This window comes from Aedes aegypti, chromosome 1 (assembly GCF_002204515.2).
Source record: "Aedes aegypti strain LVP_AGWG chromosome 1, AaegL5.0 Primary Assembly, whole genome shotgun sequence".
Classification (NCBI taxonomy): Eukaryota; Metazoa; Arthropoda; class Insecta; order Diptera; family Culicidae; genus Aedes; species Aedes aegypti.
This window is the reverse complement of record NC_035107.1, coordinates 199,235,295-199,307,383: the sequence shown is the minus strand read 5'-3', so window position 1 is coordinate 199,307,383 and position 72,089 is coordinate 199,235,295. Positions and strand designations below refer to the sequence as shown.

Sequence of the window (72,089 nt, the reverse complement as noted above, 5' to 3'; positions counted from 1 at the left end):
CATTATAACCAGAATACATCTTACATATTGCTGTCTGAATATTTTTAAAACTAGGACCATAAACTAGTACAAACGTATCGAAGGTTCCCAGATGATTTGTAATATAATCGCACTTTAAGAAAATCAAAACATACAAGGTTTTCAAAATGGGAAGTAAGTTGATAGGGTTGAAAAGTTTGATCTCGATGATCATATTTCCTGTGCCAAATATTTATCTTATTTCTGGCTTCAGCATATGTCAGACAAGTGTATATGTCAGAAACCGGACAATGTATTTATATGAACCGAAGAAGTATACATCGGGCGGTTGATACCAGTACATTTAGCCAGAATCTTTCTCCTGATGAATTTAACGTATTTAAGGATTGTCTATTTATAAATGACATTTTGTTTATTAAAGGTCCAAAAACCAATCAATGTACGAACTTTTTATCTTCCAATCAAATGCCGTCACAGAACCTCATTCAGAAATACCATCAAATCTTGCTATGGCACGTTTGTTATTTTTCTGAACGTACGTCTCCGTTTATCAACTGCTGCCCCTTCTGGCGATGATTATTTGTCAGCCACTGAAGTATAGTAATCCAATCATCATCCACTCTACTGTAATATATTCTTCCAGCATATGCCTTGATTTAATGGTAGACAATTAATTAGTTTTCTTTATATTTTTTTTATAAAAATCCATATCTTTCAAATAATACACATACTTCTGGGCTGTCCATAAACCACGTGGTCATTTTTTTCAATTTCCAGATACCTTCACCGTCTTATGGTCTATTTTCCTTACAAAAACTTTGAAACATTTATGGACTGTGATCTTTTGGTAGAAACCCCCCTCCTCCTCCTTCCAAAATTTTACGACGTGATTTATGGATAGCCCCTTAGGAATTTTCCATATTTTGAAAAGTGTAGTTTTGAAAAACACTCGTAGATCATCATTGTTTCCTCTTCTTTTGCCAGAACAAACCGTATTTCCTGATCTTCTACATTACTAACATTGCCCTTATTTTTGCCAAATGTCGTATAAAATTATTAATAATTTAAACAAAAATCGCAATCTCCTATTTCCCCGATAAGTGCGTTATACATGTAGGTTAAGTAAGGTTATGTTAATATAGAGCGTTTTTTCTCTTATAAGCAGGTTAAATCAACTCACAAGTAAAAATTCTGAACCGCTATGACAAATGAAATGTACTATGTTGTTAACAAAATGTTAATAAATGCTTAATTCAGTTTTACCAAATAAGGATGGTAGTGTTGCCTACCACAGATTATCTGGATATAAGAAATGATTTTTTTAGGTAGTATCAAAACCTCCATCAGCATGATGAATTTCTATACTCATTGTACGAACGTACGATGCGCACTAATGATGATATATTGTATACTCCAACTTTATCTAAATTACAACATTTCTCCTGTCGATAAAAGTCAATAAATCACTGTGCTCACAAATGGTATTGCCTCATAATTCGCATCACTGAAAGTATCACTCAAAGTAAAAAGGCGAAACGCGGATGACGTGACGGACCTACATTATGGAAGCTTGCGAAGGTGGGAACGGCGAAATGTATTTGTAAATATTGGACCCACGACAATAACTCACGATTTCGGATGCATCTTCTTCTTTCTGCACACGAATTTTGTATCTCCGACCGAAACTGGTTATTTGGGTTTTTCTGTGCTGTCCTGTCTATACTTGAGCCTATTTCGCTCGTTTCGAATTATGTATTACCCATCAGCTGATCCACTGAACTGGACGCTCCAAAGTGATTATTTTGTTTTGAGTGTTATTACAATGCTTGTAATGTTAAGTATGTCAATATAACGCTATCGTAGGGTCGTTCAAGGTACACGTCACACAAAATTTGGTCGTTTTCATGTCACACGTTTTGTTCGAAAATTATAAAACTTTTATAAGGGTCGTCCCGTTTTCTTGAACTCCCTCTCCTCCCTAAAAGCGTGACGTTACTTATGGACAACCACCTTTGCCGATTACCGCAGAATAAATTCGATCATGGTTCCCAATCTCAAAGGAAGCTGCGAACTATGCTATAATAGATCGGTAAAAGTCCGAGTCGATTGTGTGACGTGGGCGAATGAAATTGAAAGTTAGCAGAAGGATTGTCTGCCTCCGGATCTCTGTTCGGACCGAGTGTAATTCTGCACACGGTAATAGTAGGGCTAACGATGGCGATAGACACTGATGGACCAACCCACTGGATCGCTGCGGCGGCGACTGCTACCAACTTAATCAGTTACCTACTGCGAGCACGAGGGCATGCATATACAGTTTATTAGCTAGAGCGAGTGTAAGTAGTAGGGTAAGATGGTTCGAAATGCCAACTTAAGCTCGATCGCGTATTACAAAGAATAACGAACGTTTAACAAAAAAAAATATAGAGTAAGTGGGGCTAAAGTTTGACTTAGGTTGAATATGTGATGCACATTCCCAAGAAAAGTATAACAGTCGATTAAAAATATATACCACAAAGTGTATCTCTAATCAATTGGCTTGAATTTTAGTGAATAATATTATGTATTTTGAGTTATAAAAATTGTCATGAACAAAATTTCATTTTAAACCTGGTGTGAGACAAAAGTTTGACTTAACCACATTTTTTTACACTCGAATACTTTATACCTAGGGGGTGCGGACTCGAAGATTTAGTTGTTCAAATTGAACACAATCTTTTTCACGAGTGCTAACCGTTGTGTGTTTGCTTGTCTCGTATGAAACCATATTCCAAATGCACACTTAAAATACTCCACACAAAGCTCCATCAGTTCAATACAGAAAATGAACTCAATGAATATACTTAATCAGAAAGTTCATGGCCGTATGTTAGATAGAAACATATTTTTAGCAGTTATACAAGACTTGTGCATAATTTGGAACAAACACAACAATTCTTCAACAGTTGGCGGTCTTTGTGTTACATAAATTGTACAACAATGTTTAGCTTATCGAAATCACGGCCGTACATTTCTAGGCGTACTCTGGTCATTTTTATGAAAATTGTAGTTTGACAACAGTTTGACTGCTTGTTGCTTTTCTCCTCCCATCCCCCAGCTTTATACCAGCAATGAACTGATGTTCGCATTTGCATACACACTAAATTTTGATCGGAAATTTACTCAAAATAGGATTAAGTGTACCCAAAAATATCAGTTTTTTGACGTAGAAGTACGTCTTTCTTCTCTATACAGGAGTGAAATTGGAATTTCAAAACCAAGAGCGTTACGCTGGCATGAAATATTTTAAACGTTTATAACTTCTCGCTGGCTTAACGAAATTTCTTGATTAGCACCTCAATCGAAAGATAAGACATCAAAGCTTCATGTCGTTTACTTACTGAATCCCACATACCTGTCCAAATAGTTTAATAACTATTTTAAAATAGAACGTTGATTTCAAGCAAATCTATAAATAGGGGTGGCTAGAGAAAATTTGACGTCATTTGCTTTTCACTCTCCGATTGGCTCGCATCACAGCAGGCGACAGATCGGCTTGCTCTGACCGGGCGTGCTTCTCAGGCACATACAACGATAGCGAAAGACGCCCCCGTTTGTCTTGCTTCGCTCAAATCAAACTGTCGAGCGAGCGAGCGAAGATGCCGTCCGAAGCTAAAGCCATCACCGCTGCCGCCGCCTAGAAGAAGAAGAGGAAGCAGTCCACAGGTGAATTTGCGGTCGAACTGTGAACACGGTCGGGCGAGTCATTCTCGCTTTGTGGTTCACCGCTTGTTTGCGTTCACCCACAACATCGAAGCTAACAAAGCCATCGGTTCTTTTCAGAGCCATCAAATTTGTGGAAAAAGGTAAAAGAGAAATATTTTCGAGAGTTTTGGTTATGAAATCTAGTTTGGGGATATATCTTTAGTATCCTCACAAACTTTCAGGATTACACCATGTCCAAATCCTTGTCTAGAACTAGAAGTTTATTGATGTTTGACAACACTGCACCGTACAAGATTTTGAAATTTTACATTATTTTCATATAAATAAACATTTTTGAACGCAAAAAACTTCACAACACACAATTTGGACATACTTACGACATTAGGAAGAAATAAAATCGAGTGACACAGTGATCAATTTCACCCTACTGATCAATTTCACCCGAATTTACGGTACCGTGAATCCCCACTTATTTCAACAATATCCCTTACAAACCATCGGTGTTTATTTTTATTTTGAATTTCCAGGTTCCCTACAATCGTACAGTGTACATCGGTTATCGAGTTGGAAGTTATAGTTGTTCCGGATTTATCACGGGGAGTACTGAGGTATCCCAACTTAAAGAATCAGTAACCACTTTAATTTCACAACAAATTTCATGATTTAGCAAATGAAGCCTAAAAAATAGTTCAAGCGTTTGTGGATGACCCGGCCACATGCTGGGTTGTTCCAAATACCTGGTTCCATGGTGGAAATGGCCATTGTATTTACGATTCTGAAAACTAGCTTGCGACTTAAATTTGCAAATCTAGTCTGAAGATGGTTCAAACGTGTTTGGACAACTTGACCGCATGCCGGATTGTTCCGGATTGCCGGTTCTCTGAGTGACATGTCTTCATATCAGTGGTTCTGAGACTTATATTGCATCATATCCAACTTCATGAATTTGCAAATCAAGTATAAAGAAGTATAGTCCAAAGGGTAAGGATGAGATGGCCACATGCTGGGATAACTTATTTACGACCAAATCCAAAGTAAGGATTATGATTATGTGATTACGTGGAGATATGTGTCGTAAATTCGGCGTTAAATATTTACTCCACAGAACCACCTTGAAATAGCAGATGAGTTTCTGTCAAGCCTGCAGCTGGAAGTGTCGATTTAACAATTAATCATCTTCACCAAATCTCGTTAACTTTCTAACTTACTCATCTACTCTTTCTTTTACTAATTCATAAAATTTCTCATTATCTCATAAACAACAAAATTTTCTTCCCATGCCAAAATATAAAATTATATTTCCTCACTTCTCTCTCCGTTTGGCTTATGTCACTTGAGCCTCCATTAAGGCGAAGTAGGCCGTCATTGAAATTTGTACACGTCGTCGATGATTGTTGTTAATTCATCTCACAATTTCGAATCAAAGAAAATCATTTGGTTTTGCACTGACACGGCTGAAAAAGTCTCAGCATACTTTATGTATGTTAACGCGTACAGTGATACTTTTTCTAGTCAATGTAAACTATCAAGGTTGAGTTTTATTACTTTGAAATGCAAGCTGAAAAGTCATCATTGTTGTCAAAACGAATGACGGGCATGACGAGCATGACGAATTTTTTTTTAATTTAATTTTTGTATTTTTTGAATCGTTCAAAATCTGTAATTTTTTAAAAAAAATCATAACTTTTTTGTCCATAATTCTTCCAGAAACATTGTGCAATAAATCACATAAGTTGTCCCCTAAAACATATCCAAAAATAAAAAAAAAAATCAAAACTGCGTTTCTGGAAAAAATTGATTTTAAAATTTTGTTTTTGAAATAAAAAATAATGTAACTTTTTTTTACCGTGCATATTTTTCTCCATATAGTCCTAAGCAATACCTACAACTTTGTAGAAGATCTCAAATCGATCGGACAAACAGTTTTCGAATTACAGTTTTTTAAAGATTTGCTATGCATTTTCCGATACGCCCTTCTCAAAAATAAGGCGAGGTTCAAAATGGCGGTCTGAAAGTGCATAATGGCATTTTTGGTCACGAAGAATCTGTATGGCAAATTTTCAGGCGATTCAAAAAATATAAAAATAATCGGGTTTGCGAAACGGCGTGGAACCGCTTCTATATTCGTTATCATATATACGTTAGAATGATCATCAGTACGCTTAGCACATAATAGATCATTACTATTAGTGGGACTGTTATGCGTAGAAATTCTTCCAAAACCCCGTTTTTCTTGGCATAACAGTCCCACTTTGAATTTGGTTACAAAATTTACTATTTTATATAATTCAAACTAATGGTGCTAGCAAACACGCTATACTTCTTAGTATTGCAACAATTTCATTTAGTTTTATCACAAACCTGGCCGATACGACACATGAATGTGCTAAACTTTATAAACGCGTTTTCTCGGTTGCATATCTTGGAACATGGGGCAATTATGCGTATAACGGCAGTACGGGGGCCTTCCTTAGCCGAGTGGTTAGAGTTCGCGGCTACAAAGCAAAGCCATGCTGAAGGTGTTTGGGTTCGATTTCCGGTCGGTCCAGGATCTGTTCGTAAAGGAAATTTCCTTGACTTCCCTGGGCATAGAGTATCATCGTACCTGCCACACGATATACGAATGCGAAAATGGCAAAGAAAGCTCTCAGTTAAAAAACTATGGAAGTGCTCATAAGAACACTAAGCTGAGAAGCAGGCTCTGTCCCAGTGAGGACGTAATGCCAGAAAGAAGAAGAAGAAGAACGGTAGTACATTTTTTGAGCCATATGAAGCTTTATTGATAGAAATCAGAATGTTTCACATGGGTGAGTATAGAATGTAGTAGATCTTCCAATATCCTATATCTTGTTAAAATTTGTGGACAAGTCTGTTAAAGCTTAATGAGTACTGTAAACCACCAAACCGCAGACAGACGTTCAAGTTAGATTCAGCAACATGACCGCCACAAATCGCCAAGCGGCAATCAGCTAACGGATGGCGTTAGTGGCGTATGTGTCCCGCCACACTTCGTTGACAGCATGACACACAACCACTTCCACAGCCGAAGTGCTCAACGCTAAAAATGGTGCACCTTTTTTGCGCTGGGTGAGTGATGTTTCTTTTTGGATCTATATATTAAAAGGTTATAAAATCCATTGTAATTTTTACAACATGTTGGCATTTAATTTACTCACAGATTCATGCTAGTATAAATTCCCTTGAGTGATCGTTACTCATGTAACTAAATTGGCGTGAAAGTATTACAATTGTGTGAATCATTTTTAAAGTGATAGTTTTGATAATTTTGTTCGGCGGGCGGCGGATTGGGTGGTGAGCGAGAAGTCACGTGGTCTTACGAACTGTCACTATACTGTAGCAATTTGCTCCCTAGGTGGTAGAATTTACACAGGAATTTTATATTTTTAAAACACGTACTGGCATCTTAGTTATTGACTGTAGGCGAAAGATTATACAGTACTGACCCGATTTTGTCAGCCCCCGATTTTGTCTGCTCCCGATTTTGTCTACCCCCGATTTTGTCAGCTTTTTTACCCGATTTTATCAGCCTATTTTAAATTTGTCCATGTTTTACCACGTTTACATTAAAGTTGATGATGATGTTTGATGTCATGCACGCATGGGCGTAGCCAGAGGGGACAATGGCAATGCCTTTTATTAAGTGTTAAAAATCGATATTACCAATATGAGGGAAGGGCAGCCCCTGATAAAAAAAACTGGCTACGCCCATGCCCATCGCCCTCTTAAAAGTCCATGTAACCATGTAACACGTCAAAATTTGAAAAACAGGAACAAAATAAAATGACCCGATTTTATCAGGTTCCCCATTTTGTCAGCCTAAAATTTATCGAGGGGCTGAAAAAATCGGGTACTTACTGTATAATGATTTAGAGTGAAGTGGGGCAAAAGTTCGAGTGGGGTAAGAGTTTCTTTTTAAGATTTCTAGCTCAATTCAAAACAAATCTTATAAATATCATGGTGGTTCGAATGCTATTCAAGTAAGAGACTTTCACTCCAAATATCATAAAAATCGATTGAGATTTGGAAAAATTATGGCTATTTGTTGTTTTTCGACGTGAATATTGTAATTTTTGGTCAAACTTTCGTTGCATGGAACCAATTGAAGATAAAATCTTTTTCAATGTTTTATGTAAGGCGTTTCAAGGCCTATTATAAGGTTGCTTTAAGGTGTATTAGTTTTTGCAAAAATGCTTGAAAACAATTTTTGGCCCATAATGGGGCAAAAGTTTTAATCAGCGGGGCAAAAGTTCGGCCCATGTATAAAATCACGGAAAAAATGCAAATTGCTTAAAATCCACATATTATCTTCTAATTTAGTTAAATTTGTCTGATCGTGTGAAAATTGTCACCAAAATTTTACATTTCCACATAGTTTTGCGAAAAACTGCTATTTTTGACTATATTACAATCAACTCGGTTTTGGGCAATTTTTTGATGAAAAATTAGTGTGTATTTTTCGTTAAACTTAAGTTTACGGCTGGTGTAAGGTATGTCTGTCATAAAAGGATCAGTATTTTGTGTTTTAGCCAGCGAACTTTTGCCCCACACTAGATTCGAACTCTTGCCCCAACGGTGGGGCAAAAGTTCGAATAAGACAATCAATTTTGAAACTGTTATAACTAAAAATGAGTAAATATTTTGACACAAGTTTGTTCAGCAGAATTATAGCCAATATGTTGAAGGTTCACTGTATGGTATTTGTTTTGTTTTAACTGCTATTGTTTTCCTGGAAACTTTGATTATACCACTAAGGTCGAACTTTTGCCCCACCTTACTCTACATAAAATGCACCTTCAATTTTTCATATAATAGAAAAACGAAAACTTCAAAATCTCATCAAATTGTGATTGTAGAATGGTTTGTTTGAAAGCGTTTCAAAAATACTAAACTATTATCAATTTTTATCATTCAAATATAAGGCCTCAAATGCCCTCAATTCAAATGAAAATAGCTCTGGAATGAAGTGGCATACTAATACTCTTCACTATTGCAGCAGCTTATTATCAGCAATTATGTCCTTTCATAATTTAGTACATGGTGGGTCTCGCACTATCAGAGTTACCCGCATTACCAAAAACAGGGTTTACGGTAGTAATTCAGTTCAAATTGAACAAAGATTTTTCTTAGCATTACGTTCTCATTGCGACAGAGCATGCTCCTAAGCTAAGTGTTCATGAGTGATTCCAAGCAACAGCACCAAAATTTGGTAAATTTTTTAATTCATTTTTTTCTATTGAGCTGAAACTTTGCACAGTTTTCCAGTTCCATCTAAATCGTCATTTTCCGATATCAAATCTTCAAGTTGAGTCACGACTAACTTTTCAAAAGTGTGTATGTGAAAATGGTTCAAAAATATTCAAAAAGCTGCACAGCAAAAACGGTTCGTTCGATTGTTAGACAACTAAAGAAACAAAGTTAGACAACTAAATAAAGATTCCAAAAAAAAATACACACAGTAAAAAATTTTTTTTTTTGCATTTAAAAACATAATTTTTGACACAAAAACTCAAATATCTCAAAACCCTATCGGAATACCAACGTAATTTTTTGAGGGAAAATGGTCCATTATATTAGCTATCTACCATAAAAATGGTGATGGTAAACCAATAAACAAAAAAGTTATGACATTTCAAACATGTCACAATTTTCACATTTAGTAGAAAACAAAATTTTTTTTCGGTGTAAATTATTACGGGAACCGCAGTTTGTTGCTGATTTTATTGTTAAGGGCCTTGCGTGAATTAAACAAGTCGTTTTCATGTATTCATTAGTATTATGTATATTATATGTATAAATATTATGTATATGTATAAATATTATATGTATATGTGTATATGTATAAATTAAAATGAATCAACAGATTACACGAAAATATTTTTTTTTTACCAGGATATTTTTTTTAGAGTATGATCGATGAGTTTCTAAATGTTATATATAAACTTTAAAAGTTTTGGATTTGGGTATGCGTTATGAGATCATGAAAACATTTTATTAATACTTATTTATTTATTTATTGTTATGCAATTTTTTTACAAAATCGAACACTTTTGCATCATTATCAGTACAGTTCGAGTATAGTTTTGCTTTAATTTTATTTTCTGACAATGGAATGAAACAGTGAAATTTTTGGGTTCCTTGGATCGTTTTCGCGTTATTATATTGCTCGCTGAGCTCTGATGCCGTTAATTCGTACTCTTCAGTAGTAGTAAAACAAAATGATAATTCTGTTAAATCTTCTTCTTTTCTGCGATTCGCCCAATCAAATAGTTCTTTTGCAGTTTTAATTGGATGCTCACGTTCTTTGGCTAAACTTGCTCTTGTGGCCATGCGCTTTATGGTTTCTCCAATAGCATCACAAGGACCTTTGCCATGTGACGTAGCAAAGAAATGCCATTCTGCATCAATTCCGTACTTTGATTTAAATTGACATAGGCTCGAAAAATTCTTACGGTTTTTGTACTGCGATGCTGCTCCATCAGACATGAAATATATCTTTCTGATTTATTTATCCTTATCAACGCGTAAAAAGTTAATCATTTTGGCAATGAACAAATTTACAGATACTGAGTCGTGTCTTAAATCTTCGGAAATTACAATAAAACTAAAATGTTGAATTTGCGTACTTCCATTGAAATAAATAACGAATGGATGAATTGTAGCTTGTTGTACGTTCCAGTGATGGGACTGCACTTCATCTTGCAATACAAAGCTAAAGTTTTCAGAAAAATCACAAATGACTAAAAATTCACCATCTTGTAATGTATTTTTCGTATTTTTTAAAAAGCGGGATTGCTCTGTTTTAATAAAGTCGTGAGGAATTAAACTTTCTAATTTCAAGCAAAAAAATGACACAAACTCATCTACAGGTCACACCTATCCGTGGTCACCCATTGCTCAAATGATAACTGATCAATATAATTTTCTTCAAACTCAGCGAATAAAGTATTTTCCAATCATGAAGAATCTGGACAATCTGAACAAGATCGTAGATAGCAATTTGATGTTGTATTTTCACACAAAAGACTACCAGTTAACATTTTAATATCCTTTGATAAATTGATTCTTTTCAAACTATGTAAGATTAGGTTAATATTTTCGTGTGTTGTGCACACACAAACATTATGTGTTCCTGAATTTGATAGAAGCTTGCATTGCCTTGGACGAAGGCTTGCAAATATTTTCGTTAATTTCCTTGAAGCGTATATACGCTTCTTTCAAAGCAGTCATCATTAATCGTTTTTGGATTGCTTGACGCTTTCCATCTTTCTTTACAGATACATAATCTTTTTGGCCAGGCATAGCTCTACTTACTTCATCGTCTTCAAAATATTGAATTATTTTTTCTTTTGTCTCATCTGTTAATGAAGTACTCGACCTAGCATTTTTGGTTGCAAGACAGTTATTTTTGAATTGTTTTGCCTCTTTTGCTGTATTTCTATTGGTTTTGAACTCATCAATGGCGTCTTGAATAGACCACGAGCTTGGCAGCATCGACAAAATCAATAATTTTTCTTTCCTTGTCGTGGCTAGATTCGAGAACCTTTCCTTCATATTCATAATTACCTCATCGTAGTCTGTATTTTCCACATCCTCAGGTCCTAATTTGAAGAGGTTTCTTCGTACAGCTTCGTTGATTTCACGGTATTTTTTCTCGGGATAATTGACGTAACCCATCTTCGTCCATTTAATCGGAGTCACTTTTATTCCAGCTATCCCTTCGTTGAAGCGCTCGATGTTGACCTTCTGGATGCACTCATCTTCTGATTGATTTGTTGAAACAGATGTCGCGGATGGTACCGTGGCAAGACTATCTGCACTTGGTACTTCTGGTAACTCCTCAGTTGTTGTTGTTTTCGAACTTCGTGCAACCTGATCCACCGATAATGTACAGATTGCCCGTTTGTCAACGTTTAAACGGCAGGACCTACAAATGCGTAAATTTGTATTCAATGTAGACATTGGAGCATAACCAGCCGCTTTCAGTTTATCTATGGTGCTTTCGGTGAGATTTCGTAGCTCTTTCGAACACTTTTTTTCTGCAAACGGCCTGCAACAGTTGAGAAAGCGACTACTCATGTTGCTCGTTAGATTTTAATAAACAAAATCACTTTTAAGTTTTTACTGACTAGTTTGGTGTCGTTTGCTCGACTGAAGAAAAATTTTACAATTAAATCTTTTATAACCATCTTCTTCTTTTCTGGCGTTACGTCCCCACTGGGACAGAGCCTGCTTCTCAGCTTAGTGTTCTTATGAGCACTTCCACGGTTATTAACTGTGTGCTTACCATTCCAATGACCATTTTTGCATGCGTATATCGTGTGGCAGGCATGAAGATACTCTATGCCCTGGGAAGTCGAGCAAATTTCCAACCCGAAAAGATCCTCGACCGGTGGGATTCGAACCCACGACCCTCAGGTTGGTCTTGCTGTATAGCTGCGCGTTTACCGCTACGGCTATCTGGGCCCCCCTTTTATAACCATAGTGGTAGTATATTTTTAGCTTTTTCGTGAGTATGTTCATGGTATGTACCTATCATGTTTTTGATGTTGTTGAAGTTACTCGCTTTCTCCCAAATATGATTAACAAAGTCTATTCTCTACCAAGATGGGTCTATACCCAGGTGTAATCAGATTTTAACTTTGTGGAGAAAACCAGCGCCGAGAAAACCGACCTGCTTTACGTATACTAGATCACCTGGGTATAGACCCGCCTTGTTCTCTACGAGGTAAACTTTTTGCAGGTAAACTAGTCGCATACCCGTATAGAAAACTTTTTTTGTAGCTTTTGTCTTCAATATTAGATTTCTTATAGGTTTCTTTTATCAAAAGGTTTCAACACTATTGAGAGAATTTTTCTTCAGTTACGTACAATAAAAAATATGACACTATCAAGACTTTAGATCACAACACTGGATCGCGTCTAACTTTCTAATAGATGCTATAATAGTTATGAATAATTAAATAAAATATCATGAAAACAACTTGTTAACCTCATGTGGTACCCTTAACAAAAAATTCAGCAACAAACTGCGGTCCTAAAAAAAATTAACAATGAAAAAAAAAAAAATCACTAGGTGTCAAATTTGTGAAATATTTGAAATGTCATAACTTTTTTGTTTATTGGCTTACCATCACCAAATTTTTATGGTAGATAGCTAATATAATGGACCGTTTTCCCTCAAAAAATTACGTTGGTATTCCGATAGGGTTTTGAGATATTTGAGTTTTTGTGACAAAAATGATGTTTTTTAATGCAAAAAAAAAAAAAAATTTACTGTGTGTATTTTATTGGAATCTTTATTTAGTTGTCTAACTTTGTTTCTTTAGTTGTCTAACAATCGAACGAACCGTTTTTGCTGTGCAGCTTTTTGAATATTTTTGAACCATTTTCACATACACCCTTTTGAAAAGTTAGTCGTGACTCAACTTGAAGATTTGATATCGGAAAATGACGATTTAGATGGAACTGAAAAACTGTGCAAAGTTTCAGATATTTTTGAAATGGTCGATCAGAATCGACTTGCATGCCTCCGTGGAATCTCTCTCATATAAACACTTCCACAGCTATTGACTGAGAGCTTTCTTTGCCAAAATTGCCATTTTCGCATTTGTATATCGTGTGACAAGTAGAGGAACTTACGTATTGTCGGCAGCCTAAGCAGCTGAACTTTTAAGAAGGCAATTTTACGCAACAATGGAGCACAACAATTAGCAGGAGACAACTGAACTACACTTGAGCACTCTTCGTTTATTGATATTTATACATAAAACACTATTTTGTTCTCTTAATCTTCTATTTTTCCTCACCAAAGTCACGAGGCACTTGTTCTTTTATCGGCAATGCAATTACTATTGTCGGCAACAAAAATGTTCACTTCGGCAATCCAAAACTGCGCAAAAACTAGTTTATGTATTGGTAACATTTCGTATTTGTTGACAATTCCTGAAATTAAACGTCACTATGTTTACTCGTTCTACTCGTTGAAAGGGCCAATGCAGAAAAATACAGACTACACTGAGAAAAGAATTGCAGTTAGAAATAAAATAGCGGAGATTCAAATTGAATACACAACGCCACTAAATTTATGCAGACTAAGGCGCCGTCCACATATTACGTAACGCTCTAGGGGGAGGGGGAGTAGGCTCAAACACATTTTTTTTCATGCAAAGACCGTTGCGGAGGGGGAATGGTCGAAAATTGTACATTTTAATGTTATGTCATAAAGGAACACTGCCTAATTTCATTTTCATTTATTTTATCGAATAAATTTTGTATTCAATCTCACTATGGCAGCATTTCGGCTTTAAAAATTGCCATGTCATGGTAATAAACTTGCAGCAGGTGCGAATCCAACCTAGAAGTTGCAGCGTAACGTCATGGTTAATTGATTCATAATATTGTGCTCTGCAAAAAAAATCCACGGAACGCGATTATTGGATTACTTGAATTTCAGAGTTGCGTTTGAATGAGTTACATGCATGCTCCTATTTGCTACTCGCACATGCGCTACAGTCTATTTAGGGTGCGGCTTTTTAATGGCTGCTTGGGCACGTCAGGAGTTAATCATCAATATTAACCTCCTTTTCCCGAGCAGCCTAGATAGCCGCGTAGTGTCGGTAGCGGTTGTTTCAACTGGCTAAGAATTAACACTACGGACTGCCTGTTCCGGTGGTAAAAGTCCACCTCACAGGTGACCCCTAATTTATGGTGTGATGCGTACCGTGCCTAAGAATGAATGGTTAGGGGGGTCTAAATAAAACCTAACCGCAAACGGAGCCTGTGGGGTACCAGGGCACCCTCCACAGTATTGAGTCCTTCCTGTGCTACCCGGAGCAATGGTGCAGGTGACCTTGTGTTTCTCCGAGATAATCGGCTGCCCTTCTTCAGTCTCTATCTTGAGGCTTAATAAGGGTGGGATTATGAATATGTTGACATTTAATTTAAATTATCACCTATATGGATTCGCATTATGCGTTTTACACAGTGTATTCTGTGCTCTTTCGCCTTTGGCGACTTTAAATAGATACCGATCTGGTTTTTTCGTTGCTAGTCTTTTTCGTGCTGAGATTGCAAAAAGCTTAATCCTGCCTAGTTTGGGTAGTGGCTACGGTTAGGTTAGCTCAGATCAATCTTCAGCATAAAAGAACAGCAACGATCAATCTTTGCAGACTCATGCAAAATGGTGCAGCCCAAGTGGCGCTAGTTCAAGAACCCTACTTTCGTAGAGGGAACTTCTATCTAGGTAACCTTGTGGACCCAGTTTTTGCTACTTTTAGCAAGCTTGAAATGGCAAACTCGCGCTCCATGCCCCGCGCATGCGTGCTCGTTAATAAAGCAATCGTTGCTACACTCATTTCTGAGTTAACTACCAGAGATGTATGTGCTGTCACAATCGATGTTTCTGTTGGTGACCTCAACAGGAAATACGTCTATTGTTCGGTATATTTACCACATGATGAACCATCCCCAACGGATGACTTCAAACGAGTTGTCGTACACTGCGTAACAAAAGGCCTTCCGCTGATTGTGGGCAGTGATGCCAATGCTCATCACATCATCTGGGGCAGCTCGGATATCAATTTGAGAGGCTCCAGTCTGATGGAATACTTAAGTAGTACAGACCTTGGATTACTTAACATAGGCAATCGCCCAACCTTCATGGTTTCTAATAGAGAAGAAGTGTTAGACATAACGCTCTGCTCGAATAGAATCAGTCACGAGTTGACGAATTGGCATGTATCAGATGAGGAATCATTATCTGATCATCGCTACATCTTCTTTGAACATTCAAATGTAACTGCGCAGACTTTGCGTTTTAGGAATCCCCGGTCAACAAACTGGGAACTCTACATTGAATTGTTTGCGACCAAATTTCATGGATATTCTCCGTTCATTGAAAATCCAAGTGATCTGGATGATGCCGTTGATACTACAACATCCTACATTATGGAAGCTTTTGAAGAAGCATGTCCTCTGCGGTCTGTAAAGACTACAAGAGGGACCCCATGGTGGAATTCCGATCTGACTAGACTCAGGAAACAATGTAGAAGGAGTTGGAACAGACGCCATTCAGCTGGATCAGAGTCGTTCAAGTCAGCTCGCAAGGCTTACAAGAAGGCTCTTCGTTCTGCTGAACGATCCGGCTGGAAAAACCTTTGTACAAATGTTTCCAGTTTGAGTGAAGTCAGTCGGTTGAACAAAATTCTTGCAAAATCTAAGGATTTCCAAGTGAACGAAATTCGCTTACCTAATGGTGACTTTACTTCTTCCGATGAAGAAGTTTTAGAATGTTTATTCAATACACACTTCCCCGGATGTGTGGACATAGCATCTACGGATGAACCAAATGTCTTTTCATGTAGTTACGAGTATCTGGCCTCGGCTCGCAGTATCGTAACTACTGAATCGATTCAATGGGCACTTAATAGTTTTGCTCCTTTCAAATCTCCAGGAGCGGATGGGATTTATCCTGTTCTGCTCCAAAAGGGACTTGAGTCTATCAAACATGTTTTGAAAAAGCTACTTGTAAGCAGTTTTGCTACCGGGTACATTCCCAAATCCTGGCGTGATATTACTGTAAAGTTTATCCCAAAAGGAGGACGTGCGTCGTATGAGGAAGCGAAGAGTTTTAGACCAATCAGTCTGACCTCTTTTCTTCTGAAATGTCTGGAACGCATTATCGATCATCACATCCGTGATGTTTATTTGGCAAACATGCCTCTTCATTTGAATCAACATGCTTACCAATCTGGAAAGTCCACTGTGACTCTTTTACACAAAGTTGTATACGATATCGAGAAAGCATTCGCTCAGAAGCAATCGTGCTTGGGTGTTTTCTTGGATATTGAGGGTGCCTTTGATAACGTGTCTTTCGATGCCATATTGGAAGCCGCACGAAACCATGGGCTACCTACAATGATTACCAATTGGATTCATCAAATGCTCAAAAACCGACATCTCTTCTCGACATTGCGTCAAGCAGCGATTCGAAAATTGAGTGTTTGCGGATGCCCCCAAGGGGGAGTCTTGTCACCACTTTTGTGGAATCTCGTAGCAGATACGCTATTGAGGCAACTCAATAATTGCGGTTTTCCAACTTATGGATTTGCCGACGACTATCTAGCTCTGATAGTTGGTATGTGCATAAGCACCCTATTCGGCGTTATGCAAAGTGCTCTTCAGGTAGTCGAGAGTTGGTGTCGCCAATATGGCCTTTCGGTTAACCCGAATAAAACATCTATTGTTCTTTTTACGGAAAGACGAAACCGCGATGGAATTCGACCTTTACGTCTTTTTGGCACTGAGATTAATGTGACTGATCAAGTAAAGTATGTCGGAGTCATTCTAGATTCCAAACTTTCATGGACACCTCACATTGATTTCAGAGTCAAAAAAGCTTGCATGGCCTTCGGTCAATGCCGGCGAACCTTTGGTAAAACTTGGGGCCTCAAACCCAAATATATCAAATGGATTTACACAACGGTTGTTCGACCAATATTGGCATATGGATGTCTTGTGTGGTGGCAAAAGGGCGAAGTGAGAACAATCCAATCAAAATTGGGCCATCTCCAAAGGATGTGCTTGATGGCGATGTCTGGTGCGTTCTCTACAACTCCCACAGCGGCGCTCGAGGCCCTTTTCGACGTTGCGCCATTACACATATGGTCGGCGTTAAGTCAGAGTGGACCAAGTGACATTTTTGATATTTTGAGAAAAATGGGTTTAAAGTCTAACGCTCTGTAATTTTTGAACTCGTTTAAATTTTTGTTCAATATTTCTACACGTAACATATGTAACATATACACATTCAAACAATATAATGTGAAGTGATAATCATGAAAAATCATAATCCAAACCTCTAATAGAACGATGTTTTGATGGACTATGTGTACTTGGTCCACTCTGACTGAACTAAAGACTACCGTTCAGTGAGCTAGTTCACTCTGACTGGACAATTTCTTGGAAAATAACAATTATTTAATGTTTGCATGGTCAAATTGGTTGCATATCTCTAAGATAAACAGATTATCAAGACCCTGCGACACCAGTATCGTAAATTCTTAAATAATACATATAGTAAATACCAAAATCAAAGGCATTACGTTAGTTTAAAAATTAAGGTTTCTTAGGGTCAGGGCATTGAAGACCAGAAATATTCAAATATGCGTTCAGTCAGAGTGGACCAAGTGAAAATCGTGAGTACCGATCAAAATATGCTGGTCCAATAAGCGGGTTGTAGGACATGCCATACATACACCATAGAACTACCATAAACTTCTATCGGACTCTGAAATTGACTCAAAAATGCAGTTTTCAATCATGTTATTGCTTTTCAACACTTGGTCCGCTCTGTCTGCACAGAAACTGTTGCAATTTCTGATCACCATCCAAATATGGTAAATGGTCAAAAATTAAAATCAAATGCATCGAATTAAATAATATTTATACATTTCTATTGATGGATAAGTAGAAGATTCATTCGATGTCGAAAAATCTGACAAATCTCTTGAAATGTTTTTCATTTCCTCGCCTTCCTCAGCGCGCTGATCATTTTCGCTGTTATGGTAATATGCACTTGGTCCATTCTGACTGCACACTTTTATCGATTTTTGTTGATCAGCCAAAGTAAATTTATTATATATCTCTCGCAGTTTGCAGCATTCTTCAAATCTGATCAAAGTGTAACGGAGGTAAGGTAATTTCGCATCTAATGATAGAATAATCCAATTTTCTCAAGTTTTGTACTTGGTCCCCTCTGACTTAACGGCGACCATATATCTTAAACAAGAAGCACTTTCTTGCTCTTACCGTTTATGGGTACTGGATCTACTGGAGAAAAATCCAGTGAATCGTAGATCTACACACACTTCGTTGTTTCCACTTTTGGTGAATTGGGACAAAATTGTCCTTGCTCCAAGTGATCTCACAATTGCTTGTAACTTTCCTTACAGGACATTTACCACACAATTCCCTTCACGGGAAGAGTGGACGTCTGGTTATTTGGAAAGAAGTATATCAAACAATATAGTATGTTACACTGATGGCTCCCTTCTTGAAGGTAGAGCTGGTGCAGGAGTATATTCTCGTGAGCTAAGGCTGAATCAGTTTTACTCACTTGGTAGAAACTGCACCGTTTTTCAGGCGGAAATATTTGCTCTTATGTGTGGAGTGCAATCAGCACTTCAACAGCGCGTAATGGGTAAAGTCATATACTTCTGTTCAGATAGTCAGGCTGCTATAAAAGCTCTCGCTTCGGCCAACTCAAGGTCGAAGCTTGTTATCGCATGTCGAACTCAAATTGAGGAACTGAATTCAGTCAACTCTGTAAACCTTGTATGGGTACCTGGCCATTCTTCCATCGCTGGAAATGAATTGGCTGATGAGCTAGCTCGCGATGGAGCATCGCATGACTTCATTGGCCCTGAGCCGGCTATTCCAATTTCGAAGTGCTGGGTGAAGCTTCAGATAAATTCTTGGGCGGCAACTCAGCACAAACAATATTGGAATAGTTTGGAGTCATGTCGTCAAACAAAATTGTACATTACTGAGCCATCTTCAAGGGTGGCGAAGTATTTAACAAATCTGTCAAAGCAGAATTGCAGTCTCTTGGTCAGAGCGTTGACAGGCCACTGCCGACTCAACTATCATATGGCAAATATTCAGCGTGCTGACTCATTTGTGTGTGATAGTTGTGACTCCGATTATGGAACTTCGTATCACCTGATATGTAACTGTCCAGTTTTTGCGCAAATGCGATTCCAATTATTTGGTAAACACTTATTAAGTGAAACTGAATACAGAAGCCTGAATCTTCAGGACATCCTGTTATTCTTAACCCGCTGTGGTAATGAGCTATAGGCTCTCTTTACGCTCATGCGTTTTGCAGTGCCCTTTTTAGGGCGCTGTTCGAACCCATTGTGGTATGGAGCTACATGCTCTCATTTCGCTTATGCGATCTTCCCTCTTCAAGGGACCCCACTCCTATTTCCTCCCATCTTTCCCTTCCCTTTCCTCTCCCATCGGGTAGATGATGAAATAGGCTCAAATATGGCGATGGCACAAATCTCCAAAATGGCGGGGAACGTGCCTCTGGAGCCGGTCTTCTGATACCTGATACCATCACCAAATTTTTATGGTAGATAGCTAATATAATGGACCGTTTTCCCTCAAAAAATTACGTTGGTATTCCGATAGGGTTTTGAGATATTTGAGTTTTTGTGACAAAAATGATGTTTTTTAATGCAAAAAAAAAAAAAAAATTTACTGTGTGTATTTTATTGGAATCTTTATTTAGTTGTCTAACTTTGTTTCTTTAGTTGTCTAACAATCGAACGAACCGTTTTTGCTGTGCAGCTTTTTGAATATTTTTGAACCATTTTCACATACACCCTTTTGAAAAGTTAGTCGTGACTCAACTTGAAGATTTGATATCGGAAAATGACGATTTAGATGGAACTGAAAAACTGTGCAAAGTTTCAGATATTTTTGAAATGGTCGATCAGAATCGACTTGCATGCCTCCGTGGAATCTCTCTCATATAAACACTTCCACAGCTATTGACTGAGAGCTTTCTTTGCCAAAATTGCCATTTTCGCATTTGTATATCTTGTGACAAGTAGAGGAACTTACGTATTGTCGGCAGCCTAAGCAGCTGAACTTTTAAGAAGGCAATTTTACGCAACAATGGAGCACAACAATTAGCAGGAGACAACTGAACTACACTTGAGCACTCTTCGTTTATTGATATTTATACATAAAACACTATTTTGTTCTCTTAATCTTCTATTTTTCCTCACCAAAGTCACGAGGCACTTGTTCTTTTATCGGCAATGCAATTACTATTGTCGGCAACAAAAATGTTCACTTCGGCAATCCAAAACTGCGCAAAAACTAGTTTATGTATTGGTAACATTTCGTATTTGTTGACAATTCCTGAAATTAAACGTCACTCATTATGTTCTACTCGTTGAAAGGGCCAATGCAGAAAAATACAGACTACACTGAGAAAAGAATTGCAGTTAGAAATAAAATAGCGGAGATTCAAATTGAATACACAACGCCACTAAATTTATGCAGACTAAGGCGCCGTCCACATATTACGTAACGCTCTAGGGGGAGGGGGAGTAGGCTCAAACACATTTTTTTTTCATGCAAAGACCGTTGCGGAGGGGGAATGGTCGAAAATTGTACATTTTAATGTTATGTCATAAATGAACACTGCCTAATTTCATTTTCATTTATTTTATCGAATAAATTTTGTATTCAATCTCACTATGGCAGCATTTCGGCTTTAAAAATTGCCATGTCATGGTAATAAACTTGCAGCAGGTGCGAATCCAACCTAGAAGTTGCAGCGTAACGTCATGGTTAATTGATTCATAATATTGTGCTCTGCAAAAAAAATCCACGGAACGCGATTATTGGATTACTTGAATTTCAGAGTTGCGTTTGAATGAGTTACATGCATGCTCCTATTTGCTACTCGCACATGCGCTACAGTCTATTTAGGGTGCGGCTTATTTTTCAAAAGTTCTCAAAACCAAAAATTCGTGTACTCTTCTGAATTCGAATCATATTAGTAGAGAAACCTCGAAGTTTGAGCCAAAAATATTAAAATTTAGAGGTGCAAGCGTCTTGGAGGTGAATTTTCAAGTTATAAAAAATGGCCTTCAGTGAAGTCATCATAACTTCGGAAATTTCAGCACCATTACTTTAAAAAATTTTTTTTTTTGAAAACTTTGTAGAACATCAAATTTGTGTAAAATCAAAACTAGTTTCAATAAAAAGTAGTTTACTCCAATTTTTTTTTATTTTACTGAAAAAATATCTTTGTTTGACCATAACTTCATGAATACTCAACCGATTCCAAATCTTTTTGCATGGTTTTTAAGCTTATTTAAATGTGTTCAAGCTTTGCATACACCGCATTTTACTGTTTTGACCAAGTTATTCAACATTTTAATTTTTATCAGTTAAACAATATTTTTAAAGCTGAAACTGGTTTTCTTTATTTGTTAAACCTTAAACAAGTTTTGGCAACATTTTTTAAATAATTTTGAAACAATGATATGTTTGCATATGTTAAAAAAAAACACACTATTCAACTTGTAATTCAAACAAAATTCTTTAGAAACATAAGTTTTATATGAAACATGTAATATTCGGCAAAAAAACTTAAATAATCCAAAGAAATTCGATTTTTTCTTCAAAAAATCATGTTTTTGGGTAGTTTTTGTTACAAAACTAAGCAAGGTCCTTGGTTCGATTCCAGGGTACCACGAAAACTATTTTTGTTTTCGAATTTCGGTTCCATGACGTAAATTTATGAATTTCAATCCAATTTCTTGTGGCGAATTTTCATATGGGGTTCCTATGTTTATCGATAGTTCGTTTTCCTGAGTGTAGTTTGTTTGGCCCAATGTCACCTTCTCGAAGGGGTGAGTTTGGGCCAGTTTTCAAATGATTCCTATTTAAAGGAAAATAATCAGATTTCAATTATTTGTTCAGCATTTGCAACGAATTCTCATATTTAACCGAACATATCAAGTCAAATTGCGAAAGTTATTTAAAAATAAATGAGAACTTACGCATTTTTGGCCAAATCTCACCCCCAACGATGGTACTTGCATAGTTGTTTTCATTTTTTTCAATGTCAAGAATTTAACCGAGAATTGAACTATTTACTGACAAGCTGAATGGCTCGATATGGTTTTGGTCTGTAAAGGTTGCTGCTCTTGAACGCTCTATCACCAAGTTGTTACCGAGAGAATGAATGGTATTACAGTCCAACCTCTTTTTACGACCGTTTTTTTACCGACGGTTCGTTTTACGACCACTTTTTAACGACTGAAATTCAGATTAACGACCGTTTTTATAAATGATCAATATCTTACAGGATCCCGCAAAACAAAAGTTTCATGCTCACTAGCGCCGCAATCGCCATAGCTTTTATAAAGATAGCGCTTGAGCTTCTGAATAACTTTGCCGAAGGCGCCATCTTTCTAAGTGGCCAGGATCCTGAGACATCCGCAAAACAAAAAAATATCGTGCTTACTAGCGCTGCCTGGTGGGAAAAACCTTATATCTTTTGACAAAAATAATAATAGCCCTTGGCAAAATTTTGAATCGCACAGCTTTTATAATGATAGCGCATCAGCTTCTGAACAACTTCGCCGAAGGCGTTATTTTTCTAAGTGGTCAGGATCGTGAGATATCCGTAAAACAAAAATTCTACGCTCACTAGCGCTACCTGGTGGCCAAATCTCGAATCTCTTGGCCAGAATAATGATAGTCCTTGAGCTACTGAATAACTTTGCCGAAGACGCCATCTTTCTAAGTGGTCAGGATCCTGAGATATCCGCAAAACAAAAATTCTACGGTCACTAGCGCCGCCTGGTGGCCAAATCTCGAATCTCTTGGACAGAATAATGATAGTCCTTGAGCTACTGAATAACTTTGCCGAAGACGCCATCTTTCTAAGTGGTCAGCATCCTGAAATATCCGCAAAACAAAAATTCTACGCTCACTAGCGCCGCCTGGTGGCCAAATCTTGAATCTCTTGGCCAGAATAATGATAGTCCTTGAGCTCTTGAACAACTTTGCCGAAGACGCCATCTTTCTAAGTGGTCAGGATCCTGAGATATCCGCAAAACAAAAATTCTACGCTCACTAGCGCCGCCTGGTGGCCAAATCTCGAATCTCTTGGCCAGAATAATGATACTCCTTGAGCTACTGAATAACTTTGCCGAAGACGCCATCTTTCTAAGTGGTCAGGATCCTGAGATATCCGCAAAACAAAAATTCTACGCTTACTAGCGCCGCCTGGTGGCAAAATTTTGAATCTCATAGCTTTAATAGGGATAGCGCTTGAGCTATTGAACAACTTTGCCAAAGACGCCATCTTTCTAAGTGGTCAGGATCCTGAGATATCCGCAAAACAAAAGTTGCATGCACTCTTGTACTGCCGGTGACGCAATTTCACTTAAGCAGAGTTGCCAGCTACGACAAAATTTTGAACCCTTAATGAAAAACTGGATTACAGTTGAAGAGTATTGCTATGTTGCTAAGCATTCTATTTTTCTGTTCCGCTCAAGTTTTATGGTTTTGATCTTTTCTTTATTCTTCTTGAACAGTGCTGCCAGCCACATGAACATTTGTGATTCGGCCGACTGTATAGCACGCAACACTTCCTTCAACTTTGGTCAACATTCGGTACCGTCATCTTTGAAATTTCTTGGTATTTGCATATCACACCCCCATAAAATTGGCTCTTTTGATAACAATCGAGCAGTGTTGCCATCTATTACCAAAATATGAAAACTTGAACGGCCATTTTGGAAAGTTCTCAACCCATGCTTCAACTTTGCCGAATATCCCGAATCAGTATTTCCGCATATAGACGTTGCATTTTTCAAAAACATAATTATTACCCGGATTTTTTTACGACCCCCCGATAACGGTCGTAAAAAGAGGTTGGGGTGTATTAAAAAAATTCCGATTGCGATGTCCCATGATTTATTTTTTTTTTGTTTTTGAATATCACTCTCCGAATATGGATCAAAATCCAAACCTTGCCAGTAATTTTTAAGGTTCATATTCTTCTCAGTGTATGAGAAAATCAGAATAGACCCTTATCAAATCTACTCACTTTTGATTTGACACAATTACATCATCCACTGATTGCCTGTAAAACAACAGGAGTGTTGCCAAAATAGTCAACCTATTAAAAGACGTATATTTTATATGTTTCTCAGTATTTTGAAGTTTATGCGCTACAATTTTCAAATAAGGAAGGCATTGAAAGACTCAATTATTACCCATGCATGCTTTGTTGCATAATTCCAATAAATTAATTAGTTGTGTTCGATCTTTTCTGTGAATTTAAATCGTGAATAATAATTACACCGCAATTGAATATGGGTTTCTGGCAACCTGGTGCAGTAATAAAAAGTGATTGCCGAGGAAAACAAAGTTCATTAATTTTTACTTGTGATTTGAAGCATAAAAATTAAGTATTTTCCACGTATATGGCAACCCCAATCCCACCTAATGAATTTGAAAGCAGCCAAGATCATTTGAGTATCCGCATTGGAATGCATTTGAGTATCCAACGGTTGCTTAGAACATGTTGGATTCGAAAAGATGGCTGCGCCGCATACTGCTGGTATTTTCGAGTGCTTTATAGACCAATTAAAAGTTTAATTGTGCATAAGTGATCGGTGCGTAGATTTTGTGAAAAAATTGGCATTGGAGCGGAGAATCTGACCTTTCGAAGTGGTGAGTTTTTCCTAAGCTGTTCTTGTGTTGTTCTGTTCGGCAGCTCACAAATGACGATGATTTCGTAAGCATTTATTTCATTTAATAATAAAACCCATGTTATATAATATTTTCGTCAAGAATGTGATTTATATGGAAGATTATAGTTCAAGGAACATGTTGAGTACATTGAAGGTAACCCTTGTTCCGTAGATAAATTCTAACAAGGACGATAAGTTAGTGTTGCCGAAAATACCCTCAGGGTGCCGAAGCCATCATTTACCCTACGATGATACTCTATGACCAGAGAAGTTAAGGAAATTTCCATTACGAAAAGATCCTTCAGCATGGCATAGTTTTGTAGCCGGACTCTAACTATTCGGCCAAGGAAGGCCGCATACAAGAATGGAGTGATTTTAAGTATTTCCTAACCAGCAAGTACTGTAAATATTATAACTTTAATTGATGGAACCAATTCACCCCATGAGTGCATTTCAAACCGCTTTGCCCTAATAGTTGTCGGTGTACCGTCTGATCAGCCGTCGAATGGCTGTAGTGTGGGAGGATCGTCACTAGACACGACGCGCAATGTATGATGTAGCCGTTGGGTGTCGCGCGGGTTAGGGCATGAGGTGACGGGGAACCGTGCAATGACGAGGGTTCACTGTGAATCAGTTTGCTTTTTCTTTCAATTATTTTTTCATTTGTTGACTCAGTTACACAAAAAGATAAAGAGAAAAAATGTCCCCGGGGTAGAGTTGATCGTTGGTTCGCTTAAGTGGACGTCGTCTCGGTAGTCGCAGTGAGTGCGAGGAAGTCAACACGAGGAAGTCGACGAGTCGTTCCCGGAGGTGGATTTCCGAGATTTTTTCGAATCCAAAAGTGCATCGCGGGCGGAAGTGGAAACGGTTTCTGGTAGCTGTTGATCGCGTCTGGATCGGAAGTGTCGAGCTACGATCGACGACGATCCTGGAGTGGGACATAGAATGAGGATATTCGTTATAGTCGTGTGTGGACTGGTAATCGTTCTGACGTGCTTTGAATCGACATCAGTGAACAGTGAAAGTAGTTCTGTGCTAGGTCTAGAAGTGCCAAGTAGATGGGATAGCTTAAATCGACTGTTCAGTTCCAAGCAGAGTGATGCTAAAGAAGAACGAAACCAGGTCAACTATGAAGTTTACGTAACACCGGTTATGTCCCGACATGTGGAATTACGCGCCAAAAACCCGTTGCTGTCATGGCTGGCAAATGTGCTGAATTTCGGTGGAGCCCAATCGGAAGTAGAGCAGAATCCCGAGCCCAAACCAGGAGATTGTCCAAAGTGCAGTAAATATATGACATCATAGTTTGTACTTGTTGAATACAAAAATGAGGAACTTCTTACAGTGAGCAACGATGATGAAAGTTAAATGTACAAATAATCAAGATAAGATAGCGCTTTTCTAGATACAGTGCTTGTAGAACGTCCGTGTTTATTTGGTTTAAAATCTGATCTGATTTGAGTCATGCTAATTAGCTATTACTATCTGCACAGAAGGCTGGCTCATAAACATCAAACTACAAAACATTGCTAAACGAATTTTAAGTTTGTATGGAAAAAATCTATCGAATGTACCTATGGGTAAAACAATTCGAATTACATTTTCGACCATAAGTGGCGCTGTAGTCAATGAATTTAATTTTTTTTTTTTGCAATTTCTTTATTAGTATCATTCCAAACATTGCATTCATTTCTTATGTCTAGGTGTTCTGTGTTAGACAACACTATCATCCTAATTTGGTAAAACAAATTTAAGATTTTATTAACATTTTGTTAACCACATATTACAATTCATTTGCCGTAGCAGTTCAGATTTTTTACAGGTGAGTTGATTTCATCTGCTTCTAAGAGAAAAAAACACGTTTTCAATTTACTTAACCTAACTTAACCTAAATATATAACGCATTAAGAATTTAATTCATTATTGATTTGCAGATTCACCAGTTAATAGTGAAGAGACTACAGCAAACCTAAAGTCGTCCTGTTAAAAACAAAAGAGTTATACTTAGGGAAACTAAAATTCGGTTTTCCCTCGGGGTGGTGCCCATTCCATTGATTTATGAAAGGTATTTTTTCAAAAGTGTTCCGATTGCGTTCAAGTGATTGAATCATTATTCAAAAACATCTTAGGGTAAGTGTTCCCTTAGTTGTGGGTGTTCCTATAGTTGCGGTAGTGCCGTTTTCACTGATTTTATTATAGACGCCCCCGAACCGACACTGCCAATCGACGTATTGGCTTGTTGATACACGGAATAGTTGAAAAGAGCGTTCAAATTGCTTCAAAACTGATGAAATATCACTAAAATTGCTAAAACTTTTCTTACTTGTATCAATAGTTGCGGTAAAGTGTTCCTATAGTGGAGGATCCCATAAGAAAACAACGGATACCGCAACTATAGGAACACAAATTCAAAATTTACCGCAACTACAGGAACAGTGTACCAATAGTGGAGGTATTATTTTTCACTGACATGCCGTGGATTACTGCGATGAAATCATTTTTCTCATTAAGTCAATGGTTGTTACTTCCCGTTACAACATTAACATGTACATTAATTGCCCTTTTTGAATTTATGTGGTTAAATGAAGTTCAATCGTGCTTAGTACCTCCACTATTGGTACATCTACCCTACCCGTGTTTTTGAAACATTTTGGCATTAAAGTGTACAGTGAAAAAAATTCAATGGTTTTTTTTCCATATATTTGCTCGATTTTACCCATACAAACTTCAAGCCCGTTTAGCTCCCTTACGGTTAATGGGAACTTCAATGCTGCCTGTGGAAATTTTGTTTGATAAAATAACGTTTTACATTAAAAAGTTGGATTTAAAAAATCTATTCTTATGTAGCCAGCGCAGACCCTACTTTTGTGTTTTGTTGGAATTTAACTTGTAATGAATGTTTTTATCAAAATCTTTCGATGTGATGAGTTCAAGTTCATTGTTTCTAAGATGTTTCACAACAATTTTTCATGAAATCGTAGCTTTTCAGGCATTTTCAATATGAATAAAATTAATTCATTACAAATTTAATTTCGTCAAATATCTCTACTCTTGGATAAGCATTTGAAATGTTACATGTTTTAACGGATTACATGCATTCTTAGGTTTTGTACTACCTTTTTGGTTGATGTTTGTTGATTTTGTAGGTGTTTGGAATTTTGTCGCGAAAGAAAGGGAAGGAAGGGTGAGATTGGGCCATTTTTCTACGTTTCCTATTCAAATGTTAATAGTGAATTCCATTATTTGTTCAGCATTTGCCAATAGATCGCCCATGAACTTATTCTCATATTTGACAGAACATTCCAAGTCAAATCGTGTAAGTTGTTTAAAAAAAATCAGGACTAACGCATTTTTGGCCCAATCTCACCCTTTATGACAGTATTAATGATTTTAGAAATAAAGCGGTCTTTGGCAATATTCTTGATTGTTAAAGATTTTTTGCATAGAGGTCAATGGGCGAGCTATGACGTTTTTTCTTTATATAACTTGGTTTTCCATAGCCATAGGTAGGAGTAGTTATCGGTCATTTGCCATAATTGAAACAGTAGTTTTCATCCGATTGATCAACAAATCAAAGAAAAGCAACGAGAATGTCCGTTTATTGTAAGGCCGGATCAAATTTGAAATTTTACTTTTGTCTCCCCCCCCTTCAAAATTTACAAAAAGTCAGAAGGGGAAAATAAAGAAATTATCTTATTTTCAGTGTTGATTTTCATTATTTTCCGTGTTTTTTGCTAGTTTTGTTTTTCGTCTTTACTGTATTACATGAGATAACAAGTCCTCAATTTGTTTGTTTTACTGTAACAGTGTGGTCTATGAAAATAGATTTTTTTTATGATTTACATGGATTCTTCTTCTTCTTGGCATTACGTCCCCACTGGAACAGAGCCTGCTTCTCAGCTTAGTGTTCTTATGGAGCACTTTCACAGTTATTAACTGAGAGCTTTCAGTGCCAAAGTTGCCGTTTTCGCATTCGTATATCATGTGGCAGGTACGATGACCTTTAACGCCCAGGGAAGTCAAGAAAATTTCCATAACGGAAAGACCGGGAATATTACATACATGTTGGACCAAATTGAAATAATCTAAATATGATTTCAAGTTGCATATAAGTGCAACATTTTCGTAGTCTTCCTAAAATTGTTAATAGCCAGAGTACAATGTGAAAGTCGTTTTATGAAAAATGTTATGCGATCGATGTTAAGAATAAAAAAAAATGTCGTGTTTATTATTCAAAAATTTTGATTTGACGGATATATGAATTGGAAAATGATGACTTTTCCTGAATTTCCATTTTATTATTTTTTGTCCTCCCCCTTGACACATTTTGGTGGAAGGCGACAAAAGAAGATTTTAAGATTTATTCCGGCTTTAATTGACAAAAAAAAAAGAAACGGATGTTTTTTTTTTCGTAATTTTCTTTGTAATTGATGATGACTCTTGTGCATGTATTTATGCATGTGCATGTAAATGTGTATGTAGATTTGGTAATTCATGATAGTCTTACTTTATTGTTATGCGTAGTCTAGATGAGCCTAATTGTTTTTTCTTCGTAGAATATCTCCTTGAATCCCATGTTGTGTGTTTCTTAATCACTAAATCCGGTGAATGTTGATGATAGGCAGCGAGCTGTCGTCGCTTTCCCTATCTGAGTCAATTTTTCATTAATATTCTGATTCATCTAGTGATCCATACAATTTCTTCGTCGCATTTTGATTTGATTTGAATTGATTTTCTTTATTATAGAGGCTTTCAGCCTTAGGGTTCTCCTCTTCTTCGTCGCATTTTTCATTCTCTCTCTTGCACAGGTAATTAAATGTCAAGTTCTAGTCAATTTCAGCCTAAAGCATTTTGCTGTTATAAGGATTTGAAACTTTGGAGATCATATGTACACGACGAAACACGTGTCAAATGTACAAATTAAAATTGAAACCGCGAAAAGGAATCACATTCTCCTGTGGGGATCGAACCCACGACTCCCCATTCGCTAGATGGGCTCTTAAACCTACGAGCTGCGGAGTTCCTTGAGAGAATCCGACGCTCGGGGGCGAACTGAACTCGAACTAGATTACCCCACACGGTGGTTTGCGAATACCCTTTAATGGGTTAAAATACACCCATTTCCTCTAGAAGTGTCTCTCCACATTTAAAGAGTAAACACGGTTTACTCTTTAAAGGGTAAATGAGGTTTCTGTCAATGTATGGGTATTTTTTTACCCATTGTAGAGGAACCGAATGTACTACAAAATGGGTAACAAAATACCCTTTTTTGGCAAACTATTTTGCTGGGGGTTTCAATATAATGTGAAAGGGAGGTAATGCAAACATGGGATTTTTTTCATGCATAATAAAAACAGAGATATTACACAACAATTTGTACGCATTTTATTTGATTCGTCATACATTGTTCGTCCAAGCCTGCCAAAAAAAAGAGATAAGTAAAATAAATCATACATTGTAATGTTAATACAATACACCAGGTCTGTGAGTCTTTCGGATATATTTCAATCCGACTCGCTGTCGCTGATATCAGCCAACAATGATTCGGAAAATTTTGACACAAGGAGATTCACTCCCTGTGTACTGCCGCTGCTTTTAACTTTATACGAAACAATCTCGAAAAAATCTAAAATTTTTCGAATAGTTGCAGGAACCGCCACTCCGAAAACGCAAAAACTTTTGAAAACTACATCCAACGCCTGAAGTGATGATTTTCCACAGTCGAAAACTTCTCCTGCATGGAAAATGTAAGAGTTTTCACCATTACTTATAATGTGGGGTTGCACTGGCTGCACAAGGCTTACTCCAACATAATTCGCTAGTTGTTCCGCGAGGGAAGTATCGTGTTTCTGAAAATAGAAGAAACATAAATTACGGCTTATGCATAATCAACTTGGTCCTGGGGGGGGGGGGGGGGGTGAGTAAAGGGGGTGGGGGATAGTTCTCTATTAAATACGGTGGAAACCGATAAATAATGGCTTATGGAACATCCTTTAGCATTAGGAGTGTATTGAAAAGTAGTCGCATATAAACCTTGTTTTATTTATATTAAGACTGTATATTATTAAATATTTCTTAGGTTGCTTCAATACTTGATACACTCTATGCTTTTCGATACACTCTATGTATGACAGTTAGCATAAGTATATGTATTTCATACCGGTATCCATCTAACCAAAGGCGCCTTCATTTGCTCCTCTACTGGTAATGATTCGATAATAAATCTTCGAGCTGTTTAGTAGAATACCTATAAGTAGATGAATGATTCGATACCAACGGTTTTGTTGGTTCCTCTCGTTCCCAGAACAATAAAAATCCGCAGACATCCACGAAGATGATCTATGGAGAAAAAAAAATATTACCTTACAATATACAATATAGGAACTCAATAGCAATTACCATCGAGAACGCCATTGAAATTCTCGTCCTCCAGCATTAATCCCTTGGATAAAACTTCTTTCATATGCGAAGATTTATTGCAATCAGGATTCATCCGTTCGTATGCCTTTTGAATCTGTTGAATCCCAATTTATGTTAAAACACAAAAAAATCATGTATATTCAAAAATTGTAGCTTACCATTACTCCGATAAATGCTTTGAAATGGGGAAAAATCGAAAGGATGTCACCTTTTTTTCTCTCGTTTTAGCATCATTAGAAGGTCATACGTTTCAGCCATAACTTTCGAAATAGCGTGAAAGTTTAGCGGTAATGGGTCGACACATCCGATATCTTGAACTTTTTGAATAATTTTGGCTGACACGTTAGTGACTGTAATTCCTTTTCGTTGATGAATGAATTTCTTTTTTTCCGGAAGGATATTTTTGCAGGCATTCCTGATATGCGAATGAATTAGTCCAGTGTGTTCCACTTCAGGTTTCTTTCCTCCGTTCTTCCAGAGAAACATAGACTAAAATACATAAGAGATTAGATTTTAACAAATAATTAATCGTTTATTTCGATAGCGCACATCGAAGTTAGTTTTATTATTTATCTGAATAAATATTATGCTTTTAATTTAGATATCAAGTTATGTACGTTATTAAGTAATATAATTAAGATCCATTAACAATCAACGTACGTAATCTGGTGCATTTTCCGCCACTTTGGTCTTCCGCAGTATGGGGAATGTCTCGATGATTCTCAAAGCCAGCTCTTTTTTATCTTCAAATGTGGGATACCTAAAAGAAAATACATTAAAGTTAAATATAGTTCATTTTAGGACTAAGGTGTAGATTAGCGTTGCATAATTGATCAGCTCTAATTCCGTGCTTTATAATTCCAAAATGACTAAGTGAAACATAGATTTTATTTATTTTATTATTTATTTATGTATCGAACAATCGAGAATACCGCTTCCATTTTATTACTTCGAGCATGATGATTGAGTAGTTAAGAATGAGCTCTAATCTATACTTGCTTTTGAATGTTGATTAGATTGTCAACAGTATCTTTGCATATGATTCGAACCATCATAAGAAGCTCTTTGTGTGAAGGTACTATATTCGCATCCAGCTTGGAGTACAATACACGTCGAAATTTATTATTCTTCTCGAGCATTTTCTCGCATCTGTAAAAACAAAATTGTATTAAATAGTATAAAATTTAATTTCGATGCACACTTAAGACTCGCTCTACTGCGAGTTTGAAGAAAAAGTAGAATTGTAGAAACCGCCATATAAGAAAGATGCTAATATTGGAACTTAAGGAATAACCCTTTCTTTCTCACAGCTTTGTTTGACAACTTAACTGTCAAAATTTCGTTTATAGAAAAAGGGTTTGAAGAAAAGCTTTCGCAAATTATCTAAATTATTTAAAATTACATAGAAAGTAATGGCTTTGACAGAATACATTTGACAAAATTTTAAAAATCCTAAAAAATAATAGTTTTTTGTTTCAAAACTGAAATTTGAAATTTTATTTTCTATTCAAATTTCATATACTTTTTATTTTAATAAATAATAGTCTGGTCATCGACAATGACGAATAAATCGTTAAAGGTCACCCATTTACTTCTATAAAAAATGTAAACGAAGACCTCGAAAGTTAATTTTGATTTGAAGAATATTGTTGAAGACCAAGCAATCCAATACTCGTACAAAAATATTAAAATTTAAATCGATGATATAAGTGACGACAATTAACACGTAGGGTAGAAGCAGCAGTTTTGGCCATAGCACCATAGACTATACGCTGTTTACACTGCAAATAAAATGAAACATTTTGTGTTTAGGAACCAGAAAAGTAGACTACAGCGAGAATTTATATATTTTCATACAATCGTGTCTCATGCTGGTGAAGAAAGATTTAAAAATTACGGCAATCGCTCTTTAATATATGTACCCCCCCCCTTCTTCACTCAGTCACCTTTCTTCAAAACCACTTGACCATTAGATCCCTCCTCGCTCCATCAAAATGATAGACGTAACTTTTAAACATTATCCCATGAAAATGTCGGTAATATATTGATAGTTCAAATATGACGTCCATCGATTTTCGGGACTTATGACTTCCCTCCCCCTCCTTTTGACGTTGGATAACGTCTTACGGCAACATACTGGGGTACAATTTCGAAAAACGAAAAATCGCTCGCGTCACGAAAAGTGGTTAGATTTTGACTGTTAATAACTTACTAACACACTCATAGATTTTCAATATTCTTGCACCAATCGATTGGAAATCTTTCTACGAATCTACTCCAATAATGAAAACTATTGATTTTCATAACTAAACTATTGAAAAATTAGTAAATATCGAGGCATGTCTTAAATTCCATAGAAAAGCACAATTTTCTTGCTGTTATAAGGTTTTGACGTTTGTATTGTAACTTCGGGTGAAAATGATCATTTCATGGTTTTTCTTGTCTGTTTTCAATAATGTTGAAAATGCCAAACAACTGAATGCAGGCAAACAAGTACGACGGTTAGCCTCTTTGTGCAATATTTAATGAAATAATGAATACCGTAAAACGGGGTATCTATGATAATGCGGGTAACTTTGATAGTGCGTAACATACCACATGCTAAACGAAATATCATAACTTCTGTTAATCAGTTAAGCAAAACGAATGCAAAACTAAAAAATATTAGTATGACACTTCATGTAAATGCGGTTTTCATTTGAATCAAGAACATTTGAGGCTTTTTATACGAATAAGGAAAATTGACACAATTTTAGCATTTTTGAAACGCTTACAAACAATCTGTTCTACGATCACTATTTCATGTAGTTTTAAATAGTTGGCCACTTATCTTTGACAGCCTAGTTATCATGGAACTTGAATACGGTCTCAAATCTCTTAGCGAAAAGCATTTTCACAAACTGGGACCATATTTGTAATCTAAGTCAGAAATTTCCATATAACGTTAAACGCCTAGAGGTATGCAATGCCCTACAAATGTCCGTTATTCATTCCATTTTGTTTGAATTATGCTCCATTATCAAAGTTACCCCAAAACAGAAAACCAACTTTCGATTATATGAAAAATTATATATCCATTCAAAATAAATCTTATGACAATCTATCGACTGCAATCGATAGCAAGAATGCCAGTACTTGTTTTAAAAATCTAAATTATAATTATTGGAAACAGCATGCATAAATATTCAAGTTTTCTTCGAAAAAACTATCAAAGTTACCCCGTTTTACGGTAGTTAATTTCAAGAATTGAAATGAAAACGCCTAAATGTAGGCAATTTCCTAAGTAACTCCCTGATATCTATCAGAAATTTAATTATTTCAACCGTATGAGCTAATTGGTACGAGTTTAGAAGATGAAATCAGGCTCGGGGATATATTTTAAGCATCCTTACAAACTTTACTTATTTTGAATAATGGCATTGTTGTCGTCGCTACCTACATGTAAATGCATGCTAGAGCGATCAGAGTATCAACTTGTCAAACAAAGAGCTAAAGCTAATCAGCAACAGCTTTGTTGATGTTTTGATTTGGTAAGAAATTGTCGATCGCATCGAAATACGCACACAGAGAAGACTGCACAAATGCTACCGCCGCCTGACCCGAGCGACGGGAACCTAGGGGTTCATTCAAATATTACGTAACGCAAAATTTGTCATATTTAGACCCCCTTCCTCCCCCACGTAACAGCTTTTGTAAGGAAAATTTTAAATTTTTGTATGGATCGTAACACCATGTAAGACCCCCTCCCTCCTCCTATTGCGTTACCTAATATTTGAACGATCCCTAGGTAAAACTTTGTTTGCCATTCAATTCCGTTGAAAACTTATCATCCAACATTTTAATTGATAAATAAATTAATTAATTAATCAATTAATAGTAATAGATGAAATGTCTCGGATTGTAACTCTTTTATGTCGAATGCATTCTTGTGACCCGTTTTGTTTGAAATTGTGCTGCAATTCAATTTAAGCGCGTTCTCCACGGATACGACGAGTCAGCTGGATGTCCTTCGGCATGATGCTGACACGCTTGGCGTGGATCGCGCACAGGTTGGTATCCTCAAACAAACCGACCAGTTAGGCCACGCTCGCTTCCTGCAGGACCATGACGGCCGAGCTATGGAATCGCAGATTTTCTTCTACATTTCCCCGGATACCACGACGAAGCAGAAGAAGTTCTTCAAGGTGCGGAACTTCTTCGAGTATCAAAAGGAGATCATGCCAATCATCGTGACTGGCAAATTTAACATCGATTTGAGTAAAGAGAGAACATGGAGTTCGTGGACTTCATGAAGAAATACCTCAACCTCAATCTTTCTTCGGAACCTACTAAAGCAGCCAATCTTAGTGGATCATGCGTGGACCTAACGTTCAACCGGAATATTTGTTTGGGGGGCAAGAGTTACCGCTCATGCTTTTTCTTCCATCGACCGATTCTATCGGTGTTGAAGTGATAACCGAACCAACCAAATAATAACACATAATATCCATAATAGGTCAGAATTGACATGCTACAAATAGTATGAAAATTGATTGGATTTTTATCGTGACGGTCTCAAGCCAGGAAATAGAAGAAGCTAACGTTATCCAACGTCAACTTGGCGGTTGTATCTCGGAAACAACCTTTCACTTTTTAAAATATTTATACATAATAACAAAAGGTATAATGAACTACAAAATTGCATTCCTGATCAATTACAATGGAATTCTTGTATTCAACAGCTATCGTTATACTTTAAACTAATGTAGTAAGCATCATTAACACCAGTTGGTTGCCACAAACTGTATGATTTTCTACTAAAAATATTCTTAACAGATACTTTTACAGTTCTATTTGTCGGTATTACCTTATGAATATTCAGATATCTATTGAATTCCATTGACTGCAAGGTTTGAATTATAAAACAACAATCTTCTTCTGTAAGATTTACCCTAATAATGGCTTTTATAATACCATATTCATCATTGTTACATGAATTATATTTAGCTATCAGTCCTGGGCGAAAGCTTGTACCATTAATGAGCAGATGATTGATACTAATAATAGTTTCAGGGATGTCAAACAAAAGCATTTTATAATCAAGACTACTTTTTTGTGATGATGTAGCAGATTTGATAATCAATTTGAGAGTGTTGTAATTATGATCAATTATAGCGTTGACTTGCTTCAAGTTTAACCTTTTCATTAAACTGAAAGTTATGTTCTGGAAGTTATTACATGTTTTAAACTGCGATTTAGAAATTTTGAACTTTGCTTCAAACTGTAAGCAATTCATTTTACTTATCGGGCCACTATGGCGTATCACTTCGGTATAATGAGAGATATCATGTATTTTGTTAATGGGATGTTTGTGAGGAAAACTATGCTTGAAGTTATCATGGAAGCTTTTTAATATTATCATTACTCAGCACTGTCGAAAATGAATAATAAGTGATCGTTAGTAAATCAGCAATGATTTTCCGAAAATGTCCATGGCTGTCCAGAACATCTGCTATTATAAATGGCAATACTCTCAGCAATAGCCATGTTTGTGACGCAGATTGACTTATTGAGTTTCCACTTGATTTTAGTCCTTTTGCAGCAAAGTTTCCTATTGGGCGATCCTTGGATTCTACCTCCCCGTAGTTAAATGACGTAATCCTGTTGTTTAACTCAAACTTCGTTTGGTTGAGCACAGTATTTAATATTTCTTTAATAACCATTCCGGCAATGCCTTCCAAAATATCATGCATGGGATCAAAACTGACATAATCTGCAAAATGAAAATATTTCAAATCGTTTAGCACTGTCTCTCTTTGTAAGTCACATTTTGAACTAGTTGTTCTTCCATCATGTAGTGCTTTCAAATCTGCTTCTATGCTATCTCGAGTTCTTGCTTGGTATTCTGCTCCAAATTTACCGTTGTGGAAAGCTTCTCTACTCATATAACAAGCTCGACAAAAAAATTTGGACTGTGGTGGTATCAAATCCAAAATCTCATGAATGGCCAAAGTGTCTCCTAACACATGAACTACTGTGGCATTAGAGTGATGCAAATTATGAAATGTTTGCTCCCCTCTGCTTGAACAATTTTAATTATGGTAAATAGCATCCTCCCAAAGTTTCAAGTGATTCGGAAGAAATTTGACTGTGCACACGCCACTTGAAATTTATATGGAGATTACTATGGAAAACGCCAATCTTTTGTGTTCAGCCCTCTGTCTCTTCGTCATAATATTTTATGGAAAAGTGATCAAACCCATCTACTATGTAATCCTCCCAGCTACAACTTTGCCGAAGACCACTTTTTGATTGGACCTCAGGATAAATTGTTATTCATCATCATAAAGTTGGTTTGTATATAGCATGCTTCACCAACTGTTCGGCAGGCAACAGTGGTTCTCCTGGCGGGAAGAATAGATCAAAGTAATCCAGGCTACTATGTTCCACAGCAAAAAAGCAGTGTTGCTCTGAATGTAATTGAATGATCATCTCAGCATGATTTAGACTTTGTTATCAAAAATAACAAATTATCCTTACGGCCCATCGAAATGTGGTCTTCGGCAAAGTTGTAGCTGGGAAGTTTTTACATGAGATGAGTATGTTTACTTTTCCATAGATTATTATGACGAGCAGCTAGAGGACTGAACACAAAAGGTTTGCCTTTTCCATAGTAATTTCCATATAAATTTCAAATAGCGTGTGCACAACCAAATTTCTTCCGAATCACTTTAAATTTTGGGAGGATCATTTTCATCATAATTGACATCGTTTAAGCATAGGGGAGCAAAAACTTCAAAATTTGCATCGGTCTACTGTGGCATGTAACGTGTAATTTTCATATTCGTTCAAACGTAGCGTGACTCCTTCATCTGATTCTAATGCACACAAATCTTCCATGAGTGGTTGGAATATTTTTTTGAAGCCATATTTTTTTTAAATATTCGATTTTACGACAAGGACGGTAAACACCCGATCTAGTGAAGAATTGATTCGGTTGTCGAAGTTCTGCACTTTAAAACTAATGGTTGTAACTTTCTGCTTACCTTTTCACGAGCCTAACGGGTTGCAATGTTCAACGTCGTCAATATGCATAGACAGACGTACCGCATATGGATTTCTTTGTATAAAATCATTTCCATCCATCCATCATTCCATCCTTGAAGCTGCATATATTACCTGCTGCGCACTCCTTTTCCTCAAGAATCATTTTTCTAGCTGAACTGTCCTGCAATACTAAACCTAGAATATCTTTGATGGAGATGTAGTGCATCACATCTTTCTGTTTGCTAATCTGTTTCGTCGCCTTAAATCTGATTCTACCTCTTTCGCCTTTAACATGGATTCGCGTCACTTTTTGTATTTTACGCCGACCAAGCACATATTCTCTTGACTCTGGAATGCTGTGTTTAGTAATTCCACAAAGATACGCAAGATTGTCAGCTGGCGTTTGGACGTCGACAAACGGATTGGTGATTTCCAAATTATTTATCATTTTTACTAAATTTTCATTATCCACGGAAATATATGAATCGTCAATGAAATTCTTGACAACGCTCATGGCATACTGTTGAAATCCTTTGAGCATATCCGTGCATTGCTGAACGAAAAATTGAATTTTTGTTTCCGGTAAACCAACATCACATCGTAGTTTGGTTACCGACTGAGATGCTTGGCTGAACAGAACATTCTTAGATAACGAGGGCATATGAAAAAACGGGTTCGTTATGCTTTCATTGCCATCTTCTAAGATTGTTTCAACATCCATGGGCTTAGATTGAGGTTCTGGAAACACATCCAATTGAGGTTCCAAATTTACACCATCTTCTGGCTTACATCCAAGAATGTGCCGCTTGAAATTCCAAAACGTTGATTGCCAAACACCACAAGTTTTGCATATAAATGGCACAACATTTTTACGGCTGGTGTTGAGGTTATGGATATGCTTGATGTGTTGTTTCAATTCGTTTAAATCTGTTTCTTCGATGAAGCTACAGCCATCAACTGGGCAAGGGAAACCTTATACAACATTGATTTATAAGACGATCAGTTTTTTGTTGAACAGATAACATTAAAAATATTTACCCATCAGCTTTTGATACGATGCTGTGTCCAGCTGCTTTTTAAGTTCCCCCAATTCAATTTTTTTTCGGCCGGAGATCTGAAAAAAAAAAACAAAAAATTAGGCATAATTAAAATACAATTGTATAATTTCTATATAAATATGGTATTCGTGAACAACATTTTACTTGCGGGTACTTGGCGTCCTGTAAGATATTATTAAAATCAATTTTATCACCACGGCAAATTGATCTTCCACACGCTTCACACACCTCGATAAGTGGCTCTTCCACGTCACGCAGAAAGGATTTTTTGACTCCAACTATTTTTTTCACCCATTAATGAGTTAAATTTTACCCGTTTTTACTCGGTGTGCGAGTTAAAATAATGAGTATTTTTTACCCATGTCATGATTGTGAAATTCCCCCATTTTATGACAGATCTGATAGCTATTCGATAATGGGTATTTTTTTACCCATTAAAGGGTATTTGCAAACCACCGTGCAAAGCACATGGTATTATCATTTCACAGTCTAAACTTCCTTCGGATGGATACAACGTACATTTGACACATACAACGCTACCTACCGATCACATAACGGAAATTTAGTGCGTGATCGTCGTCCGACGAGATTGAATCTCGGCCGATTGATTTCAAAACCTTATAACAGATTCTTTATCTGTCCATAGCCAGTTCTTGCCATTCTTTGGTATGTGGTCAATATCTTGTCTAATACAAGTTCTCTACGTAAACGCCGGTTTACCTATTTTTTTCTCCTTATCAATTTCGAACTCTTGTGCTGTTTTTAGTATTCCATTATTGGCGATTCTAATCTTATTATTTATAGTGTAACCTTTCGAACAATTGTGTGGGGGCTCTCCTCTAGCTGTTCAGATTGAGCCGCATCGCTCAGTCTTTCTATTATTCAGTATGATTTTCCTCTTTCCTATGATTTCAGTATTTCCTCTTGTTCCTTGATGTTATCTTCTTCCCTGTTATCCTGCTCTTTGCTTCTACCATCGTATTCCTACTGAGTGTCAGCTTCCAGCTCTTCGTTTTTGCAAAGTCCTCTGAATGTAATCAGCATTTCCTGTTTCATTACTCTGATCGCATTCCTAATCCTTTTGATCAGAGTCAACACGTCCATAGAGTAGATAACCATTGGAGTCACTAAACAGTGGTACAGTCGTTCCACTACTGGCCATGGTAGCGTATGTTCTTTGAGGAATGCACAAAGATGAAAAAAAGATTTTTGTGCTCTAACTAGTCCTTATTTCGCCGTCGCTCATGCAGCTCTTGCTTTCCTCCTCAATATAGGGTTGTTTCTATCTGCCATATAAGGTACAGTGGGGGAAGTGTATCAGTGGGGTAAGTGGATCATTCGTCAATATTAAGCATAAATACTTGAATATGTTGAATGTTTTCGCACCATTGCTTTCTTTTAGGCTATATTCTTACGCCCACACTAATACTATTGCAAAACTGGTAATACACGTACACTTACACATGCAAACTTGTTAGCTGCAAATATTGATTAATTTGCATCAATTAAATTAATTAATTAAAATCAATTAAATTAATTAATTAAAATCAACCAAAAATCCATTGTATTTCTGTCTAAAATCGAATACTATTATTTTTTTCGACACAAGGTGAGCATTTCAGTTCTAATTGAATGAATCACAATGAAAAATATTTCATTTTTATAAATAATTACAGATTTATTGTACATGGTACACTTACCCCTACTTTTCAATGGGGTGGGGTAAGTGGATCAAGTATCTTTATCATTTATTGGCAGACTGCTTACGAGAATTTTAATAAATTTTCATACCCGCAAATGTTGTTTTTCTTATTTTTTTTCCATTCCCAGCTTAAATTTGTCAAATTGACCATAGAAAAATTGAATTAATCCACCTAAATGTTTTTTAACCTTTCTGGTATACAAACGAATAAAAAAGAATAATAATTTCAAAACTCACATGAAACTTTTTTGTGGTTTATCTAAGCTGAGTTGCAAAAGAGCAAAATATACTAATTTTCCAATTGAACGCATAGTACCGTACCTTATTTGACCATATAAATTGTTCTAGACAGATGATACAAATTTGTTCATAAATAGAATAGAAGAATTTCAGTTTGTTATTCAAAAGTAAATGTAAAAATATTTTTAAATGACGAGTGTTTTTCGAAAACATCGTTAGGAATAATCCTACAATACTTTTGTATAACTTTTGTGTATAAATGGTTGCATTTTCTCCAAATTATTTCAGTTACAATGATTTTTTTTTCTTATAATTAGTGTGAACTAATCCATACATATTTTTCATTATACTTTGATTAAATAAAGATAGTGTCTAATTTCAAAGTATTAAAATGTAACATTACATTAGCACTAATAACAAGAACGAGATTAATATCATTCTTACCATACATAATTACTCCACATTTGGTTCGAGAACATTTTTTTTTTATTGGTGATCCACTTACCCCACCATGGTGGGGCAAGTGGATCATTTGGCGCAATTTTTCAAGTCCCTCATACTCAATACATATCAATCAGAAAAATTGAAATACATGTCGATTTGAAGTATATTAGTCCATCATTTGTTATCCACAGAAAAAAGTTTGAATTACATTATTCACGTTAGCCGTACATTTTTTTTTTTTTTTTTTTATTATAGAGGTTTTAAACCTTATGGTTCATTCGCCTCTTTTATTTCTGGGGTAAAAGAACTTCAAATTTTATCGACTAGTTTAAATTTTTTGATGAACTTGATAAGTGTTGATTCGTTTTCCTTGGAATTTCCCAAGACTATTTCAATATTGTTGCTCATGGCAAGTTCTTCCCTAATCAACTCAAACTTTCTACAATTCAAAAGAATATGCTCAACTGTTAACTCTACGTTACAGGTATCACAATTTCGGGGGCTCATTTTATCATACAAATGTTTTTTAGTTATTATGGTATGGCCTATGCGGAGTCTTGTTAACATTTTCTGTTCCAGTCGATTATCTCTATCTATCCATTTACTAACTGTTGGTTTACAAAATTGCAGGAAAGTTGTTTTGTTGCTGGACCATTGCTCCTGAAAATTTCTGCGAAGTTGTTGTTTAACCCAGAAGATGACGTCTGAAGCGGGTATCGATCTATAGAGGAGCCTAGACGACCGACCACGTTCAGCCGCTTTGTCTGCTTGCTCGTTTCCTTGAATACCAGAATGGGCTGGTATCCAGCAAACTGTTATATTTTTATGCGCTGATATTTTTTCAAACTCTTGTAGGAATGGGTGAGTTGATTCACCTTTTTCGATAGCAGTGATACAGCTTGCAGAATCAGACAATATCACGGTTTCAGTTCTCGGAGCATGATGAGCTGCAGTTAGTAAAGCGGCAGCTTCTGCCGTGTAGACACTGCACTGTGATAGAAGACTTCTTTCGACAAAAAAGGTGGGCCCGATAACTCCGACACCGACTTCGGAACCACTTTTTGACCCGTCAGTGAAAATCTTCATGTAGTTGGCGTATTTAGAGACGAGATGATCTTCGGTTATAACTCTGGCAATTCTGGTATTCTGCCCTTTCTTGAAGACATGCTTAATAGACAAATCAGTTTTAATGGGTGGTAAATTCCAAGGGCGGCGGCCAACACGTTGCAATTTAGCAATATTCGGAAGCTCAACACCTACGACTTCGCTGAGAGTGAGATCAACAGCTCTTCGATAGTGCGTATATGTTCGTCTGCTTTTTTCGGTTATCTTGCAGTATTTTCGGACGAACAACTCAATTACCCGTAATTGTAATGGAAGTTCCCCCGCTTCAGCGGCCAAGCTATGTGTGGGAGAAGAACGAAGAGCTCCAGAAGAGATTCTTAGCAGTTGATTGAAAACAGGTTGTAGAAGGGTGGTGATTTCATTTCCGAATAATTCTATTCCGTACAACAGCTTCGATATACAAACTGCATTAGAAATTTTCCATAAAGATTCTCTGCTGGCTTTTGGCGATATAGCTTTGATGAAGTTAATTCGGTTTTGAAGAGCTATTTTGGTCTTGGCAGCATGGATTGAAAATCTTCCTCTTCGATTCATCCAGACTCCGAGAAATCGAGCCGAGTTTACCTCGGGGATGACTTCGCCGTTCAGACAAATGTCAGGTAGTGATCGATATCCTCTGTGTCCCGTTCTTTGGCAAACATGCAAGATGCACGATTTAGATGGAGAGAGGCTAAATTTAACGCTTTTTGCCCATTCATTTACCGCCTTAACTGCGTTCGAGAGATGTTGTCGTACTTTGGAGAGTTGTTTCGAAGAAGCCACTAGCACTATATCGTCCGCATAAACCAAAACTTGAATATTTTTAGGGATTACTTCGAAAACTGGGTTTATAGCCAATAGAAATAACGTAACTGCCAGCACCGATCCTTGCGGAACACCGTTGTCTAAAGATTTTTGTGACGAAAGTGAACCGCCGTAGCTAACTCGAAAATTGCGATCCTGAAGATAATGTTTGATGCAAGATTTGATGCGATTGCCCACGTGCAAGCGGTTTAGCTGATGCAGAATGTGCGGTCGCCACGCCTGATCGTAAGCCTTCTGAATATCAAGTAACGCAAATTCGAGATGAGTTTTCGATTGTTTGGCGTTTTCTATTATTTCTTTTAGTTCGGCGAAATATGTCGACGTTCCTCGACCAGCTCGAAAAGCATGCTGTTGTGGATGGAGAATATTTTGCTCTTCTAGAAAAGTGACTAAACGATGATTTACCATCCTCTCGTAGATCTTCCCAATGCAACTCAGAAGAGTGATGGGTCGGTAGTTTTCCACGGTGTTGCGGGGCATGTTGGGTTTAGGAATGGGTATCACTATTCCTTCTCTCCAGCTTTGTGGAAATCTTCCTTCGGCCCAAACGCGATTGAATGATCGCAGCATAGCGTATTTTCCAGCAATAGGTAGCTGTCGAATCATTGGATATCCAATATTGTCGCTACCTGTAGAGTAACCTTTTGTTGAGTCGATGGCGCGCAAGAGCTCACTGATTTGAAAGTCCTCATTCAAGGGTGAGTTGTCGTTAGTAACAGGTTGCGGCGAATTGCTTTCGTGACTGTTAGCTCCACTACGACTGTCAGAAGTTGCTGAAGCTTGCTGGAAAAAATCGGCGAAGTGTTCAGTGATGACGGATGGATCCTGTTCATAAGTACCACGGATGACGAGGCCTTTAGTTCCATTCTTCTTCTTTCCGTTAAGTTTGTTGAAGTTGTTCGATAGCGTTTCGGAGGGAGTTTGTGGATTGAAGCTGTTGCAGAATACGTCCCAGGATTCTCGCTTAGCTGTAGATACAGTTTTTCTAGCTATGGAACGAGCCGATTGGAATGCTTTTCTTATACGTTCGTGCTCGGGGTCATTTGTAGCAGTACGTTTTAATTTTCGCAGGGCCTTCCGACGCGTCTTGATTGCTGCCTTGACTTCTTCAGACCACCAGATCTCTGCTCTTTTGCTTGGCTTGCCAGATGTCCTTGGAATTGATGCCTTGGCTGATTTGAGGATGATATCCCCTAGCTTGTCGATTGAAAGGTCTGCTTCGATTTGCATAGATTCGAGTATGTTGTGTTCGAAAAGAGTCCAGTTGGCGTTTTTGTACAGCCATCGCTTGCGATTTCGTTTTTCCAATAACGCTTCTTGGGAGTACACTTTGATCGGAAAATGATCACTGCCGTGTGTGTCATTAGCGATTGACCAGTGCAGTCGGCTTGCGAGACTTTTTGACACAGCCGTTATATCTATGCAAGATGTGCTGCCGTGGCGCAAGCTCAAAAAGGTGGGTTCTCCATTGTTTAACACAATGAAATCATTTTCAATGAACCAACATAATAGTTGTCGTCCTCTTTTGGATGCTTTTGAACTGCCCCAAGCTTCGTGGGCGGCGTTGAAGTCCCCCCCTATGATAAAGGGTGGCTCTGCAATCGATATGATGCTGTTCAAGGTATCGATAATATGTTTGTCTGGACTATTCGGTGGCACATAAATTGAAACCACTGTGATGTTGTACGGGTCAAATAAACGAGCGGTACAGGCAGGGATTGGGCAAGATATCCCGATGAACTTGTGGGGTACTTCAGTTCGAATTCCGAGACCGGCAGCACCTACACCTTGAGAGTAATGTCGGTCGGAGAAACACCATGTATATTGCCGTTGAAGCGCCTTATCTGCATCTTTCGCCATCATCTCTTGCAAACCGATGGCTATTGGTGGGTTCCGATGCACGAGGTGGTACAACTCAGTGTGATTACTCCAAAAACCTCTTATGTTCCATTGCAAGAATAACAGGTTTCTACGTTGCTCCTGGCTAGATTGATAGCTGCTGTCATCGTTGCTCAGGGTTGATTGTTCGCAGTGAGTTCTATCGTTGGACATGGCTGGAATGTTGGAGTAACCGATGGGATTTGATTGAACACTAGGGGGTAATGTAAGATTGATACTTGCCGGGTCGTAGGGGTGGTCCACGTCGACAGCCGCCAGAGGCTCATCGGACCAGTCCGGCACCTCTCTGGTCAGGGTCGACGTGGGAAGCCTCGCACTTGGCGAATCAAAGTTTCTTGTGGCGTGATCCTTGCTCGTAGATGGATGTACTGTGATGTTCCGAAGAGCGTCGTAGATATTGCAGTTACTTTTGGCTGAATTTGGTAGCGGGGGAAGATGAATAACTTCAACGGCCGGACTAGAAGTTTGATGATCTACAGGTGGAAGAATGACGTCCTGGACCACCGCACTTTCCAGTACCGCTTCCTCTTCCGGAAGTGAAGGGAGTACTGCACTTTCGTCGCCTTCAAGCCGTTTTCGATGTAGTTGGTATGTAGCTGGAGTAGTATGTAGCCGTTGTTCCAAATCGTGTTCCGAGTGGATAGAGCAGTCGTCGAAATTAGCATGGGTAGTAGTTTGGTCCTCCATTCTCGGGTCCTTTGTCATAGCAGGGTCAGTCATGTCGATGGTCTTGATGTGATTTACGCGTGGTTGTTGAAACATCATTCGTCTACTTCAAAGGAAGTAGGGCTTTTCGATCCAGGGGGCGCTAGACTTCGTTTTCCCGAACTTTTGCCGGAGTCCGTGGGGGATATTTCAAAATGCCGTTTACCACTTCTGCTTCGCGTTAGAATATCGTAGTCCATTTTTTCATTGCTTCTCTCGGTAGTGCGCTTGCATGACGAGGCTACTTTATCTCTACGAGATATGCGATTGCTAGTATTCTGCGTGGGTTGCTGGTGTGTTGTAGAAGTGGTTGGTTTTATTTGCTTGGATTGAGTAGCGGGTGATTTTTGATTCTGCGGAACTGGAGACAGGCTGTGTGCAGACGATCGTTGTGATTTTTTCAACAATCCAATTTCTTTAGCAAGTGCAGCCACTTGTTTCTGTAGAGATGCTATGAGCTGATCTTTTTTTGCTAGATCCTGTTGTACTTCATCTTGAACAACCTTACTGAACGAGTCGGTTCTATTTGATTCGTTGTACATGCGTCTTGCTTCTGCGTTCGAAATACCCAGATCTGTTTTCAGTCGCACTATCTTTTCTTCTTCCTTATATTTGGGACAGTCGCGTGAGTATGTGGGATGTCCGCCCTTACAGTGCAAGCACTTGGGCTCGTGGTTACATTGCTCCCCTTCAACGACGGTGTGTGTTGTTGAGCAGCGTAAGCAGATAGCGGTTTGGTTGCAGAATCTCCGAGAATGGCCGTAGAAACCGCAATTAAAACACATCATGGGCGAAGCATAATATTTGCGAATTGGTATGCGAAGCAAGCCGAAGTAGACAAATTCAGGCAGTATTGTTCCACTGATTGACAGTACAAGTAGTGGGGTGTTTTGCAGTTTTCCGTTGACCCGTTTTTTAATTCGACGCACTGCCAGAACTCCCTGAGAGTTCAATTCTTGTTCAATTAGCTTTTCGTCAACGTCGAGGGAATCCGGTTCGTAAACTATACCCTGAACGGTGTTCAAGGTAGGATGCGGAACAATTTCTACACGGGTACCATCGCACAGCTCAGTGATTTGCATAAGCTTACCAGAAATGGTCCTTGAGTTGGTACGGAGCAAATATCGAGATCCGCGTCCCTCACGAGTAGTGTTGATTGATCTAGCTGCTTCAACGCCGATAATTTGTTGGATTGACGATCCAACAACGAATGGATGTGGTAGAGGGGTGTGTTGTGTTAGCCCGTGGTCACAATCATCAGTATTTTTTGTGTCGCGACGAAGTACCAACACCATGGTTTGGCCGATATCATCGGGTCCTATCATCCATTGGGGCAAATTACTACGGCTCTGGTGCCCAGCTGTGCCCCCCGGAGGGGCACTTGAGCTACCGGCCATAGGCCGTAGCTTGCTAACGCTTTATACACTTCGATTTTTTCCAGACGGAGGTATTTGTACAGATTTAGCACCAGTTTGGAAATATCTGTTCACTCGGGCTGTTTACCAGCTAGCACAATAGCGAGTGTGCATGTATGTAACTACACAACCCGGCGCCGCGTGATAATTGCACTAACAGTTTACTGTTTTTAACACCTGAACTGACGAGTTTTGGGAAAACTTCACTACTCCCACCTGTAACTTGATTTGGGTCTTCCTAATACAGCAGTTGGCGAAAAAAATAGCGAAGATTACGAGCGCTATGAACGAAATTGCGGAGAGCTATTTACGCGCGCGTTCTCATACGATTGTATCCCGAACACATATGAGCCGTACATAACAATGAAGGTGACTATTGATTTTTCTGTATCCACTTACCCCACGGTACCTTAACATTGTTTCAGCAGCATTCAACATCGATGACTGTATGTTTTTCCTTCACGCTTAGATCCCCGCTTCCTGAGTAATTGATCAGTTTCTGTCCAAGCTGTTTTGATATTTTTTCCTTTCCTCTTCGTTTTTCAGCAGTTCCAAGTTGAATTTGATCTTCTTGATCTGCGGTTGATTCGTTTGTGGGTGAGGGACGACTGTTCGTTTCGACGTTTCTTTTTTGAGCCTACATTATATCATTTTATGATAACTGTTCAGATTATAATTAAAGATTGATCCACTTAGTATTTGGCCGCACAAAATGAGAAATTTCTTCGCCAAAAAGTACATAGAAAAGCGGTTAAGGTTTCATTCTGCAGGAAATTTCATCAACTTAAAAAGAAAAACACAGAAAAAATATTCGTCAATATTATGGATGAATTCTCGAACTTTTCGCTTAATAGAGTACAATCGTACCTGCACACGATATACGAATGCGAAAATGGCAACATGGCAAACAAAGCTCTCAGGGGAAGTGTTTATAAGAACACTAAGCTGAGAAACATTCTACTTATACCATTCCATGACATACCGGCTGTAATGACAGCTGGCTAAGTCAGGCCAGAACTTCACCGGTCCGTCGCACAGTGCTTCGAACGTATGGCACTTGGGGACAAAAGTCATAACGGGATGTTTTATGCGGTTTTGCCCTACGATGTTGAGGAGGATCTCGTTATACACAAAAAAAACTCATTATTGGCATAAATGACATAAATTACATCAGTAATGGCATGAGTGGCTTATACGTCAAATTTTACATTTGACACCATAGAACAGTGCTCGGTTGGAAGAAATGTTCAAAATAAAAATGCATGAAAAAGTACTTGAGTCGTTCGCATGAACGATGTATGTGACATGCGTAACCATAAAAGTGTCTCAATAACCAACTTTTTATAAAAATATTGAAGTATGGATTATTCCAATGAATAAAATGAAATCCAATAAAAAAGGTTAAATAAAGATTCTTTTTATTAGCAACACAATTCATTCACGAGCTATTAATCATCCGAGAACTGAATTAATGCTAAAAAGAAAATTGAAATGTCGTTTGACCAGATGGTTTTTTTTTTATTTCGATCATTTTCAACGGAACGTCGCAATGGTTCCGGTCAGCAAACTTTCATCCGATTTTCCTGCTTCCGAAAATGTTTGTTTGTACATGCTGTGTTCTGAACTTCCATCGAAGCCCCACTTGCAAACCAATTTTACAGCAGTAGAAGCTTCCAACGAAATATCCTTAATGATACTGGATGCAGTACAATTCATGAGTTGTTGCAGATAGACTGTAGCAGCTGTTTCTGATGCAGAAATCGGTTTCGAAATTATTTTTTGTTTCTCTTGCTTTAGCGCATAAAGGCTAGGAAGCAAGTTCGGATGTAATTCGTCCAAAGTGGTTCGAAGCATATTGTACTTTCGTTCCGACACATCTAAATCAATGGGCCCAGATAGCCGTAGCGGTAAGCGCGCAGCTATTCAGCAAGACCAAGCTGAGGGTCGTGGGTTCGAATCCCACCGGTCGAGGATCTTTTCGGGTTGGAAAGTTTCTCGACTTCCCAGGGCATAGAGTATCTTCGTGCCTGCCACACGATATACGCATGCAAAAATGGTCATTGGCATAGTAAGCTCTCAGTTAATAACCGTGGAAGTGCTCATAAGAACACTAAGCTGAGAAGCAGGCTTTGTCCCAGTGAGGACGTAACGCCAGAAAGAAGAAGAAGAAATCAGTGTTCAAAGCTAATGCCTGTGATGCAGTAATGACCCCCACTTGAAGAATTTGATAAATTGTCAGCGAATGCGAGCTCTTTGTTGATAAGATCTGCAACACGTCCCTTTTTAGTTTTTCTTGAACATTCATTGAACGGTTTGTGAGGCCCCATGCCAGCCTTTGCAGCCGAGCTGTAAATATCTGCATCGTCAGTTTCCTGATTGCGCGGGAGCTGAACTGGTTTTGCTAACCAGTCGGAGTTTTGCTTCATGAAAATTTTGTATGATCTTCCACATTTAGCCCACTTTTCGTTTATTTTGCAAGAATAAAATTTGCAAAACGTCTTTAGCTCGTTCTCAAATATCTTGGAGAAAGAATCATTGCCATAACTGTACAAGAAATTCAGAACATGATTTTTTCGATTGGGTGGAGCGACAGAAAACTACTGTTCGAAACAATCTTTATTGATGGTTGTCTCAGCATATCCTAAAAATCATAAGATGACATACAATTGGCAAACAAATGCAGCTTCCAGAATTTAAAAAATACTTCAAATTTTATTTTTAAGTGGATTTCAGAAAGGTACTTTGAGGTACTTTTTTGTATGAGCAAAAAGAAGATAAGTGTTTTAATTTTCTTCTGTATTAAAAAGCATGTAGCTCAGAAGCATCTTTTTCAACAATTGTTTAAATATATCACAGAAAATTGAATGGAATGACTCCTACTTACTTGTTTCAATACGGTCCATAACAATTTTCATTTTGAAAATATAATAAGGATGGGAATAAAGCGAATTATAGAGGAACTAAATTGACACGAAAACAATGAATAATATAGAACGATGAAACAATTTGTCAACACATGGTGTTTTAGTATGTTTTAAAAACTGCACGAACTTTCTAATAGCTGTACTACACGCTCAAAACATATGTTAACATCATGGCCTACTTGATTCGGTCGAATATGAAAGTTGATTTTTTGACTTTTGTCCAAGGACCGAAGCACTGTGCGTCGTGCGAGAGATGAAGGGCAAAATCCGCTTCTGAAGACACTTCCTTGTATACCTACCGATTAAAAGTCGCTCCAGTGGTGAAAACCTTAGTTTTCTTTCCACAACTGCAGATAGATTGACATATCATCAACTTGCGAGCAAACTTGTCTGCGTAGACAAATTTGTATCTACCTGGAACATCACCCTTGCGTTTGCCAAGATAAAATTTGTAGCCTGGGAGTTGTCCGAAGTCCATTTTAACATATGTTTCATCGTCCATCAAAATGCATCTGTTGTATTTCGTCAGAACTTGCTCAAACAGCATTCTTGCGTGGCGTTTAGCTTCCTGGCATGGTACGACTGGAAACCTTCACGTCGACAGATTTGTCGAACTGTACCGTACGGCGCTGAGAACCTTTTCGACAAATCACGCAAGGAGATCCCAGGATTGTTCCAGACTGCCCTACGGACTTTCACTCGTAGTCTCTGGTCGTATGTTACACTTCTACGGTTGTTTTTTTTTTGTGCGATCAGCGATAGTATTTCCCGGTAACTTTTTTTTTTTTTCAATTTCTTTATTAGTATCATTCCAAACATTACATTCATTTCTTATAGAGCAATTCTCGCTGAAACCAGGCCGCCATCGGCACGCATCGTTAGAATTCCAATTTTATGTCACTGATCGCTAGTTTTCGATAAAACTTAAGGGTGGTCCTTTCGGTTTTCTCAAATTTGTGGACCCCTCGTTCGCCAGCTAGCTAAGGTATTTCACCACGTGATATGTCTGATATTTCTCTTGAAACACATAGTAAACTTAATGGCATCGTATAGAGGAAGGATGTAGCTTTCATTTGATGGCAAAAAATTTTTGGCCGCCATTTTGAATTTGGCCGCCATCTTGGATTTCGTCAGAAAAACCGTTTTTTCACCATTAGCGCACCGCTCGTTTTGAATTCTGAGGTCACCATCAGAAAGCTGAGAAAAAACTGAGTAAGATAGGCTACAGAAACTAGGTGTGCAATGGTATTTACCCTATGAAATGAACGATTTTTTAAATCATGTTCTACGATTTTGACGTATATGGCGAGTGCAATCAATGCAATTATCATTGTTCGTACAACAAAGTAACATGTTTTCAATTGCTGGTTCATTTTTCGAGTTGAGTGAAGAATAGGACATTAATTTGGAGTGAAAAAAAAACTGGCGGCCATCTTGTATTTCGACGCCATCTTGGTTTTGAGCTTAAAAATTAATATTTTACCGTGTTGGCTATATTTTGAGGCTTGCGTTGAAAACCCAATCAGGTTTTTCATCCTATACTTTCCAGCATTGGCATTACATCCCCATTGTGACATAGTCTGCTTCTCAGCTTTTTAATTCTGACATTTTTTTATATGTGTTTCGCGCTGCTGTCAATAAATCAGTGAAACGTGCATGGCGGTCGCAATGAAAGCAAACATCGCTTATACTGTAGAGCTACAATCGTTTGTACTGTAGAGCTACAATCGCTCATTATTCTATAGAATTGAATGAAGAACAGTACTTTTATTGAGAAAAAATGGCACCCATTTTAATTTTGGATGACATCTTACTTTTAGAAAATCCCGATTTTTGCCCTGTTCGCACCAACGATTTATATTTCGATGCACCCGTTGAAAAAATATCATATTGCTGTAATCATTTATTATTCAAACCCTGATTCAGGTTGAAATCCTTTATCGAAGTCAAGCAAATTTCCAGCCGCAGAAAAATCCACTTGCGGACTTTACCATAACCATCGCGCTCCCAGTGAGCAACAGGACATATGGTTTAAATCACAGGCTTATCCTTTCAATCATCAGTTTCATTGCAAAGAAGAAGGCAAGTATTTCTTTAAAACTGCGGAAGCCAGTTCATTGATTTGTACATCCGTTGAATTGAAATTCCGTCAACATGTCGAAGAATCGCGAGATTGTGGTACCTAAAAAGTCATTCTGCTGTAATCCGCTTGCGCTACTAAAATAACGAAAGTTACACAAAAAGTAATTGATTCTGTCGAATCAATTGAATCTGCGATTGTTCCTAACCTTCGAGACAAAATATGTGTATCTTGCCGTGTAGAAGTGACGCGTCAGCAGAATACTGTTCCTATGGATCCGATGGACGTTGTTGAAAACGAAATTGAGGATTGTATGGAACACAGTGCAAACATTAGTGCGGAAGCGTTTCAAAGCATGATGGACATTCTATTGCGACTTGGCATTCAAAATTTCCGTGTCAGAGAATTAAGATTAAAAAACTTCCGCTGTCAAATGCTTAAGCAAGCGGTGGATGCACTTAAACATTTATTGAAAGTTGATTGTCCGGTTTATTATGAAGACACTGACGTACCTGTTATCAAAGACATGATCGATAATTGTAAAACAGCATCAAAACCCATCAAATTTCAAATTTTAACTTTGCTCACGCCTGTCTACTCCAGAAAATGATGGATGAAACTGGATGCAGTAAGTATGCTAATTATAATAAGCGTCTTGATCTTATTTGACTAAATTCTGCAGGTAAATGGTTTGATGAAAAATCCCAAAAAGTTCGTGCCACAAAAGGTATTTTGAAACTTCCAGATCCAGGTACATCAATCTTAGATTCAGAAAAGGAGGCTCAAGAAAAGGCAAAACAATACTTTTTGGAATGCAGTACGTTAATGCCCGGTGTTCGAGATAAAATCAGTGTCAAAACGTCCAGCGGTCGGGAATGCAGGCAAAAACGTTTGCTTCTTGGGTCACTCAACGAAATATTTGCAAACTTCAAAGAGCTTTCGCCAGATTCAAAAATTGGATTCTCTTCGTTTGCCAAATTGCGACCACCGGAATGTGTACTTACCGGGAGCTCCGGTACGCATACTGTTTGTGTATGCATGAAGCATGAGAATATTGAATTATCCTTGCGTGCTGTAAAAGCCTTAGGGATGATGAAAGATAGTTGCCTGAACGAGTTAATTGCTAATAATTTGATATGTAAAAGCCCTTCTCCACAATGCTATTTTTTGGAATGCGAAAAATGTCCTGATTTGAGCGAGTTCAGTGATAAATTGTTGGAAGAAATCGTAAATTTTCCTCTTGAAATCATCAAGTTTAAAAATTGGATTCAAATTGAAAACCACTATCAATTAGTTGATAACACCACAAGCACACCCGAAGAGTTCGTAGATAATTTCAGCAGTTTGCTCAACGGGTTTTTGCCGCATTTTTTTTATCACGAAGGTACATAGGTTTAAAAAACTCATTGCCTCAATATATTATACTTCTAATATCCGCAGGCACAAAAAGACTATATTTTCGAGCTAAAGTTAAATCTGAAACCAAACGAGGCTATTGTACACGCCGACTTCGCAGAAAACTACAAAATTACTGTCCAGAACGAGATACAATCGCACCATTTCGTGAGGGAAATGGTAACAATTCATCCATTTGTGCTGTACTACAATGTCAACGGAAAGCTTCATCATAAAACATTAATCATTATTTTTCCCGTTCTCGAGCATAACAACGTTTTGGTGCACTGCTGTTTTAGAAAATTATTTGATTTCATTAAGACAAACTTTGCACAGATAACAACGACCCACGTGTTTACAGATGGAGCTGGCAGCCAATATAAAAATAAGTATAATTTCACAAATATCACATTTATGAAGAAGGATTTTCAAATGAATGTGGAATGGAATTTCCACGCCAGTTCTCACGGAAAGTGTCCATGTGATGGAGTGGCGGGAACGATCAAACGTGCTGCGTATAAATACAGCTTGGCGCCAAATAGAGACAATCTAATATCCGATGCTTCGACATTCTATGACTGGGCTGTTGAGCATCAAGGCGAAACGATGTCTTTCAGCTACGTTGAACAAATCGAATACGAGGCATCCTTGGCCAAACTCAAGCTTCGAATGGAGAATGTTCAAGCAATAAAAGGTACACATATGTACCACTATTTTCTACCACAAGACGAATACAAACTAATATCTAAAAGATATTCGAAGAGTACCGAGAGTATAGTGCAAAACCTCAAATGTAAATAATAAGGATGTGTTTTGTATAATTTAAGGTAACATTGTTATGATTATTTTTATCGATATAATGAACTCAAATGTATATGAAGAATTAAAAATATTGTAAAATTCGTAAAAATTTGCTAGAAAATAAAAACTTATAAATTGATTGAAGTACACCTATTTACTATTCCTAATCATAATACATACTTGATAGCTAATTCAACTCATATTTTTCATTTTAAGTTCCCAACAATGCATCACAATATATCTTGTTGGTGCGAACAAGGTGAGACCGGTGATGGATTTCTAATAGTGAAATATCATTAAAATTATATATTTTTTATTGATAGCATTGTTCTCCATTCAACTGCAATAATGAGCGATTGTACTGTAGAGCTGTAAGCGATGTTTGCTTTCATTGCGACCGCCATGCACGTTTCACTGATTTATTGACAGCAGCGCGAAACACATATAAAAAATGTCAGAATTAAAAAGCTGAGAAGCAAGCTATGTCACAATGGGGATGTAATGCCAATGCTGGAAATTATAGGATGAAAAACCTGATTGGGTTTTCAACGCAAGCCTCAAAATATAGCCAACACGGTAAAATATTAATTTTTAAGCTCAAAACCAAGATGGCGTCGAAATACAAGATGGCCGCCAGTTTATTTTTCACTCAAAATTAATATCCTATTCTTCACTCAACTCGAAAAATGAACCAGCAATTGAAAACATGTTACTTTGTTGTACGAACAATGATAATTGCATTGATTGCACTCGCCATATACGTCAAAATCGTAGAATATGATATAAAAAATCGTTCATTTCATAGGGTAAATACCATTGCACACCTAGTTTCTGTAGCCTATCTTACTCAGTTTTTTCTCAGCTTTCTGATGGTGACCTCAGAATTCAAAACGAGCGGTGCGCTAATGGTGAAAAAACGGTTTTCCTGACGAAATCCAAGATGGCGGCCAAATTCAAAATGGCGGCCAAAAATTTTTTCCCATCAAATGAAAGCTACATCCTTCTTCTATACGATGTCATTAAGTTTACTATGTGTTTCAAGAGAAATATCAGACATATCACGTGGTGAAATACCTTAGATTTATCAAAAAATGTGCTTTTTCGCAAACTGTTTAGCTAGCTGGCGAACGAGGGGTCCACAAATTTGAGAAAACCGAAAGGACCACTCTTAAGTTTTATCGAAAACTAGCGATCAGTGACATAAAATTGGAATTCTAACGATGCGTGCCGATGGCGGCCTGGTTTCAGCGAGAATTGCTCATATCTAGGTGTTCTGTGTTATTAGACAACACTATCATCCTAATTTGGTAAAACAAATTTAAGATTTAATTAACATTTTGTTAACAACATATTTCATTTCATTTGCCGTAGCAGTTCAGATTTTTTACAGGTGAGTAGATTTCACCTGTTTATAAGAGAAAAAAAAACGCTTTGAATATACTTAACCTAACTTAACCTAAACATATAACGCATTAATCGTGGCAATAGAAGATTGTAACGATTTTTGCCTGAAATTATTTATTTTTTTATTTGACATTTGTTCCAATGTTTCAACATTGGATATTCTATGTAACTCATTGGTACTATACCAGGGAGGAAGTCTCAGAATCATTTTCAAAATTTTATTTTGAATTCTCTGCAGAGCTTTCTTCCTGGTATTACAACAGCTAGTCCATATTGGTACAGCATACAACATGGCTGGCCTGAACATTTGTTTGAATATTAAAAGCTTGTTTTTAAGACAAAAGTTTTGATTTTCTATTAATAAGGGGATAGAGACATTTTACATGTTTATTACATTTGGCTTGAATGCCCTCAATGTGATTTATGAAAGTTAAATTCTTATCTAGCATGAGCCCTAGATACTTAACTTCATCTGACCAATTTATTGGAACCCCTCTCATCGTGACAACATGTCTACTTGAAGGTTACAAATAAAGAGCTTTTGGTTTATGTGGGAATATTATTAGTTGAGTTTTGGAAGCATTAGTAGAAATCTTCCATTTTTGCAAGTATGAAGAAAAAATATCCAAACTTTTTTGCAATCGACTACAGATGACACGCAGGCTTCGTCCTTTGGCGGAGAGGCCTGTCTCATCAGCGAACAAAACATTTTTGACATCCCTGAGGTAACAGGTAAGTCAGATGTGAAAATATTGTATAATATTGGTCCCAAAATGCTGCCTTGAGGAACACCAGCTCTTACAGGAAGTCTTTCAGATCTGGAGTTCTGATAATTTACCTGAAGTGTACGATTTGACAGATAACTTTGAATTATTCTAACAATGTATGTTGGAAAATTAAAGTTTTTTTAATTTTACAATCAAACCTTCATGCCAAACATTGTCGAATGCTTTTTCTATGTCTAGAAGAATAAGACCAGTAGAATAGCCTTCAGATTTGTTGTAACGGATCAAATTTGTTACACGTAAAAGTTGATGAGTGGTCGAATGTCCATGGCGGAATCCGAACTGTTCATTGGCAAAAATTGAATTTTCGTTGATGTGGGCCATCATTCTGTTCAAAATAACCTTTTCAAAAAGTTTACTGATGGAGGAAAGCAAACTGATTGGACGATAGCTAGAAGCTTCTGCAGGATTTTTGTCTGATTTTAAAATTGGAACAACCTTAGCATTTTTCCATTTGTCAGGAAAATATGCTAATTGAAAACATTTGTTAAATATATCAACTAAAAATGATAAGCTACTATCTGGAAGTTTCTTGATGAGGATGTAGAAAATTCCATCATCGCCAGGAGCTTTCATGTTTTTGATTTTTTTAATAATAGTTCTCACTTCTTCCAAGGCATTTTCGAAAACATTCTCTTGATTGAGAATATTTTCGAAATCCTGACTAACTTCATTTTTAATTGGACTAGTAAGTCCTAAATTAAAATTGTGCGCACTTTCAAACTGCATAGCAAGTTTTTGAGCTTTTTCGCAATTAGTTAATAATAATTTGTTTTCCTCTTTCAATGCCGGTATTGGCTTCTGAGGTTTTTTCAAGATTTTAGATAATTTCCAAAAGAGCTTAGAGCCAGGGTCCAATTGAGAAATTTTATTTTCAAAATTTTTGTTTCTTCTTAATTGAGCAAAACGTTTCTTGATTTCTTTCTGCAAATCCTGCCATATGATTTTCATAGCAGGATCGCGAGTGCGTTGAATTTGCCTTCTCCTCACGTTTTTAAGACGGATCAAGAGTTTAAGATCATCGTCTATAATCACGGATACAAATTTTACTTCACATTTTGGAATAGCAATGCTCCGGGCTTCAACAATGGAATTTGTTAAAGTTTCAAGAGCATTGTCAATATCAAGTTTAGTTTTTAAAGAAATGTTAACATCAAGATTAGAGTCAACATACGTTTTATATATATTCCAGTCGGCTCGTAAATAATTGAAAGTGGAGCTGATAGGATTGAGAATCGCTTCTTGGGATATTTGTAATGTAACAGGCACATGATCAGAATCAAAATCAGCATCATCAGGCTACAAAGATGACTATAGTCGGTTAAGACCAAATTAATCGTAGATGGTTTTCTAGAAAAGGAAAAACATGTGGGGCTATCAGGGTATTTAATTGAGAAATATCCTGAAGAGCACACATCAAATAAAATTCTGCCGTTGGAATTACTTTGAGAATTATTCCATGACCGATGTTTGGCATTAAAGTCACCAATGACAAAAAATTTTGACTTATTGCGAGTCAATTTACGCAAGTCAGTTTGGAGCAAATTAACTTGCTGTCCGGAGCATTGAAAAGGCAAATAGGCAGCTATGAAAGTATATTTACCAAACTGTGTTTCAACAGAAACACCTAAAGTTTCAAAAACTTTAGTTTCAAATGATGAAAACAGTTGATGTTTTATACGCCTATGAATGATGATTGCAACTCCCCCACATGCCCCATCAAGTCGATCATTACGATAAACAAAAAAGTTTGGATCTCTTTTGAGTTTAGATCCAGGTTTTAAATACGTTTCGGTAATAACTGCTATATGCACGTTATTAACCGTAAGAAAATTAAACAGCTCGTCCTCTTTACCATTCAGAGAACGAGCATTCCAATTTAAAATATTTAAATTATTATTTGGATCCATTAAAAAAACGTAATCCAATAACAATTTGATTAGTAAATTTTACACCTACTTGGACTGCTTCAGTCATAGTGGTGGCTTTGAACATTGCATCAATCATTAGATTCAATTGTTCAGTTAGAAAATTAAAATCAGAGGCAGATATTTCATGTGATTTTCCATTAGAATTTCCGGTAGACGAAGATGCGGAGTTACCTGTGGCGGTAGGGTTTTTTTTCCATTTGAATTGAAACAAGTAGAATGGGTACCCATGGATCGAACAGGGGAGGAGTTCGAATTTCCTGCTACGATATCGGCAAAGGATTTACCGTGGGTAGTTACATTCGAAATTGAAAGATTCGAACGGCTACCCGACGGATTAAAATTAGTTTGTGAATGAGCATGATTATGATCTTCCTGATGGGTATGATTCATGATCAAGCGATCGTTAACTGAAAAATGAGCATTGTTCGATACTCTACTAGGAAAATTCCGGAAACGACCGTTATCGTAACCTGGCACGAGCCTGGCACGAGCCTCAACGACTCTCTTGCGTGAAGGGCATTCCCAAAAGTTAGCTTTATGAGGGCCCTTGCAATTGGCGCATTCAAACTTTCCGGTATCTTCTTTCACAGGACAGACGTCCTTAGCGTGAGAAGAACCTCCGCAAATCATGCATTTAGCATCCATGCGACAATTTTTTGTACCATGACCCCACTTTTGGCACTGACGGCACTGAGTGGGGTTCAGGTAATTTCCTCCAGGTTTCTGGAAATGTTCCCATGTCACACGGACATCAAACAAAAGTTTTGTTTTAGGGGGACGGACCTGGTGTAGTGGTTAGAGCACACGCCTCTCACGCCGAGGACCTGGGATCAAATCCCATCCCCGAGATAGTCACTAAAATTTCAGTGACGACTTCCTTCGGAAGGGAAGTAAAACCGTTGGTCCCGAGATGAACTAGCCCTGGGCTAAAAATCTCGTTAATAACGATAGAAAAAAAAGTTTTGCTTTTTCTAAAGCTTTAATATTATTTAGTTCTTTTTTGTTAAAGTGAACTAAATAAAATTCTTGAGAAAGCCCTTGCCAAACAATGCCAGATTGGGTTCTCTTTTTCATAATGATTACTTGAACTGGGGAAAATCCAAGTAAATCATTTATTCCATTTTTGATCTCTTCAGGTGACGAGACCTTTCAAGACAACTTTGAACAAACGTTCAGTTTTGTCGTCATAAGTAAAAAATTTGTGCTTCTTCTCTTCAAGATGTTTGAAAAGAAGTTCGCGATCTTTAAGAGTTTCCGGCAAAACGCGACAGTCTCCTTTCTTTGCGATTTGGAAGGAAACCTTGATTCCCCTAATGGAGTTCAAGATCTCCTGCCTAAATCCCGCAAATTCGGAACAACTGACCACGATAAGCGGCACTCTTTGCTTCCTCACTTGAATCAAAGAGCATGGGCTAGAGGCTGCTTCGATTTGGTGTACGGAAAATTTGTCTAGAGCATCGAACTGATTGCTCATTTCAATACAATTATTCATTTCACCCTTGGAAGAAAGTTCGCATTCCGGAGAAACGTCCTTTCTTCCATTCTTGCCACGTTTAGTGACAGTTTTAAATCCCACTTTTTTTTGGAAGGAAGTTGTGAATTCAGAGATTCACCCTTCCTTTTATTTGTTGTTGCAACCATGTTTAGTGAATAAGAAGACGTGACCTTCGAGAGGTTTTTTTTCCCAAGACGGTGTCCAAGAAGGATTACCACCGCTAGCTTTCGCCAACGGGTCCAACGAAAAATCGAAGGCACGGGTCCAAACAAGGATCGTTAGGGATCAATAGTAGAAAAAATAGCACTGAAAAGTACTGTTTTATTGCTTTAGGTAGTTTTTAAGAAAACTTCCAAGAGCAGAGAGAATTCGTGTACGCACAACACGACGGTACGATGCGCACTGACCCGGTAACGTTTCAGCCCGGTATTTACAGTCGATTTTGGGAATTTGTTTTGCGATCATTCCTCCTGACCACGTCGGATTTAAAAAAAAATGTGCAAAATTTGTACCCGCTTCTTGTGTTCCATCTTAAATTACTTTTTAACGTGATATCAATACTGATGAAACTTTCACCACTAAGTAAACAAATCTTCTGCACTGTCATTGGTTTCTTTTTACGGCTACTAGAGGCGCCACAGTAATTAAAAAGAAGCGGCCAAATACTAAGTGGATCAAGCTTTAATGTAAACGTTGGACATTCTTTGAGCTGTTCCAGCCGATATTCCAGCCAAATGATAATAGTCCTGCTGCTGCCGTACTGATAATAGTAGTTTATGGAACAAGTTGCAGAATGATGATATTTACAGCACGAGTCGTAAATTTATCCTACGAGGCTTGTCTGAATTTGTGCACATTGAGGAATGGTAATCTAATCACAAGCCCCATTCAATAAATCTCTGTGCAACTTCGATTGCTCTGGTCAATCATGGAGTAGCAACTACGAATTGTACGGTCATTTATGCTCATGCTCTGCTCATGGTCTCACCATTAGTAGTGTTGCCACAAGTATGGATTTATCTGGAAAGGTACGGATTTTCGAATAGTTTTTGGTACAGATTCTGTACAGATTCACCGAAAAGTACAGATTGGTACAAATTTTTAGATTTGGCAATCTCCTTTTTTGTTACGTATCATTTTTACCCTCTAACTTCGTCAGTAAAAGAGATAGAGCTTTTCCGTCTCTGACAAACTTTCACCAAATGATGTCGCCTACAATACTTTCTTAAGCCATTTTCAATTTTGGAAATAAGTAAAAAAGTTCAGTGTATATCAATTGAAGTGACATTTTTTCAGTATTTAAATGAAGTACTCAACTAAAGATAAGACTCTGTACAACATATCGAAACGCTAAGCCCAATAGTTTCAGCACAAACACACGTGTCCTACTTTTTTGGATTTCGTCCCACTGTGCGCTGTGAGCAACTTATTGACCTGAACGTTTTTGTATGCTTCGAATTGCCGTACACTCGCCTTTGTAACGGTATTTTTGGACTTGGGTGAATTAAGGCCGGTTTCCGGGATTCGAAGCGTCCGGGCAATTCGAATCAACACGGTATATGCAAATTTTTCAAAGTGTCATGGATTATGATTGCTGACCAGGAGACAATATTCCTGAGCTTTCTGAAGCTTAGGATTGAGGATTTTTTTCGACTTTCCAGGGCAAAAAGTTCCTTCGTCGTTGTCATAAAACATCCGAATGCAAAAAAATGAGTTGAGAAAATTAATTTAATAACTGAGGAAGTGCTTTTGAGAACACTAAACTGAAAAACAGGCTCTGTCCCAATAGAGTCATCAAATTACAAACCCAAGCAAAAGGTCAAAACGTATCACAATATTTTTGCAAAAAATCATCATTTTAAAACATTATTTTTCCATTGAGTCGTCTTTACTCAATTTTCTAACGTCATAAAGAAATCTAAATTTCAAATTTAATTTATGTAAAAATGATATCCTTAAACGATGTTTTCAATATAGACTACAATGAAATTTATAGTTTACTAGTGGTCCCGGCAAACTTCGTCTTGCCATCAAGTAGGCTGTTACAAAACGTCATGTAATCCCCTATACAAAATGACACCTGAGTCTTTTCTAGTTTTCCCAATCAATCCGGAGACTTTCCCAAACTTTTTCGTTGCACGAACCCGTCGCATCCCTTGTCGAGTGCAACAGTGAAAAACTTACGTCAATCCGTTCATCCGTTCCAATGTTATTTCGTGACATACAAACACCACTCCATTTTTATTTATATAGAAGATAGAAGATTTGTTCCCTTCTTTTGCTCTTTCCCAGCATGTGGCGTCTCATTGGTGACATCCCGGATTGTGGGCGGTGTCGTAGCCGACATAAACGAGTTTCCCTGGATGGCAATGCTGCACTATCGGGGGACATTCTACTGTGGTGGAACGTTGATCAGCGATCGCTACGTTTTGACGGCAGCGCACTGTGTCTTGAACTTCAAACCTAGTCAAATCACGGTCAAGGTGTACGATACACGAGAGGCTCGGATGGTCACGAAGGCTGTCGAAAAGCTGCACGGGAACGATCGATTCAATTTGGACACGTTCAATAATGATATTGCCCTGGTGAAGCTGCAAAGGACGCTGAACGTGAAGGATCACTTTGTGACGTTGTGTTTGCCCACTCCAGGTAAGAGCTTTTCCGGATTGGATGGAACCGTTTCCGGGTGGGGAAAGCTGTCGAATGGGAGTTTGTCCCACACATTGCAACAAGTTAAGGTCCCGATCATGACCAATCAGCAGTGCAAGAAGAGCGCCTACCGAGCATCACGGATTACCGATAATATGATGTGCGCTGGCTTCCCGGATGGTGGTCACGATGCTTGCCAGGTGAGAGATTGTTTTATTTCAGTATTTTACAGATGTGGTTTGATAAAAAAAATAAAATCTATTCACCAAACTCCTTTGAAATAGTCGGAAATTCAACTTTGACCACGCATATCTCAAACGATTTCAAATCTTTCGTTCAGCAACCAGACACTACTCCAAATCAATATATAATTTAAAGTTTTCGAAATAGATGGGTTGAGCAAACAATAAATGTTATCACAAAATCATGTTGTAGAATGTTTATATGTGTGTATTGAACATGCATGAACGGAAATATTTTTTTATGGACCAATGTAAGAGTTCACTATTTGACGTTTTAGCAGTGCTCTGTTATTTATGTGACCATGGAAACCAGTGATTTCGGCTCCGCTCAAACGTCAAATCAGTGAACTAGTGCATTGGTCCATTGCACTAAACATTTCTTTTAGTTAAAATATTACAAACAAAACTATTGCTTGGACTCGTCTGCTTTTAAATCAAAATTCAATACAACGAAATATAGTGTTTTCAACAAAAAAATTATTGTCGAAAATAATTGAATATTTTTTTTATTATACCTTATTATACCAAACTTATTTGACCAAAAAAACTCTATTTCCTGGTATTTTTTTTTTCTGTAAATCAAAATTAAAAAGAAAAACTACAGAATAGTTCGACACCGAAGATGTTCAGTATCCAACTTTCTGTGAAAATCATGGAGATGGAGAGGTAATCTCGTTCAAAAGTTCTCAAATTCAACACGATAACATGTTGTTTTAAGATGAAGATGCATCGAAACCAAACCTTGAATTTTCAGTAGCACAAATCTAGAAAACCTGACAAACGTTCGTGCTGAAAATCGATTGTTCACCAGATCACCAGCGTGTGACCAGTGGATGAAGTTTTCAGCACAAACGGTTGGCTGTTTTTCTAGATTTGTGCTCTTGAAAATTCGAGATTTGGGTTCTGTGCATCTTCACTTTAAGGAAAATACAGTCGCCTCTCCACATCTCGATATCGAAGGGACCATCGAGATAGGGAGAGATCGAGACAAAGAACACATTTTTAATGAATACTAGATTGAAAAACACTCCGTCGCCAAGAAAGTAATACACAAACAGACGTCATTTTGCGCTCCTAGTTTGTTTTGAATCCCAAAACTTTGATCTAGTAACCTTCGATATTAGTCATATCGACATACGGAGAGAAAATTGAGAACGGAAAATCAATAGAAACACATCGAGATATGGAGATATCGAGATAAGGAGGATATCGAGATATGGAGAGTGAAAATGTATGCAGACTGAAGGGACTTATGAAAGCATCGACATAGGGAGAGATATCGAGATGTAGAACATCGAGATGTGGAGAGTCGACTGTAAATAGTTTTGATTTACAGTGAACATTCTCTTTGGCAGAAATAATTTTATTTCGATTACATAAAACATTCATTATACTAAAAAAACGAAAACCCCAACGATTTAGTTTTTTAATGCAAATAATCATCAATTTCCCAGTTATCGATTCAATTTTGATTTGTTCAATGTTTATAGGGTTTCATAAAAGTGCGCTCAGTTTTTGCCAACTTATAGCATACTTCTGCAAGTTGAATTGAAACAATCTCGACTACTTTATGATCTTCAATCCAGCTTCACAAATACTTGAAATGAGCTCTTTGCTCTCATAAGCTTAATTGATCTAAACCTAAGTTTTAGAAAACTTTTTATAAATTCTCGAACGCAGTACAGCTGTTTTGTGAATCATTTATAGTGATCCTGCAGTCTTCCCATGAACAAAACCAATGTTCAACTTTAGTTCAAACCTTGCAACTTGTGTTGAATCAAGAACCGCGATCGTTTCTGTACCAGGCTAAACCCGGTACATGTCATGTCAAACATCGGTTCAAACTTTGTTGCAAATAATAACACAAAGCAGACATACCGAAAACTGTTTAAATCCGCGCGTATAAATTTCTACGATCATATATGGAATATAATGATGGTTGAAATTAAATCATTCCGATTTACAAGAGCAGCAAGAGGACCAACATTTAGATTTGGCCGGTTTTTCGGAGTATTCCGGAACCAGTTACGCTGGGGTGTGATGTGGAATTTTCAGACCATCATATAGTTCCATCATGCGACGGCTCAAAATACACGGTTTTTCATCCAGATGTAAATGGACACCATGCCATACACCTGACCTGAGCTTAGTGTTCTTATGAGCACTTCCATAGTTATTAACCCCTCTACCGGCAGCTTCTTTTTTTACCGCAAGAAAAAAATTCAAATCGCGATAACTTTTTTGTTTCTCGGTATTTTTGCACCATTTTTTCACAAGTTTTAAAAAAACTCTTCTAGTTTGAGGATCCGTGTCGATATTGATGATTGGTGATCTGGTTTTAAAGATATTCCAATGTTCCTTGGGGGACCGACATTTTCCATACAAAATGTCTTAGGCGGCCATTTTGTTTTACGTCAACTTATCGAAAAAGTAAAATGTGGGCTATACAATGCAATGTAATAAGAAGCTACTCTGAAAAAATCATACAAATTAAGTTAAGAATTCTTAAAATTACGACATGAGGTTTTTTGAAGTTTTCAAGATTTTTATTTGGTCAGCTTGGTACCAGCAACATAAATGCTCATTACTCAAAGACGGCTGCTCCAAATTGATTCATATTTTCACAACATACTCTCATTAATGTATTGTTCCAAAGTGTGAACATCTGAATACGTTAAAAAATCTGTAGCCTAAGATATATACGTGGGTTATGATTAAGCGTCGGTCCCCCAAGGAATTTCGGAATATCTCTGGATCCAGATGACCAATGATCAATATCGATACGGATCCTCAAACTAGAAGAGTTATCGCGATTTGAATATTTTTCCTGCGGTAAAAATGAAGCTGCCGGTAGAGGGTTTAACGGAGAGGTTAGCCATTTGACTATTTTTGCCTATGTTTATTGTTTGGCAAGCACGATGGTACTCTATGCCTGGGAAGCCTACCGGTGGGATTTGAACCCATGCCTCTCAGTTTGATCTTGCTGAAAAGGTGTGCATTTACCGCAACGGCTATATGGGCCTCTCTAACATAAAGTTATCGTACTCGAATTCCATTTCTGTTATTTCCAAATAAGATAAAAAAATGTAATATAAGGAATCGGAATCATTAAACAAGTCATAATTCATGTTTTTTATAAGTAAACGACATTTTATTGCTAGCAAATTATAACTTTTGACACCAATCGCAATTTTGAGACCTGCTCAAATAGGGCACTAGACGTTCTTTAGGAAAATCTCCAGAGATTCCTTCAAGAATTTATCTCTAAATATCTCCAGAGACTCTTCCACAAGATTCTCCACGAATCATTTCGACGATTCTTTCAGGGATACTCTCTACCGTAATCCTTACAGCAATTTCTTCACTAGGGCTTTTGCCAGAGACTTCTCCAGGAAGATCTATTGTACCGTAATCGGGGGTAGCATTGATCAGTTTTTTGGATATTTCTTAAATATTTCATTTGAAAATGCAAACGATGCAAGTTTTATATTTTTAAAACAAGTACTGGCACCCATAGCTCGTAACAATATACTTTATTTTTGTTTTTTTTTGAAAAATTAAAGCATGTTTAAAAAAATGTTTTAGATGATTTTTTTATTTAGCTGATATGGGATAACATTCATCATCTATGTAAACAACGTTCGGTAATATTGACAATGTCGTTACTTACTCAAATCATGGCTCCTGAAGCTGAATATGAAGGCCAAATGCTTATAAGTCATTTACTTTTTGAATAATTTTTACCCTTCAGTCGTCGCGCTGTTGTATTTTGTACAACACTGCTGAGAAAACCTCGCTTTTCGTTCACAACAGAAGCGTGGTAGTTCTGACGGTAGCAAACCGCGCGATGACTGGAAGGTTAAACTAAAAACACCTCGAACCGCGGAATACGCCTATAGGTAGGAGCAATTCTCGCTGAAACCAGGCCGCCATCGGCACCCATTGTTAGAATTCCAATTTTATGTCACTGATCGCTAGTTTTCGATAAAACTTAAGGGTGGTCCTTTCTGTTTTCTCAAATTGGTAGACCCCTGGTACGCCAGCCAGGTAAACAGTTTGTGAAAAAGCCCATTTTTTGATAAATATAGGGTATTTCTTCACGTGATATGTCTCATATTTCGCTTGGAACACATAGCAAACTTAGTGGCATCGTATAGAGAAAGGATATAGCTTTGATTTAAAGTTTAAAAATTTTTGGCGGCCATTTTAAATTTGGCCGCCATCTTGAATTTTGTTAGAAAAATAGCTTTTTCACCATTAGCGCACCGCTCGTTTTGAATTCTGAGATCACCGTCAGAAAGCTGAGGAAAAATTGCGTAAGATAGGCTACAGAAACTAGGTGAGCAATGGTATTTACCCTATGAAATGAACAATTTTACAAATCATGTTCTACGATTTTGACGTATATGGCGAGTGCAATCAATGCAAACATTATTTTTTGAACAACAAAGAAACAAGTTTTCAATCGTTGGTGTTTCATTCGAGTCGAGTGAAGAATAAGAGTATTATTTTGAGTGAAAATATCTGGCGGCCATCTTGGATTTTGACGCCATCTTGGTTTTAAGTAGTAGAATGAGTTTTCACCTTGTTAGCACTCATCATGTTGAATTTTAATGCTACCGTTACACTTACCTTACTACTTGTTCTTCTTTTTCCTGACATTACGTTCCTACTGTAACATAGCCAGCCCCTCAGCTTCAAAAACAAATTATCAAGTAGGATTTTTTAACGCTTATTGGCTATCTGAATGATTATTCTGCATATTTTCGATTTGAAAAATCAGCATTAATTCTTTCATTTATTTGGTCTAAAACCTATAATAGAAATGAACAATCAGTTGAACAGCTGAAATAAAGAATCTGATGGTTTTTTTAAAGGAGGCCTTATAATTCAATTAATTTAGATGGTAAAAATCATTCAACTGCTAAAAACTAAGATGACGTCTAAATCCAAGATGGCCACCATATTTCCCAACCTCAAGATGATACACTTTCGTTTCGACATTACGTTCACATTAGAACAAAACCTGATTCTCATCTTTCAATTTCGCTATTTTTCACATGCATGTTGGGCGGTACTTAAAACGATACTATATGGTTCAGAATATCAAGGATTTTTTTGCTTAAAAATTTAAGATTTCTATTCTTAATTAATGCACTTTTGGCAATGTTTTACGATAAAACTACAGATATTACCACAAAACCTACTAATGTCCGAACGCTCAATTTATAAACTTCATTCAATGACAAAAATGCATAAGGTAAAAAGACGTTTGTTTATTTCAATCAATGGTTTAGGACGGTTTTTATTCAATAAATTTATTTATTCATTATTACTGAATTAAAAAAAAGAGTTGTGTGTGTGTGTGTGTATGTACAATCCACCGCCCACTGACCGGCAGTGCTTTTATGGAAGAAATTTGTCTGCATATATTTGTAGATAACATTAAATATCTCTATAGATGCAAACAACTTTAGCCCTGGAGATGGAAGGTGATAGCTCTACTGCAATTCCAACGACCCATTTCAAGAATGGCTGTTCATACACACACATTCTGAGGTCATTTTCATCACAGTAAGCCCCGCATGAAAACACCCAGATATCAAATGGACATCTGAAATGAGTTCACACTTCCCGAATCGAAACAAGATTTTCGACCCTGGCACGTATTTAGTAGTTTCAAGAGATTATATAGCTCAGAACGATCTCACCAGTTAATATTCCTGTTTTTCCATCATCGCACTATGGAAACCGGATTACTGCTTCACAACAACTGCAACTGCAAACAACACACTCGAAGCAACAAAACACTATTCAGCAAATTCTCAACAAATTCTTCTTTCCTTTAGCAATTGATCGCGCCTCTTTCAATCAATACGAACCACGCGCACCGTGGAAAAAAACGCTTAAAAATACGCCAAACCTTGCTTCAGTCATTGCGAAATCCTGCCCAGAAAAAACTCGCATAAATCGGGAAACAAAATGCTGCACTCGAAGACGCGAACTGGTTGATTTCCATGACTTCTGTCTTCACGAAAAACTAGTTTTACACTTCTACAAATTCACTATTCGACATGTTTATAAGATTTGAATTTTTCATTAAATCATCAAACACTTTTTAGCTTCACACAATTGTCTTCACATAATTTGCCGGGTGGCATAGCACCATCAGCCGAATCAACTTTTCACCAGCCGAACTTGAAATAGTGCAAAAGCGAAACAAAACGTGACAGGAAATTTCAAACGCAGCCACTCGCGCGCACAGCCTGCTGCGATCTGAATAAAAAAAAAAGAGTTGTCGAAAAATTATTCTGATATTAAAAAACGCATTATAAAAGAAAATTCCTATTCAATAACCTGTATGTATAACTAATAAGCTGAGTATCAGGCTCGGTTTCGGTAGGGACGTAACGTCAGGAAAATAAAGAGTAATAAGAAGAATAGTATACGTAACCTTGTTTATATTAATAGCCTCTGAATTTGACATGCCACATGAGCTATCAAGGTGAAAAATTCATTCTACTAATTAGAACCAAGATGGCGTCAAAATCCAAGATGGCCGCTAGATTTTTTTCACTCCAAATAATACTCTTATTCTTCACTCGACTCGAATGAAACACCAATGATTAAAAACTTGTTTCTTTTTTATACAAAAATTATTTTTTTCATTGATTGCACTCGCCATATACGTCAAAATCGTAGAACATGATTTAGAAAATCGTTCATTTCATAGAGTAAATACCATTGCACACCTAGTTTCTGGAGCCTATCTTACGCAATTTTTCCTCAGCTTTCTGATGGTGATCTCAGAATTCCAAACGAGCGGTGCGCTAATGGTAAAAAAGCTATTTTTCTAACAAAATTCAAGATGGCGGCCAAATTCAAAATGACCGCCAAAATTTTTTAAACTTTAAATCAAAGTTAAATCCTTTCTCTATACGATGCCACTAAGTTTGCTATGTGTTCCAAGCGAAATATGAGACATATCACGTGGAGAAATACCCTATATTTATCAAGAAATGGGCTTTTTCGCAAACTGTTTAGCTAACTGGCGTACGAGGGGTCCACCAATTTGAGAAAACAGAAAGGACCACCCTTAAGTTTTATCGAAAACTAGCAATCAGTGACATAAAATTGGAATTCTAACGATGGGTGCCGATGGCGGCCTGGTTTCAGCGAGAATTGCTCATTATTGAAAACAGACAAGAAAACCATGAAAACTAATCAATTTCTTACGAAATTAAAGTACATGTAAAATTCAATAAGCCAAAACCTTATTAGGACTGTTCATTTAAGAAAGTGGACACGTGTTTTTTACACAGCGTTGAAAAAATTCAATTTGGACACTTCGCGATTTAAGCCAAATCTCGGAACGGCAGTTTTTCTGTACACCATTTGTGCAGAAAAAAATTGAGAGTCGCCATGTCAATTCGACCCATCGTTTAGAATTTATAATTTTTTTATGTTAACTTTTGTCTGCTGTCAAAATAAACACTTGAGATCACACTGAAACAAAATTTTATTTGTTTTTATGGAATTTTTACACCAAAATGCTAATATTTAGGTGTCCACTTTCTTAAATGAACAGTCCTTAACAGCAAGAAAAATAGGCTTTTCTATGAAAAATAAGACATGCCTCGGTATTTACCCATTTATAAATAGTTTAGTCATGAAAACCAATGATTTTCATTATTGGAGTCGATTCGTAGAAAAATTTCCAATCGATTAGTGCAAGAATCTCGAAAATCTATCCGGGCCTTAGTATGTTATTAACAGTCGAAATCTAACCACTTTTCGTGACGCGAGCGATTTTCGTTTTTCGAAATTGTACCCCAGTATGTTGCCGTAAGACGTTTTCCAACGTCAAAAATGGATGAGATATGAATGGTCAAAATTGGACTACTGACATTTATTGGACCCTTGGTAGTTCTCACCCCTTTTGTACTGAAAAAGTTAATGCTCATATATATTTTTAGGGCGACAGTGGTGGACCGCTGCAAGTGGGTGATGCCAACGCCCGTGAAATCGTCGGTATCGTATCATGGGGCGAAGGATGTGCCAAACCCAACTATCCCGGAGTGTACACTCGAGTCAACCGATATTTGCAGTGGATCAAGAGCAACGCTAAAGATGGATGCCTATGCGATCCACCTGAGTAGCAATAACCCACCTATCTAGTAACTTGCCAATGATGCCGCGATGATGAATAGTTTTATTGTGTTACTTTTATTTGGTTCTGTTGTTAGAACTGGGTTGTAGAACGAGAAATTCTAGTAAAATAATGACATGTCAATAAATTGTCTTTGTTGAGAATAGTTCCGTGAATGACATAGCCTACAAGAGCCGCTTCGCGTGCGCAATGAAATTATCTCTGGAATTTTCTCGTCATTCAAGGCCGTTGCGGAAAAAACTGGGAAGCAAAGGCGCCAACTTCACGAAAATATTGTGGGGGGCAATGTCAACCAGCTAAAATGAAAAAAGGTGTTTCATGTTCATTCCTAATTTTTGAAATATTCAATGGATAACTTTTTAAAATGTTTTGAA

General features: G+C 37.4%; 1 protein-coding gene across 1 annotated transcript; it reads left to right on the top strand.

The window, feature by feature from the left end:
* Positions 1-25,672: 25,672 nt before the first annotated feature.
* Positions 25,673-71,842, top strand: LOC5569260 (trypsin-1). The gene is made up of 3 exons (XM_021856893.1): positions 25,673-26,286; positions 62,947-63,503; positions 71,522-71,842. Exons 1-3 carry the CDS (start codon positions 25,947-25,949, stop codon positions 71,702-71,704), a joined length of 1,080 nt encoding a protein of 359 aa, XP_021712585.1. The 5' UTR covers positions 25,673-25,946; the 3' UTR covers positions 71,705-71,842.
* The last annotated feature ends 247 nt before the right edge of the window (positions 71,843-72,089 follow it).

Bases quoted from the DNA above. Each gene is read 5' to 3' on its own strand.
- LOC5569260 (XM_021856893.1), top strand. From the start codon at position 25,947: ATGAGGATATTCGTTATAGTCGTGTGTGGACTGGTAATCGTTCTGACG. The intron at 26,287-62,946 runs GTAAATATATGA...GCTCTTTCCCAG, and splicing joins AGGAGATTGTCCAAAGTGCA to CATGTGGCGTCTCATTGGTG. The intron at 63,504-71,521 runs GTGAGAGATTGT...ATATATTTTTAG, and splicing joins GTGGTCACGATGCTTGCCAG to GGCGACAGTGGTGGACCGCT.